We start from the raw sequence: 71,284 nt of genomic DNA on the forward strand, positions 1-71,284 counted from the left end.
TGAGTATCCAAAATTGTTTTTCAATTTGATATCGTATAATTTTTACAAATTGTACATAAAAAAACTGTTTTTGTCGACCTTAATCTGTAAAAAATGTTGTCATAGGTTTTTCTTCTCAAATCTTATATTTTGAGTAAAGTCGTACCTAAATTGCTAAAAATTGAATTGATACTATTTAAATATCGCATGATTTACATAGTAAAAGTAAAATGCTGAAACATGTGGTCAATTATCATGTGCACTGGCACGTTGTCATTAGCAACGACTGCTGTTTGCTATTCAGAAGAAGAAAAAGTGTCAAGTGCAGCAGGCCATTGTTCGAACCGAGAGGCGTCTCCACTTGAACAACTCAAGATGAGCGTCCTTTTCCACGAGCGTCTTGCTTTAAACGAGCATGACGCGGTTGTCGTCACGTTCATTGTTGCTGCCAAGTCTACCTGCCTACCGAAGTAAGGATGGCAGCGGCAGAGGGTTATTATCTTCACCCCAAACGCTGTGCTTGTTTACAAACACTTGCCTGTGGGCAAAGGGAGAAGTGTAAGCCATGTGTGATGCCCCAACAAATGGGGTCAGTTTGTAGAGCAAACCGAAACCGACATGAATACTTGCAGTGACAGTCAGTACAGTGCAGTGTGTTTCATCTCAGCAACACACAACTACTTGCGCGATGGCGAGGAGAAAAAAAAACAAAGGCAAACAACCTCGCAGTGCGTTATCAGTGATAACGAAGTGAATGCGAGACCAGTCATTTCTATCGCCAGCTGTCTAATGTCAGTCGAGTTGGTGACGTTTCGCGCCGCAGATGGGAGCAGAGATTCATGTGCGTGGATTTTTGGCAAACAATATTCATTCCATGGATGCATATTTTTGCTTCCTAACGAGTTCGAAGTCCTTTTCTTTCCATCTAGCATCGATGAAACCGATCACTGGCACACCGGGAAAGGCAAACCGTTTCGATGGGAGAGTGCGTTAAGTCGTGTTGTTTTTGCTGCGCATCTTGCTTCCAGCCCAGCCTCTGCTGTGGAAGGTAAGGCAATGTTTGCCCCCCCGCCCCTCTTCACTCACATACACACATGGCCACAAAAAGTGACCCCGATGTTGTTTTCAAAATCATTTCGCTAAGCTTCCATTTCGGTGTGGTTTATTTTAAGCTTCTGCTGCCTACTTATTCCCCTGTTCGGTCTTCTAATCATCTTGTTCGGCGCAGTGTTGGCCCTAATCGGTGCGCTCGCCTGGATGTTGCAACACCAGGCGGAACCCGTTGTAAGCCGAATACTTGCGGCGCTGACCAACAGCTCGATCAGTGACACTCTGCCCGAGGACGGCCAACTAATCATCCAGTGAACGTTGACATTCGTTATCGGCTGCTTGCTGGGCCGCTGGCTGGGGCGTAAATGTGCAGCAGAATTAAAAACAAAAACAAACAACAGGTCCCGGGTTGCTTGTTCTATAAAATTACCACTTTACAAGAACTGCATGCAAATTCCTTCCGACGAAAACACACGCAAACGATGGGAGTGCAAAAACAGCCAACTGTGATCCTCATTTCGCCACCATCGCCATCGCGCTCAACCTTGACACATGGAACTTTTACGAATACCCAAACGGTACTCGCCGGCCCAATCCAACCTCCCCGAAGGGTGGTAGAAAAGTTCCCAACATTAACGGACCGGCACACAGCATGGACAGTTAAGCTTGAGATTATCTAATGCAAACCGGTCGGAGGTGCCGCTGGTCATCGCATGATTGTCGGTCGTAATTTACATGTGCAAAAAGAGGTAGTGTCCCATGGGCGACAAAAGAAGAGAAACAAAAACAACACTCAAACGGTAGTTGGTGCTAATGGGAGACACGAGGGGGAAGAAAAATACCCACCCCACGCACACACATTCTACCCACCAAAGGGGGTCAGTTTTGCATGCCATACACTGTAGCAAGCGACGAAATCAAAGGAAACCGAACCGACCGGCATGCGTAAAGGAAATTTGTCGCAACGGTGGAAGATGATGCGTTCGAGATTAGATCGGTTGCGATCGGCGGCGGATGGTTTGCCGATTCTTTTCACCGGGAGCCATCTTTGGCGTGAGAAATGACGCGTGCGATAGGGAGAGGGAAATATAGGTCACTCGCTGCGGGCGTGAGGCCATAGCATAATTACTATGCAAATAGTGAACCCTGATGGCAAACCGAAGATTAATGATGCTGTGACCGGGTGCCTGCGAGCCAAAAATTGTCTGACCCGGGGAAAATCGTGTGAAAACTAGTCACAACCATTACGCGATTAATCGAAGCAGATAGCTAAGCTATTGGTTAGGATACAACGGCATGGATTTTGGCGTAGGATATACTTTTCCCTTTTTGAAAGGGGAGGGGGACTAGCATTCGTTACGAAATAGTAAATAAACTTCTCTCGCCAATAGAAACCCATCTGCGGCAAGCGTCATTTTGACTCCATTTAAAATCACTTACGAACACTTCAACCTGATTTAGTTGATAAAAAAATCTTATGCTCCAATTAGCCGAGTGCATGCATCCTGGTTGGCATAAAAATCGGCACTGGTGTGCAATAATTTAACCCTCTCTCCCTCTCTCCTCCCCAGCACGCTCGGTTCTGGTACCATGCTGTCACTTTCCCCTAGCATCACCGTCGGCCCGTGTGACGGTTTTGCATCTTTTCTCCGCGCGGAATTACGTAAAAACCGAATGGCGCGTTGCCATTGCACCAAATGCAACGTAAATCGGTTGCCTGAATAACAAACAATCCGGAGGCTCCACTTTTCCGCCCGCCGGCCCGCTACAGTGGCACCGAAACCGTTTGGCTAACTTAAATCGAGCTAAGGAAAGAAGCGAGAAAAAATCCGGCCAAACCGACCCGCACATACATCTGCGGGTAGCAGTTTTAGTAGTTCAATCCCATTATTTTCCATTTCGGACCGAACGTCACCACAGCCGATGCGAGAAAATAGAAAACTCTCTCACGCGCCCAATCCGTTTTGGAGGATTCCGGTGCAAAACAAAAAAAACGCAGACTCCAGCAGGCAGGACCCCTTTTGTGCCTCCCCCTTTTACATCCCTGGGGCCCTCGCTCTGCCTAGGTTGCCATTGTAATTGGTGCACGCATAATATTTACGCAAATTGGCACTTTCTTCCATCAAGCCATGGCCACGGATTGACATGATTGATTGGTAAATTGGATGATGGATATCGTTTTAGTTGCTACTCACCCATATGTGTATGTGTGTGTGTGTTTTAAGTGTGGTTTGTTTCCACTTTAAACTTCGAGGCCATCTGGGTGTGGTCATTTTTCGGTGGAGAAAATTTAATTTTAAAGTCAAAACGCAACAGCAAAAAAAACACACACAGAAAAACGAAACACACACTTGATGGTTTCTCCTTTAGTAAATGACAAACAGATGCGGATAAGTGTCGCCGGCAATGCCTCCCAAAAGTGAGCTCGATTCTTTCCACATTTCGACACGCCTCCCCGCCTGGAGGGGCGTTGGAATTAAGCTGGAAAATGATATGTTTGCCCACGGATGATAATCGATAGCGTGAGTTTAGAACTCGCCTGACGCTTTTAGGAAGCGGGTAAATGGTTAATACGAAAACCGTTCCAAACTGCTATCCAGTTCAAGAGTGCCTGTTAACCCACTTTTCGGTCAAATCATTCAGCTCCCATCAACTTAACTTTCCACCACGGAAAAAAAACACCAAGGCAAAGACTGTACGAAACAGGGTGTTCAAAAGTTCCATAAAGTCTCGTTAACAAGTGATTATGGTCGATAAAATTATTTCCACCCCAAACGAATGGCTTCGTAAAGGTAAAATTACTCACCGGATCACAAAAGGCCTTTCTTTCTTTGTGAAGGAAATTCCTCCGACACGATCAGCCGAAGAAATCACCATCGGGCACGCAAAATAAAAAGGAAACATATTCATTACCAACCGCCGCTTGGTTGGTACCGGTCGGCTTGCCAATCACCTTCCACACCAAACGGTCCACCGAGAGGGTTGATCTCGGTGAGTCACAAAATTAACGACCACAAGATGAAATTGACCCCACACGAGGCGTTGGATCTGGCTTTATTGTGCACCCAGCTGGGCGTTTATGTTCGGTTCGTATAATATACGTTCTGCTGGCACGGTTTTCGAGACATTCGAGGGGACGTTGCCGTTTGCGGTGTTGCAATGCCTCATACAGGATCATCCCCTCAGGTAAATAAATGATGTCGATAAAAAGTGTGAAGATCTGCTACCCATCGGTTTACCTTATTGTGTCTAAAATTAATTCGATTTGTATTTACTTCAAAAGGGGGGAACGAATTCCCTTTGGTCTTCACGCGAATAACGTATGCACACAAATCAAAGTAAGATTTTTTACGATAAATTAAATGTTTTCATGGTTAGGGAAAAAGTCTCTGTTGTAGAAAATTGTGACGGTTTAAAATTTGCGACGGTTTAAAATTAATTTGTAGTTCGAAGCTACATAAATATATTAAACAGAATAAAATTGGAGATGTTGTCGCAAACAGCTTCAGTCACCATAAGATTAAAACAGAATTAATAACTGTTTTTATTACTTTTGATTCCCTTGCACACTGAAATTCTTTTGTATAATTACATATTGATTACCTTATCTATTTTTTGTTTATCCATTATTGTCGTTTAATATGTAATCATTCCTCTATATATGACGTCTGTCAAATTTTTATTTAATTTTTGTACTTTTACTTAAATGTTTTACTTAAAGTTTATTGGAACAATTCCTGTTTTGTCTGAAACAAACAGCGTTTTTTAAATCAAAACTGATAAGTCGTGTTCGAAATTTTTCATGTTTTCATGTGTTTTTAATGTTTTTTATTCACATCAGTTCTTTCCATTATGAACTGAAATAGTTAAAATAAATGTAGTCCCATTTTATCGAACTGTTTCTCGGGGAAACCCAATTGCGTTAGTATTTAAAATTGCTATAGTGTAGTGTTCCCTTTCGTACGTTTACGTCAGTATTTAAAATACACTTTCACCTAAGCAGTTTCCAGAGTAGATGCCATACAACGGCGATCCAATGGCAAACTTTTCCCATGGCTCTCACCAATGGGAATCTCGGATTGGACCCTAAAAATTAGACACCACTTCCTAGAACGCAACGATCGCAGGAAATTGCCCCCGTTGTGTTGGCTCGCAATGGCCGTCACAAAAACGTATGGCCATAAACATGCACGATTATGTGATCCTTCCACGGGTGGAGGGAAAAGGTACGGGAGGAAAGAAAAATCGTTTGTAAACTGAAACAACTAGGCCATAAAAAAACCCCTTAAACCATTGCGCCGCTTCCCACCGGCCGCGTGGTGACACGAGAAAACCATCCCCGAAACGGCACTCTTCCCGTCGTGCATTCCGCAGTTGCAGCTGAAAAGCGGAAAAATAACGCTTGCAGAAATGTAAAAAAAACACACACACCATGGTGGCCCTCGTTCGGTGATGGTTGGTGATGCACCGTGATGCCCGAAAGATGCTTCCCACCAGCGTCTTTCGGCCACCGTAAACTGTCGCCGGTCGTCGAAACGGCCACCGGGAAACGGGATTAGGATGGGAAAAGTAAAGCGTAAGAAATTGGAAACGTTCGGTCCGGGTGAAGGAAAAGCCCAAACGTTGTGGTGTTGTGAAGAAAAAAACGTCCGTCGGCGCATTTTCTTCGATGCAATGGCGACGGGCCGGCGGGAGAAAAAGTGCACCGTAAAGTGAAAGAGAGTGCAGCAGGTTGGCGTGGGTTCTATGGTGAGGCGAGGGTAGAGTGGAAGGGTTTTGTAAGATTGTATAACATCCGGGAGCGGAGCGTGGCCGGCGTCAAACGGTAGCGTGCCATGTCGGGCCCCGCACGTTTTCCCCCCTTTCTTACCCCACAGGTTCCCCACGCATGGAACCGCCTAAAATGGGGCAGCCGGGTTATGTTCGCCCGACGCCACGCAATAATCGGGCCCGCTTGAAGGTCGTTTCACTGGAGCGATGCAATTTGCAAATCAAACCCCAACCCCGCCGAGGCAAGGGGCTGGCCGAGGGTTACGGGGCAGATGGAATGTAGCTGTACGTGTGACCGCATCGATGATGTAGTTTACCGATACACTAAAGCTTCGTTTTCCCCCCCTTTTTTGTGCCTTTGTCCTTCAATTTCTCCATCGCTGTCCATTTGTCACCGTGCGAGTAATGGTAAGCTAGTGTTCCTGTGTTGAATTTGCAATATAAACCATTTTCCAAACTACTCCATTTTGCTCCTTCCATGCCGATAAGGGCAGCAAGAAATCGTTCCTCCCCGCTCCGTGCAGCTCCTTATGTAAATGTCTTCGTGCTTGCAGCGAACATCCAAACGTGTCGAAGGTGACGCGCTAAAGGTGTTCGTATCGAGGGCTGTCTTCCTCGCGGCACTTTGACAGCGAAGCATTAGATCGGCTTCGGTATTGGTGGTGCAGAACGTCCGTCGGGGGCCCTTGAGGAAGAGGTGGGTCCCCCCAGGAACGGTTCGCAGAAGACGGCCCCATGCACTTCTAAACCGATCGATCGACGGATGGCTGGATGGAGTGGATGCTATTTCGCTATCCGAACCTAATGTTTGCCTCGCTGCCAAATGCCAAATGTTGCTCATCTGCTTGCCTGAACGCATCCAATCGCGAGGAGGTCGTGGGTCGTCTCAGGTAGGTAGGGAAGAGCGGTGTGTGAGTGAGGGAGAGCGAGAGAGATCCGGGGAGGATGGCACATGATGTACGCGCACGCGAAGAAACTTGCCCGGTGGGTTTCCCCATCCCAACCTCTCGGTCCTCCCCCACCCCCAGCCCCTCCCGACGGCGCCACCGTTCGTGGAAGAAGTTGGAAAACTTTTTTATATTATTTTATTTTCTTCGCGCTCTTCTCTGCTACGAAGTGGCCCGACGATCCGGCGAAGTGCGACTCGATCGAGAAGGCTCTAGTGGTTGCTACTTCGCAACTTACTAACACAAGAATCCATACAAGAGGAGTATATATACTTTTTTTGCCCGTGTGATCGTGTATATAGCATAAGCCAGCGCTACTAGAGGATCTCTTAGTCGACAATCAAACCTATTTTTAGAAGAGCCAACCGGTAAGGTGAGGCAAAACAAAATTCCATCCAAATCGTACAGGTTTGTTCACCGAAAAATCACATCCCACTATCTTCCTATCGCCCCAAGGTCATCGAAACAACACACATTTTAAATCGAAAACCGGTCCGAGATCGGGCGTTAAAAGATGACTCACGGGAGGATTAACACCTGTCTGACCAACAATTCTGGCGGGCAGGAGGTACTGGTTTTGGAGAAGAAAACTAGAAAAAAAACCCCCACTGATGTCCAGGTGTCCGAAAGAAAGGAACCCCTTCATCGCTTAATAAAAATAAAATGCCCGCGATGAAAACATTAAAGAGTGTCCTCCCAAAATCCTCATTCCCTCATCAATGCACGGATTTTGCGCTTTCGAACCGTATTACTAACCCAATTCACACATTTGCCCCGATGATGCAATCGGAATGTGTTTCACCTACCCCTCTCTCTTCCCCCTTCAAACACGTTCAATTGTAGCGGGATGTGCATCGTGCGCTCTCGTTACGCATTCGTCCCCAAATGAAGCGCGAAAATCGTGTACCTTAACGAAACTTAAGAAAAAAACCCATCACTTCGGCTCCTGCTTTAAAGAAAAGGAGAAAAACTTTGAAAAAAAAAATAAGGGATGCCAAATCCCCAATCACCCACGGCTTGAAGATCTCGCCAAAGCCGGAGTGATCTTCACTGATCACGACATCATCATCGTCGTCTTCATCGTCTTCATCGGAGCGAAACAGAAACGGCACGGGGGAGTTCGAGGGAGAGAGAGAATGAGAGATCGAGTAGGAGAAAAGGGATGGTTTGGGAGAAATCTGCACCAAACGCGCAACGCACGCACGCAACAAAACGTGGAAGGCTTTCGGGGAGAGATGGATTAACACTAGAACACGAAAGCGATCAATTTGACGATTTCAATTTTTGAATCAATTTTCGTCATTTCACAGATCTTTAAACGATTACTAATTAGTACACTCGTTAACTTTATTTTAACACTAAAAATTTTGTTACTGCAGTTGTTTGTTTCAAATGAATATTTTAACTATGAACGACACTATAAATCGCTCTGAAAGCTGGAAGTAGCGCGAATTTCGATAGTAATGCACCCAAAAAAGTTTAGGAACATGGAAAGGAAAAAAAAACATGAAATATCCAAAATACGAATTTTAGAGATCGATTTATGACTTTTTTTTATTTTTAGCATGTTGTTTTGATCCATACTCATATCATTGCCAAAGTAGTTTATAAGGCCTTAATTTTTTTCTACAGAGGTTTTATATTTTTTTATCGGTAAAATGTTTAGTCAAACAGGATCTTTTTTTAAACCATACCAGGCAGAGATTCAAAAGTGCAGAAAAAGAAAACTAAAGATTCAATAAACAACAGCCGTATGAGGATTCCAAAAAGATTACAAAATTGCGAAGTTATAGAGCGTTAATAATAATCCATCAAATTGGTCGTTCCAGAGGATGTCAGTGTTCTAGTGTTAAAGTACGGTTATTGGTTTGGAAAAGTGAAGATCGTCGATCGATGATCGAGCTTTAGTTGTCGATGGCGGGATAGGCTCACAAAAACACACACACACATAAAAGCACATCGAACGGTATGAAAAGCACGTACTAACGTTTGGCACTAAGTACACATTTGCGGTCCAAAACTGTGTCTCGAGCCGGGTCGGGTTCATTCGGGCCAGCAAAGATCAAGTGCACAGTTGACCCTCGCGGCTCTCTGGGTGGTCAGCTGATCCGAAAAAGACTCCGAGACCGAGACCGTCCCCGTGGTAAGGGCAGAGATTGAAATCAATTCGACACAAATCGCCAACCGCTAAACGTTCGGAATGCGTCCGATCTCGGCCTGCGCATCGTGCATCCCCGAAACTCGCTAAAACGATGAGCCAACCAGCCCCGAAGAGGCCACCATTGCCAAACACGCTGGCGCTGTCAATGTTAGCACAGGTTGCACATTTGTCAAACCGTGTGTACCGAAGCAAGTGTGATGGGCCGGTGATGGGCCGAAAAATTACACGCATGTCGCAAGGATACCCTGCTGGCGTTTTAGTTTCTTTGCCTTCATTTTTGTTTCGTCTGTTTATTTAATTCACTTTTATTTCGCCCTCCCCGGTTGGCCGCGAGGCCTAAGTGACCGTGTCGCGAGTGAAATCTTCAAAAAGCATCAACGAATGGTACGCTTTCAAGGTGCGCTTGAGCCTGACATTCTGCCAACGGGATCGGGCTAACGATCGGCGCCGGCTGACAAAAGAAGAGGATGATGTAATGCCGGCCGCAACACTCAAGGAACTCATATCAAACCGGCCGAAGTGTGGTGGACTTTTCCGACACACCTCCAGGGCAGGTAGCGTTCTCATCGTCTGCGATACACGATCCTGAATAAAAATAAGATAAAAACACCTCCCAGTGGAATGACTCTCCACACAGGACGAGAGATGAATTTGGAAAAAAAATATTAAAAATAACAACACCCCACCATTGGCTACCATTGTTGTATTTTTTAAATCTCGGCACCAACAGTGCTGTCGATGAAGATCGGCTTTATCTTCCACAATGTCACAGTTAAACAGTCAACGGCAAGAGAAAGGAAGACCAGCCTCTTTGGGCCGATGGGTGTTTATGAACAAACAGATTCGCAAAACGCCACCACCGCCATTCGCTCAAAGAAGCATCCGTGCGTTGTTCACACTTTTTTTTTACGCCTTTTCTCTCCGCTGCCGCTGCCAAATCAAATAGGTAAGGTAAATATTATCGTTTGCGAATGCCCTACAGGCCGACAGTTGGGTGACTGTTTGGTTGGGTGCTCGAGGTAGAAGCGCAACAATGGAATTTGTCTTCGGCGACCTTGGACCCTACAGCGGAGCCGTCGACTTCGCCGGTGAAACATTGTAACACTTGCCGGAGAATGAATGTTTTTACTATCTGGCGCAAAATTATATCACCGAGCGAACGGTTGAGCTGCCTGGACCCCTGGAGGAAGGAGACCCATCATTTTCGCCACAAAATCGACCCCAAGAAAGAGCTGCACACTTCAAAGGCGGCGCTAGGAAAAAAAATACATAAAAAATACAACCGAAAGTAAACTACCAGTTGGGTTTCGGTTGCCGGACACAAGCAGGAGAGATTCCCACGATACAAATAGTTTCCCTTTCTGCAATCACTCAGCCGACATCATCTTTCGTCCACGCCTGATGCACGTAGGTGGACATTAGCCATTGTTTGGCTCGTACCGGCTCCGCCGTGGTGTGAGGCAGTGGCAAAAACTACGAAGAGTAGCGTATAGAAAATATATGCTCACTTTGTGGCCGATTCGAAGAAACAGATTCGCCCGCATGTGGCGAGAGAAAAGTAAACAAACGACTTCAATACCAAACCGGGAAGCGACGAACCCGTTCTTCAACTCTACCGACGCAAAACAAGCTGTTGGCGGTGAAGTCTTGCAGAAGGGGTTTGCCGGAGTAGGAGACATGGGTTGAGTTTTTTTTTTGCATGCCTCTAATTATGCATGCTGGACAAGCGTTGGTTAATTATATCATTAGCTCGCTTTCCGTGCCGGGGTCAGGCGGATGTCGCCGGAAGAGAGAGAAAATTTAAAAAAAAACGTATATACGGCCGATGCCGGAAAGAAGCGACCACCGCGTCGTGTGGGTGAAAATGGGTTTTCCTCACGCGATTGCGCACGCCGGGCAAATAAAAAGAAAGTGGTGTCCTGAGGCTGTGGAGGTTGAGAAAACCTGACCTGTCTTTCGCTCGGACTAAATGGCGTCTATTGCGTCATTGGAGTTGTGTCTTTTTTGTTGTTTATGTCACATTGTTTAGAGTCGCACGCATAGACTCCCACGGGGGCTATGTGTGTGTGTGTGCGTGTTCGATAATATGCACCCACACATGGATCAGCCAAACCAGATTCGAGCCTGAATCGATTCTCTATTTCTGGTGATATTGAAAGTGCGTCTCGAGACCCGCGCCAGTGTTGGTGGTTAATGGTAACGTGTCTGTTACCTTGGCCAAAGCCCGACCACACCACCGCAACATAAACGATTAGCATTGGCATCTCGGTTGCCCTTCGATCGCTGTCTCGGTCCACGCTCTCGGTTGCCTACCAAACAAAGCATTTGTTATCCCTCCCGAACGAACGATCCGAATGGAGCAAGTTCAACAAGCGGTGAAGATACCGCGGAAGGTGGTGGAAAATAAATCGATCGGCCGATACGCACACGCTTATCAGTGTCCCGGCGTGCAGCACAAAACGCAGCCGAGAAGATGTGCAATTGCTACACAGCATCGCTTTGTTCAATGCCTTACGAGGGCAGTTTGTTTTTCTTTTCCCCCTTTCAAACGCCAACTGGCCGCGAACGCACCGGAACGGAAAAAACTCCGATGGCATTTCTCCGTACGAGAAATGCAGCGGCGCGCTTCGGCTGTTTCGCGCTGCTGCTGGCCGATAGATTTGTTTTTACCCGTATCTTGGCTGCATATTTTTGTTTTCCCCATCCCACGTCGGTTTTAGCTTTCATTCAGCTCGGATCTTGGGGCGAACGATACAAACTTCCAATTCGGGCACAAATGAAAAGAAATGTATTTGAAACGTTCGGTTTATCTCGGGAATGATCGATTGCTATCGACAGCTGATAGTATTTAGGTCTTTCACACGTGGTTGTGCATCAGAAAAGATGAAAAGAGTGAGAAAATTCGCTTTGTAAAAATTAAAAAATTTACTCTGAATATTTCAATAAAGGATTAACAAAGATAAGGGAAGCTTTCTGCACGGCCCTTCATGTTTTTGTAAAATATTTAATTATCGGTGTTGAAAAAAACACATTTTCAGGTATTCGTCATAGATAATGTCATAGATTAAGTTTAGTTACGAAAGTTTAACAAAAATCAGTTGAACTTACCACAAAAGATAGAACAGCATATCGTAGATCTCGTAGCTCTCCTTTTCCCGGTCAGTGACGCATTAACACCACAGTGCGTTATGCTCTCCTCCTAGCGCTAACATCTCTCTTATCGATTTCTGCTGCATTCCATGGTTCGCGTTCGGCCACTCTTCTCCATTTCTGCACGCGAACCCACCAACGTGCAGCCGTGCATCTTGGTGTGCCGGGTATGTGTGCGTAACATGCACCACCACCTCCACCCCGAAACAATGGCCAGTTAGGCGGTTAGCCTCAGGCAGCCGCTAATTGGGTGGCGGGTGAAAAGCACTTTTCCTTCGTCGTTATGCACCCGGGGTAACAATAACGGTAGCACTGGCCCCACCCCACTCACCCACCCCTCTTATCATCCGCTGCAAACGACCACCACTCATATGCTGCCGCCGGACACCGGACACCAATCAACACGGGTGGCACGCGGGCCACAGCACCAAAACAAACCCGACGGAAGCGGACACTTGGGCGGACGGCACGAGCGCCGTTTTCCCGGAACCCGATTCTTTTTTCTTCGCTTGAAGGCGAGATAGGGCGAGCGGACGGGCAGGAAATGGACGGGTCGAGGAAAGAGAGTCGAAAACGATTCATAACAAACCGAACAACCGGAAGATGCCCGTGCTGGGAAGGTGAAAGATTCCAACGACCGACGTGAAGGTGAAGGAAGGTGACGAACGGGGGAAAGGCCCGACTTCTGCCAGGGCGAGGACGGGAAACGCGAGGACGTTTCCGTTTAGATCGCGAAACAGAAGACATGAGCCGTAGACCGGTTACGTAAAGTGAGTGAGCCCGTTTTACATGTCGTTTTATTTAAATGAAAGAAATTAGACGGAATATTTACTTTCACAGATATTTTTAATCCAGTAGTTCATGGATTGTAATGCAAAAAAAAACCCTAGGAGGAGCAAATTAGTTGCCAACCTACTACGACCGACCGAGAAACATGTTTGTTTTGTACGCAAACAAGCAAACAAACGGGTTCGTCTTCGGAAATCGTTCAAATCACCAAATCAAACGCAAACCGAGCAAAACACACTCTTCTCGCCCCGTCGACGATGGCAAAAGAGAGGGCAGATAAAGCGACGCGACGGAAACAGCTCGGTTGACACTTGCGCCAAACATTGCAGCCACCCTCCCGCGCGGCCGGGGGGGATGCTGCGATATTGTCACGTTTTCTTTTCTCCCCCACCGAGTGGCCGTGTTATTTGAACACGCATACACGTGTAGACGCGGGGGGTTAACCAAACACACGACAAATCTCACACTGGTCGGCCGCCGAAGGAGCCACACGCAGCCTGTTGGACACAACAAGTTTAAATAATCGCCAGTAGGTAAGGCAGGTACGGGAGGCCCATCTGGTAGCCCAACGGCAGCAGCGGCTCCGAGGCGACCGATTAACGTAACCGATTTGTCCACCAACATTTGTGCAGCCGGACTCGCGAGCGTCCGGGGTTGGAAGTTTGTCGCATGCAGACTTTTTCTTTTCCTTTTTTATTGTTTTAAAATATGTTATGCTACAATAAGCTCCAGTCGTGTGGGAAATCTCGATATCCTGTTGTTAGGTTTTCCACCAGCTCCTACTGCGAGGCGCTCAAAGGAAATACCGAAACGAATCGGAATCGTCCGTTTTGATTCGTTTTCCTTCCAATCGCCAGGGCTGTTTGGTATCTGGTGGGTAAATTTACATGTACGTTTGTAACATGCTTTCCTTCTGCTGCATGCCACCGTGGGTTTTTCTTTTTTACTTTTCCAGCACCACTCGGCGGGCCAATCTCGTCAGCTGCTTAACTTTCTTCCACTTTTGCACATCGGTGCAGGTGTTCGGCGGGTGCACTCGCGGGCCGCTTTTGATCTCGCTCTTTCGCGATCACCAACCGAGGAAATACTCGAACCCCTTTGGCGAGTGAAGGGCTGTTTATTTACTTTTTCCCCCCTCAAGCCGGGGTGCTGTCGTCCGATTTTTGTCGATCGATTATTTGAATGCTCGCGACGGGATGGTCGGAAACCGGAAGAAGGAACGAACTCTGTGTGTGCGTGTCGTTTTCGACTCAGTTTTCCCTTTACTTTTGTCGTGTTTTCGGCACACAGCTCGATCGGTTTCACCCAGCCAACACGTGCTGCCTTGTTTGCGTTCGATTTCCGTCCGTGCACTCACCGGGGTGTCGAGAACCAGCCAGGAAAGAGTGAAACCGCGCAATCGAAAGTGGACCCAACGAAAGACTCTGCACGACTCGGCACTTGCAGGCGACGAACCCGACCGATACATACACGCGCGCACACACACACGCACACACGCACACTGGCAGGTCTCTGGCGGCTGGACTTCTGCGCGCACGGAGTGTTTAGCGTACACTGAGCGTGCAGGATGGATCGCTCCAATCGTACCACGCGCCCCGCGGTTTCTTGCTCGGTGGGAGTGAGTTTGTGGTCGCGGTTTCGCCGAACGATCTTCTTGGCGCAATCGGGCGAAAAAAGCCCGAGAGCCCGAGCGCGAGTCTAACCTTTCAGTGGAGGGAGCGGGCATCTTGGCAGCGACTAGCGGGGAAAGAGAATGGAAAAACGAGAGAGAAAAAGATTGTTGGAGCCGCTTGAAGTCTTGAAGGTGGGCAGCATTACGAACGGCCCGCAACGCAAGCGCCTTGGAATGATTCGCGGGCGGAATGATAGGCGAACGGCCGCAGGCCAAGCAGCGATCGTAGGGAAGGTGGCGTATCGTTGTTGCTAGCGGACGGCGAAGGTGCGTCGAAAAGTGCAGCGATCAATAAGTTTAGTACATAATTATGACAAACAAATGCATAGTTAAGTCTAAGCGTCCATTGCGTTTTTGCTTGGCTGCTATAAGAAAATAACAAGATAAGGAAAATAAATTAGTACAACGTACAAACTTTTTATCTTAAAAGAGCATTTTAACTTAAAATTTTGGCACGAATTTAATTTTGGACACAAGAATCAGACATCCAAGATTTGTTTTTTTTATAAAATTCACTACTTCACCGAGTCCTAGCTCGATAGATAAATTATTTTTGGACCTTAACGACTTCATAAGGCTTCCCCCGCTTTCTTTTTCGTACAATTGTTATGAAATGTGAAGTTGACTAAGAAATATTGGTAATTCAAGAGCATTTCAATGTTAATCAATTTTTAAAATCTAGGAAAAATATTCCGAAAACATATATTCACCAATTCCTAACTAAAAATTTCGCGTTCATAAGTGAATAAAACCGCGAACAAAATGCTCAAATTTCGATATAGATAGTTCAATTATGATATTAAACGAATAATTATTTTTAAAAACAATGCAATATGAAACCAACTTCAAGCAAATGAAAAACCAAATATACCTTTTTGATGTTTAAAACATCTATAGCTAGCTCATTAAACGATTACTGCAGTGAAATTTGGAACACATTGACAGGTTTCATGGCAACATGAATACTATAAAGATCAAATAACTTTTCGCTCCACCCTTCAATATCATCAGCTGAACATGTGATATCAAGACATTGCCTATCCTAACGCATACATCCATGGCAACCTACCCCTACCGATCGGGCAGGTGGGAGTACTGCCATACTTTCCATTCACCCACCATGCACAGCTGTGCTAGCATGCTCTCCCGAACTCGTCCACCTCTGACTCTCACGACGTTCAGATACGCGCGGGAGCAACATAAAACTGCACGCGATCATCGCGATATTGCAGGAAGTTCTCTTTCTCCCGGGAGACTCCTTGATATCCTTCCACTCGATCGTTCATCTTTCGCTAGCCTAGCTCTCCCGTGCCTTCGGAGCCAACAGCCAACAGAGAGATGCAAATGATGCCACTTTAACAACATGAACCATGGTGATGAAGATGGGTGCAGGCTTCCTTCCCTGCACCCTGCCATCACGATCACGAAGCTTGCCGTATCCGCACAACCTGCATGCTACATGGTTGGGACACCCAACTGTGAGACTTGCACCGTTCGATTTGCAAGAGGCTCGAGTGGAGAAGCAATATTTATCTAACCTGCATCGACGTGCGGACAACATTGTATCGCACGGGCAGAGATTCAGGAAAGAGCCTCTTCCTTGCCGAGCACGTTAAACACGTGTGCTCGAATGGCCGATGAAGAGTATGAAGTATCGAACAAGTATCGCACAAGCATTATCGTCTTTCAACTCCGGGGTGATCAGTTTAAACAGACCGTCGTAAAAGATAATGAGCGATGGATTATAGTATTTTGAATACAAATACTACAGACACTTGGTGAATTTTTCAAAATGTCAATTGCTTAAGATTATATTGTTTATGTTGCCAATATGTTCCAGTATTCGTTTCTTAATTGGTAATTTTTGTTTATGTTTCTAAAAATATCACATTTCATGGAAGCTTTGAAATACTTCCTATACTCTACAAATACCTAAAACATAAACAAAACAACTTACAGGTAACAAAGCTTCCACCACAACAAGCTCCAACAAAGAACAGCTAACAACCAATCATGGATGCTAGAAAACTACTGACAGAGACTGTTTGGAAACCCTATCGGTATGCTCCCATTGCCTTCGATGCATTTGCAACAATGTTGTATGGCAAGGTTTATTGCAAAACGTACTCGACAATATCCACCCGATAATTCTTTCGGCAAACGAAGGAAGTTGTACATTCATACGGCTGAAGTAGACAATGAAGGAACGTTGAGCGACGGGAAGCGATTTATGACAGACATACGAGGCTTTTATGGGATGGTGCGTATGTCTGGCGAGTTTTCTTTAACCCATTGTCGAGGCGTAAGATATCGATTAATTTGGTTGGCTAAAAAACTGTTACTCGTGTTTTATTGAAAAAAGCATAATTTAAAGAATCAAATTAATTGAATAATGGGCGAAAAAAGAAAAGAATTAATTGACTAATAATTTAATCATATAAAACTTGCAGAAAATCATTAGACTCACAAAAAATAACCAGAAAAATATGCTGGGTAAAATTATTTAAATACCATAAGAGCTCGTAGCGATACGGTTGCGTCACAAAATTTTGCATACATTTACAATCATTACGGTTGTAATATGACATCGATAATTCAGGGTGTGAATTGATTTTATAGATTGGCTTCATGCTTAACGTCCATTAAATATTCAAACAAGATTACCAACAAGACAATGGACTAAACATTTTGCATAACTTTTATTTTTTTTTTTTTTGTCGTTTTAAAGCATTTTTTAAAGCAGCAGATTCTATTTATACAGAAGTATGAAGCACAAGGTTTTTAATAATCTCTATGAATACATCAAATGTACTTATGTGTTTTGAGATGATATTTGAAATGAAGCATAATCTGATAGCCCTCTGTTACGCCTGAACCAGAAAACAATCGAATGATTGCCGCGTGTTTCGTCACGAAGAGAGTGTGAGATGGAAAAAGAAACCGATGCGGTAGTCCAGTGACCACCTAGATATCTCTAACTCTAACTCCTAAAACAGAAAGTCTTTTACAACCTCGCTAATTTTCCAGCATCCCACCGCAAGATCCGTCTAACGAAAACCGGCAAAGTGAAAATGTCAAGGTCAGACCTGCTGGTTGTCACCGGGCACGTGGAAGAAGTCGTCCTTGGCGATATGGAAATCGAATCTGCTGCTCACCGCGGCGAAACCCTTTGGAACCGTTAGCGAAAGCCGTCCATCTCCCGCTGATGATCTAACTAAAAGCGACACCGGCCACAGCTAACGGAACCCGGCCAAGTGTGTAGAATGTGTAGAATGCGCAAGAGGACGCTCGCAGGATGCGCCCACCGTGCCACAGGGTCCGCGTGTTGGTGGCCTACTCACGGTTCCATTTGTTCGCCATTTCCTTGATATTTCAATCACCTGACGGCGAGGCCACTGGAGCACTCTAACGTCGCTTTAGAAGCCTGTTCGCAATCCCGCTGGCCAGTGCTGGAACGGAGACGTTTTCAATTTCAGCGCTGACCTTTCGCTCGAAGATTCACGCGCGGTGACTTCAATTCGCGCCAAGCGGGCAAACAAACCCGAGGCGTTGTTTGTACAAACAATACACCGACTAATCGGTATCATCCGACTCGCTGGCGCAGAGGGATGGCGTGTGGGGGAATGTCAGCTCGTGAGAGATGACCTTAGGAAAACCGCCATACGCTTGGCCGAGTCCCGGAGCTGGAAATCGAAACAATTTATCATACATTCCCTCTGCGGGCAAAACATCTATGTGCAGGGGTGGAAAAGGGCAACATCATAAGCAACAACCGTAGATCAATCGAATTCCTCCATCGATTCGAGCACTCGAGCTGATTCGAACACCCGCGTGGCTTTCGAGATCGATCGATCGAGCGGGGCGTGCGCCTCCATTACATAAAAGATCAACTTCCTCGTAAAAGCGAGCTGGAAAAGTAACAAACAATGAACCCGTTAAGCCACCTGCGTGCACTTTCCTTCATCGACATCGATAAATCGAACTGATTCATGCGTCCCGCAGGGAGGCTCAGAAAGCGGCGATCAGGTTTCGAAGATCGATCCTCGATGGAGCATGATTTAAGCGACACTTGGGCAAACAAATTACAACCGAGTAAGAATGGATCAATTACTCCAAAAAATGTGAGCAACCGTTTCGGTGAATTTACGCCAGATCAGCCTGCATCGGTAGATACGGGTAATATAATAATTCATGCCAGAATAACCGAGGCCACGGATAATGGCACAAGTATGTTTTAAACGGTTTGCGAACAAGGAGATGATGAAAGTCTTAAGAAAGACGTTCGATACAGCGAGGTAAAAGTGTAAGGTAGAAAATAATGTTTGAAAAATTATAAATCACTGTGAGAAATTAGTAAGCATCCCTCTTTCGGAAATGTAGAATATTTGACAATATATGTGTGGCAAAATGTAACGCCGGAAATTTTGAAGACTATGTGTAGAAGAAGCAAATAATCAAAGATCAGAGAAAAAAAATCAATAATTTTTACCAAAACTTACACATAAACTATAAAAGCTTTTTCCATCTTGCTAATTTACGCAAGAAGATTGGTAGGTTAAATTCAAATACTTTTAAACACATTTTATGGATCCTTGACTTCGATAAATTGATTTGTTTTACTGTTAAATTTTAGTATGAAATTCTAAACCTTCCATTACGAGATTTTCTGTTTACATCTGTGATTGTCTTTCACTGTTTGATCTGATTCGACTATTCGATGTATAAATGTCAGTAAAAGTAGTGTAGAAACTAAAAAAAATGTTGATCAGCATATTTCCAAAAGTAGTAATTCAATTTATAATAAATTCATTGAATATACTAAGAAGCTATCGTCCAACAACATTGTTAACTATTTTTTACCTAAACTTCATTGAAGATGTGCACCTAGTTTACTGCTTTACTATGCTATGTAATGAAGATGTATACTTTTGATAGTCCTTTTAAGCTGGAACACAGTTGATGAATAAAGTTTCACTTTTCTTTTCAGTACATCAAAATCTAAATATCCGCTACCGAAAAACTGCTACTGTAAGACCAACAGAAAAACCACTTCCGTTTAAATAAGCACGTTAAAAACAAGCATCGTAACCGCCGGCAACATCAATGCCATCAAATTGGAACCATCCATGAACCGGGGCCAGCCTTAAGAGTGCCAAATCAAAACGCACAGTTCCTGTCATTCAGTGCCGCCGCCGGTGTCATTCTACTTCAAACAAGCTGACTGACATTTAGCTACCACCATTCACAATTAGCTACCCCTAACACCGCTCCCGAGGGCTCGCATGGTCAGCAGGGAGAAGTTAGTAAATAATAAAAAGCCAAACCCCGGGGCCGCTTGGCTCTCAGTGAAGGTCATATCTCTTATTTGTTCGAAACGCCTCCCCGAAAGCCGAACAGTTTGTATTGGGATTTCTTTTTTCGGCACCTTGTGGGAAGTCTAACGAGCTTTTCGAATTTAAAAAGGAAAATAAAACTGATATGACCGAAATAAAAACCGTCCGGACCCACGCAACCATTGGCAATTAAATACGCACGATTAGCACGCGAGCGAATCCATCTGCATGGTTTCCAGGTTGGTGTTTTGTTGTTCTTTTCCAACCTGTATCTTACGATTTGTTTCGTTGGACTGGACCCGTCCCCGGTGATTGTGTGGACCGTTCCTGATGGCAACAAAACATGCCACCCATTTGCAAAAAAAAAGCAGAATGAAGCTCAAACAAAATAAACCACCCCGGGAAGGAAGCTGGTGGACGAGACATCGTGTAACGCCTTTCTAACGTCGCAAATGGCCACCACCCAAATGGCCTTGTCCGGGCCCTTCTCCAACCTTCTGCCTGCACGCGTGGAGTAAAGCAGACACTAGTTACACTCATTTATCTTGTTATGTTTGTTTAGCCATGCTTTTCGATCCCTACCTTAGCGAGTGTGCTAAAAGTTTACGTTTCCTCCATGTTTTTGGAACATTTTTGCCTCGTGAACACGGTACGCTGGCGAGTTTAATATCTTTTCGGGTTGCTGGTTGAACGGTAGGGGCCTAACATCCCACTAGTTGCTTGGGTGGAATGAAAAATAAAAGCACGGCCATTCGGCAAGGTCGAATTTTCGCGCTTACCTTTGGGTCGAACAGGGGCAGATAATGTTGAGTTGTTTTATTTTCCTAAAAAGGGATAAAAACAAAATTAGCAAAACTTTATTACTCCCCGGCCGCTTCAAGGATAGCGCGCCAAGCATGAGTGATTTGGTTGTGGTTCCTTTTTTCCCAAACGTTTGTGCGGACAGGCGCCAAACGGTTGGAATTTACTACGACACCATAAACACGATCAATTAGTCAATGTCATTGTGTTGAAACCGATGCAGCGCGTGTCTGCCTGTCTAAGGAATTTAAATGTTAAAGGAACAAAGGGTTTTGATATTAATGATGAAGTAAAAATAAAACAAAATAAAAAGTATGTAAAATATATAAATCTAGTGATGTAAAGTAAAGGTAGTGGCAGATCATTGTAAGAAATAATAAAATTCGAATATCTCATAAACTGAAATTCAAACTCCAAACGGGAAAAAATAGGTAAACTGTAATCAAATATAACGATCGTTTACATTCATAGGAGTATTCGATTCTCATTTGAACCGCATACATTTCCACACCTCCGCCAACAGGAATGTCGGGCCCCGAGATGACGTAAAGTGTGAATGAAAGAAAAGTATGCACTTTTCTATCTAAAAAATAGATGAATAAACTAATCAGCCTACCCTAACAAGCGTCATTTTATCTCCGATCCCAAAATCAATCCGAAACCAAAATACGCAACACTGAACGAAATTGAACGAGATTCCAAACCTGCCAAAGCGTTTCTTTCCCACTGGGTAATTAAGGCCGGGCTGCCTGGGCCTGGCCCGGAAGCGGCCAGTTTTCGATCCACCGCTGCATCCCTTCGCGCCGATAAACTGCCCATGTTTCCACCGTTCGGATAAATCAATACGAGGGTGCGTGCCGTGCATCTCCATCAGCCCGAGAAGACAATTAACACCGAACATATTAATTTATGATAACTATATGATGGATTATGGCGAGCAGGAGCTTAATTGCTTTCCAGACCACTGGTGGAAAAGGGACGGGAAAACCCGGCGGTCGATGAAAACGCTAAATTTTTGGGGCGAATTGTTTTCCTCTCCACCGTTTTGGGGGACTTCTCCACCACGGACGCACGACGTTCAAAGACCCATCGAAATTGGCCATCGGTTAATGAGTGGAAACTAAAGATCCCCTAGTCGAGGGGAGTTTGGGGAGGAAAAGTGAACCGAAAAATAAACACAAGAAATTAGGAAACAAAGAAGGGCACTCGGGGCGATCGCACGGGTACGGGCACGATGCGGGGGTGTTATCTAATTCCGACTGCTCGCGGTCCCGTATGGATGGAAAAATCATTTTCTTACTGTCCATCAAATCAAAGTTTTTTTTTCTCTTCATTCCCTTTCATTCCGCGCACCATCCACCAAATAATGAGGGTATCCCATCTTCCCCCCTTCTCGGGGTGCATAACGACACAAGAAGTGGGTCTGAGGGTGCATAAGGGATGGATGGTTTGCGTTTTCCCTCTGCGTCCCAAGAAGACAGTTTCTTTTTTTTTTGCTCGAATTGAACAATCATCAACAAGATCCATAAGGCACACTTTGGTGGATCACAATCAATTCCAACCGGCCGCCGGTCCATTACTCCACATACTCCTTCCACCTGCCCTGCCGAATGGATTATCCAACCGTTGTCAACCGAAAATTGGACGACGGCGGCGACGCCGACAATGCGTCGAATGTGTGTTTTTGGCGGTGATGTTGTAATTGGCTGCTCACAAAAAAAAAGAGCTCAATAATTGCATCTTAAAAAACGAGACGAAGCTGCCCGGACGGGAAGTTCGTCGCTTGGTGTATCGTTTGATTCGAGTGAGCGTATTGGTTGGGCATTTGGAATTCGGCGCACTTTACCGGAATCGAAGCCTCGATCGATTGCGACATATGCTCTGAAATACTTAAAACAACCAAATGGACCCCTCCAATTCGATGGTTTCTCTTTACATCCTATACGGTAGAAATGTGGGCCAGTGTTTCACCCAAACACCTAAAGTGGACCCCTGGGAAGCATTCGTCTGTAAGGTTTAGCCAATCAATAATTTCTATCGAATTTATTATTGCCTCTTCTTAGAGATTATTTCTATGAATCCAAACTTCCATCTTGGGTTTCCAAAAATCCAACAAATCAAAAAAAATCATCAATCGTAAATGAAAAATTCGTTGAGTTTAAATAACGCCTTAAATCTTATACATATATTGCACAGTTAATACCCAAAATGGCGCATTTGCGAACTAACCCTCCAGTGTCACCCTTGAACCTCAGCACCGTCCTTCTACGCACTACACGTGTCCGACCAGGTCGTTGATTAGTGAGAGCTCCGGTTTGGACATCGTAAAACACCTAAACCACTCCTTCTGGAATGAAACAGTGTGACATCAAGTGTAAGCTAATTCGGTAGCGCCTGCCTCGTGGTAAAAGGAAACCCTTGAAGCCTAGAAGTTGAACGTCGTTTAACGACGCGATCGGGCTACTGAGATAGATTTAATGTTTGTACACCTTTTTGCCTGAAAGCCGGGGGTGGTGAGCTCGGGGCAAGTTTCTTTTTTTTTGTTTGATAGAAAAGTTGTTGTTTTACACAAATGTAACAATTTTGCCCAGTGTTGAACAAAATAAATCAACCGCGTCGCCAAAGGTACTTCAAGGCTACCAAGAAACATCGGGAGATTAAATTAAAATGTATCTTGAACATGGTCTAAAGTCACGGTTAAAAACACATGCAGATAGAATATATAGAATTTGTTTTAAGCCGGCGTTAAGAACAAAATTTCAACCGGCAGGATTAATTCATCTACAACATGCAGATAAAATCCAAGCCAACATCCAAGGATGTAAACGGCAGACAAGTAAATCCTGTTCAAAGGCAACAGAGCAATTCTCTTGAGTTGCGTTTTGCTGCAGAAAATAACTACAAACGAATACGAACTTTGCTTGATTTTCTGCATTAAAAAGCAATCACCACATCCCTTGGTGGCAGCAGGGCGTGTAACAACCATTTATGGAAAAAGAACATTTCTCTTTTCAGACCCGCCGCCTGCTTTCCCCAGCCTACAATCATCCACTATTCGCACAATTGGACATGTGTACGCGGGCAAATTGAAAAGATTAAAATATGATTAAACCTTGCACTAAATCATGTACCAAGTGGCCACCACTTTTCTCGGAAGTCTGTTCCGAGCCGGCGGCAACAAAAAGCTCCAGCATTTCCTCCCGCAGGTATTCGACCAATTTTGCAGTTCTGTTTCCATCCGATTCAGCGGCCCGGCCCCAAATTGTAAGGCCATGTAACGCACCCGTTTTTCAAGCATTGCTTCTCGGGGGGATTGTGTCCTTGCTCCCATTCGGGAGGGGGCCAGAAAGTACCTCCTTCTCGTCGCACGAGGGGATCGGTCGGCGATAAATTTATCGTTGCAAAAATGTACTCCATATACCCGGACGAGCCTTCTTGGTTTTCGATTCAGTTGCTGGTATCTGGTGCCCACTTTCACCGCGCCCTCGAACTGGTGGCCGCGGGCGTTCAGATTAAATTGGTAGAACCCGAACCCAGCTACGGTTGTAATCGGACAGGAATCAATTGCGTAATTTGACACGACCAACGCCCGCAAATGTGGCGACGAGCGAGGCGCACGACCGAAACACATGCATGTGGGCCGAATAGCCAGTATGACCGATGAAGCAACGAGGGTAGCGCCGTTTTCTGTCTTAATTTCACGAAAACCCCCCTTACCTCAATGGTGCGTACATGGTTCGCTTTTTCTTGGAGGTCGTTTCTGGGCCATTTTTAGCGACGTGTTTATATGGATAGTTTCACATTTATCTTTAACCCCTGTCGCAAAAGCAGTACTTCATTTCCTGCAGGACGCGGGGCGTGTGCGCTTATGCTCCTTGCATAGCTGCGGTTGCTACATTCTCGTACCTTGTAGTACGTAAACCCTTCAGTTCTTCTTAAGAAAAAAACATATTCTAGGGGTGTAATGTTTAGTATTCCTCAAGGTGCTAGAATCAAACAGAAATTTGAATTAGTATAATTTTAAGTTGGCAATTTGTTTCGGTCTATTTTGATCAGAACGCGGGATAAAGACAAAGGCGAGCTGACATCATAAATCATAAGCATCCCATAAATTGTCCACATTGGCCCGTTTGTTTGTTTACGCCGCTTTAACCGCACCGCCTTATTTCCACCTTCGATCACAACATTCATCATCATCTTCACCGTCGTCGTCCACCATCCTTACTGCAAGGGTTAATTGTCCCAACTGGCAGCGACCAATTTGCACCGCTTAGGTCCATACGCCCGCCGCTATCCATTGACCGAGCGCAAATATCGTTGCAGCCGTGCACATTAATTTCCCTTTCTTTCTACTGCCAAGTAAATGCTTTTTTGCAACGTGTCGCGCGATCGAAATCGAGACCGATCGATCTCGATCTAGATCCGACCCGCCTGACAGTGACCTCATAAATCACGGCCCATTCACGCGAGGGGTTCGAAATGGAGCGTAGTTTTGCTTCCCTTGCAAGCGCGTCGGTTGGGTCTACGGCTAAATTCGTGGCACACGAAATTCATCAAGCTAAGAAGACGGCCACCTGATCTGGTTGCTTCCAATGCTCTTTTGTTCCCTTCCCTTTGCCTAATTCTTTTTCCCTGGCCAAACCCTATTTCACCCTTTGTAACGAGCCAAGCGTTGGTCTGCCAGCATGTTACGGGTGTTGTGTTGTTAGGCCACTCTGCTCGGATGCTGCTGATTTGTGCCGTATTGCTGGGCGGCTTAATCCAACAACTTATGCAGTGGGAAAATCGGGGAGGAGAGGGGTGGAGCGACAACAACGCCCGATCATCATTGCGAGTATCGTAATTTGCCAATTTTCCGCTGCTTTTAACCATACTCACCCCAATTTTACAACCTTTACAAGAAGAAGCCCGATCGGGGCGTGATTTTGAGACGTCTAGTATATGGCTATTGATCCACCAAGCAGCGGTTAATTAGATGTCGATGGCTGATGAGTTAGCATTGGATCGCAGGATGATCCAATCATTTTCCGCTATCGGAAAAGCATCCTCGGCTAACACGGGTCTGAAAAGATTATAAGATGGTAAAATGGTGCTAAACATTTTACTAATTAAACGAATAAAACTATTGACCATTTGACTTAACCAAATAGAGAGCACAGGCTAGACAAGTTTTTTTTTATCGAGCGCCTTCGACCGGTCCCATTCGTTTCACACGACTCTCGGTATATTGGCCGTACTGGAGACAAATGCACCACATATCGCCTACCACGTTACACGCAATGCCGCAACGGTACGCACAAGGACCACGCCTCGGTTATTACGCGTGCCCTTCACTCGCAAAAAGAACAGAACACCTTCCCTCCCGATGCCTATTGCATCCCGGGCACGTTCCGAGGCTTCGTGGGATTATTGAAGGAAAAGAAAAGGCTGAACTGAAGGCTCATGTTGGAGACGCCGTAAGCTAGCCGAAACGCGCGGTCCAAAACGCACCTGCACAATCACACACGGGATCGAAATCGACCCAGGGTTAAAAAATTGCAATCATTTGATCTAATGAAACCATAAATCAAAAGCAGCAGCCTCCGAAGTGCTACTGTCGCGGTATTGGAGGTATCGTTTAGGGCAGTGCTTCCCAAAGTAGATAATACAAGCGAAAATAATTCAAGACATTTTCTCAACGTATTACTAAGTACACCGGAGAGGACATGGAATTCCGAAAGAATTCGATCGCGCGGAGATTGTGGACCGTTTTCAATGAAGACTAAAATAAGATAAATGTTAACCGAAGAGTTATGGCAGGGAACGAGAAAGAGGCTCTGCGCCATCCCAAGAAAATAGTACCGTATTGTAGAGTGTATAACGAGCTCGTTTTAGTTCAAAAATTACTAAAGTCAGCTTCAAGGGGTTGTTATACACGGGTAGTAGCTGATGACACTAACGATTGCGCAGTGTATGCAGATAGTGATAAAAAGGATGACAACATTGACGATTGCATCATTGATAATGTGTTTGAAAACATCAGTGAGTACGAAAAAGAACAATACTGCGAATTGTAACATTAATTACAATGCACTAAAAAGAATAAAATAGTTAAAACAAGGTACAATTAGAAATAAAAAATCTTCATCTTCTTGGCATAACGACCTCTTGGTCATGCCTGCCCATTAAGGGCTTACAAGACTTGTTTCTCTGTTGTACGTGGATAGTCAGTTCTCCCATACAGGGGAGGGTCCGTCTCGGTTGTGATTCGAACCCACGCCGTCGAGGTGGTGAGCCCCGGCGCTCATGGGCCGATTTTCTAACCGGCGCTACCACTCGGCTGTCGCGGACCCCCGAAAAATAAAAAATATTTATCATAAATATTTTACAATTCATCAGGGGCATGGTAGTTTCCGGCAGTACTTTTAAAAATGGCATAGAAAGCGCAAGAGCATTAACTGGGTGCTGTAAATCGTTAACTTAATAGTGAGCGTTTGTTAAGCAAAATATTTGGGAGCCGCTGACTTCGAGTCTCCATCCCCTTAGCGTAAGGGTAATGGCAGGTCAGAAGGTGCAGAAATCCGGCCACCAGCGGGCACTTTGTGCAACTGTCATACGAAGCTAATGAGGAGAACGCAAAGGGGGTACAATAGCGGGCACGCTTGATCTGGCGATCGGTAAAGTTGATTCAATTTTTGACCATACCAGGAAAGAACTTTCACACCAACGGATAAATCAAGGTGGGTGCTTTTATTTACCACACGCGCGTATATCGGTTACCACTATTGGAATTGTGATATTTGTTACACGCCTGAAATTGTAACACAGTAAACGTGCAAATATGGTGACGTTGCAGGTTAATCGGTCAATTGTTTAAGGATCGTAAAGTAGCTGTATGATGCACGTAATATCTAAGGAAATGGGGCGTTTTGTTAGTGACAGGAAGACCCAGTTTGCCAGACACCATCCACTTACCGCCAAAAACGTATCCAAAGACATCGTGATGAAGAATGCGTGCATTTTCAACGGTCGATTGCTGTACATGATAAAGAGCTGAAGCATTTGGTTGGTCGTACGATCGTACCGATACCAGTCGCTGGTGTACGCCGACATCGATAGTTGATTGGCCTGAAAATGCACATCCCGATTTACCATTTTCGTATGTTTCTTACCCCATTTTGTACCCACACAAACGTTAATCTCATTCGCGTGCCAATAGTAGAGGAACAGGATCGTGGTCATGGTCGTGATGTAACAAATGTCGATAAACATCTGCACCACGGAAGTGGTTATCGATGCTTCGAGTAGCAGAGCACAGAGGAGTACCGAGAACACGACAAAGTCAAGAAAAACGGCCGCCCTGGTCAGCTGCTCTAATTCTCTGGTAAACGCTACCAGCTTCGACTGGCGCTTCACGCAATCGATTATCAGCGCGCGACGTTCGGGATTGTCCACCGGATCGAATGAGCCGGATTTCGTTGGGATTCCCTCCGCTTCATGCACCTTATGGTAACGAGCGAGAGAACGTACACGATGGTTCAGGACATTGCACTCGATGCGTCCGTAGATCATAAGAGTAACTATGAACATGTGCCACGAGGGTACGATCAATTGACCCACGTACATGATGTACAGCTGGATCAGATAGATCTCGACGAAATGGTCATTCCCCGGCGATGTAGGATACCAGGATCTGAGAATCTTTGCGAAATACTGTTGGGTGGTGGAACAATTCATGACCGCTCCCACACAGCCACCCTTTTCTTCCTCCGAACGATCATCTGGTGACCGTTCATACATGAAATATTGGACCAATGAAAAAACACACATCGTATTGGCGGTAATCAAGGCGCAACTCCAGAACACAACAGACAGCCGTTTCAGATACCGTACATTGCTGATCAGTATTTTCTGCTCGTCCACCCAAGCGTCCTTTACAATCCGTTTAATTCCTTCATTGGCCAAACGAATAATGTTGTTGAATCCTGTAAAACCATGGTAAAATGCACAATACATGTATATTTGAATGCAATTGGTTGCGATGCTTACCCATCATACTTACTTGTTCGATGTACATAAAAGAAGATGATACGGAAAATGGTGGTCGTGAACAGCAACGTCGTGGCCGCATTTGCCGTCATATCCGAAACGGAACCCCAAACCTGTCCCAAATCGATGTACTGTGTAAAGTTGAACAAAACCATCGATAGCGTGAACACTGCGCCACGGAAGCAGTGCATCTTTTTAAAGGACTGTGTATCATGCAGTAACAAACCGTAGTATTTTAGCCCTAAAAGGTTCGACCTTAGGAGCGGGTTTTCGAAAACTTCATCCGCCAAAATCCACTCTTCCTTGAGCTCCATTTCGAGTGCACTGGTGGACGACACTAAGAGTGGTGAGCATTTATAACCAAAATCCTCCCGTTTGTTTGCAGTGTATTAATTACCTCGATAATTGTAACATAATTACGTCGCAAGCTTAAGCAATTATAGTTTCTTCCACCCCTTCTTGGGTTTAATAATGTATGGAAGAAACTGTCAGCTGTGCTCTCCTGAATGCACAGACAAGATTGAAGACAGGTTTTCGGATGTGTTTCCCATTCTCCATGACTGCTTTGATGGTTCAACAACTTGACTGAAACTTTAATATTGTGCTCTTGAGCTAAACACTGTGCCACACAATTACCGTGCAGTAGATGCCTTCGTTCTATGCCCTTTCAAAGGTTTAAGTTAAAGCGAACTAAGCAAACAAACATGAGAATGATGATTACGATGATTTATACATTGGACGAAGCGATTGCCATGCAAATGCTCGAACTATCGGCATGATAGCTTCATATTGCTGGCTCCTCTCGGGTTCAGTCTTTCGATTTCTTTTTCGATTCACCATCAGCCGATTTGCTTTTTGCTTTTTTCTCTTTGTCCTCCGCACACCCATCCTCGTCCATGCACTGAACATCGATCAACACCTTTCCGGTACATTGCTTTTGCTGGATGAATTCGATAGCCTCCTGTATTTTGGCCATAGGAAACATTTTACTTATATGCCCAGTTATCATGCCCTCTGAGCGCATTTCGATCGTGTCCGTTATCATTTGCCGGTACGTGTCAACGTCCGGGTTTTCGTAGAGATCGAAATGTCGTACATTTTTCAGCATGTTCTCCCTAACGTCTACCGCTTCCGGTTTGTTTTCCTTCTCTTTCCGCTTTGGTCGATCAAACTCTGGTACTTCGGTGAGGAATTTTTCAGCATTATAAAAAGGATCGACGGAGATTAGCTGACCAGTCTCGGGGTTGACACTGGAATGATGCGTATCATAAAACATTCATTAATGACAACATTTCCAGAGCATATCGCATAAATCAACTCTTACAACTTACAAATCAACTAGCAAATGGAGCAATCCCTTGCCAACCGCATCGTACACCACCTTGGCTTTCTTGTCGCCCATTGCAGCTTGAACGTCTTTATAAAGCTTTTTGAAATTATTCTTTCGTATGCTGATCGATATATGCGCACCTTTTGCGCGAACCAAATCGGAGCTGCTCTCCGTGTCGCAAATGGCAATCACTTTTGCCTTGTAGACACTAACGGCTAAATCGATCGCTGCCAGTCCCATGCCGGCAGGGCCCGCAGTGATGATAATCAGATCGTTCTCCTTCAGATGGCAATGCAACGCGAACGTTAACAGTGCCGTGCCGTGACCGTACGGAAGAACCGCCATTTCTTTCAGCGGAACCGACTGTGGTACCGTCCAGACGTCACGGTTTTTTACTATCGCTTCCGATATTAATCCTCCGTTGGGATCTTGCAGGTCGTTCATCACAACAACCCGGTCGCCGCAGTTAAAAAAGTGTGGATTTTCCTTGCCGATTTCTACGATTTCCCCGGAAAACTCATGCCCCGGTATGAACGGCAGCGGAATGTTAAGTTCCTTGTGTTTCCCAGAGAGAATTTTCACATCCGTTGAATTTAAACTACAATAGTGCACCTTCACCCGAACCTACGAGAAAGCAAGATATCAATATTACAAACCAGTATAGTCATTTTATTTCACAACTATTACCTCATCGCTCTTTAGCTTTTCAACTTTCTTCACCGCTTCGAGCGCTATAGGTTTACCGGGGTCCCGGAACACTGCGGCACGATGTGCAGACCGGATTATCCATACCGCTGTACCTTTTCGGCCACACCAATGTTCCGCTAGTTTACCCACGGTGCTTATCGTTTTATGTGACAACATCTTCAATCGTTCGGTGTACGGAAAATTTACGAAAGCAACAAATACCAACTTTGTTGGTGACAAATTTTCATTGCAACACCGGGTTATTCCGATTTTGACAGCTGTTTGTTGACACAACATTTCAAGCCGGCTTCAAGTAGGCATAATTTAAATCGCACTTTTCAACAGAACACGAAATCCACGTGTTTGTTTGATTTTATAATGATGCAAAATATTTGAAAAAAAAATCTAAAACATTTTACATTGTCATGCATCAAAAATATAATTTTATTGAATCTTTTATCATTATGGTTCATTCAGACTTGACACCGTAAACGAAATGCTAAAATTGAAGCATAACCACCAGGCGCACACTTTTTTTATGCAAAAACATAAACCACCCCCCATCGCAACCCCAAAAAATCTATTGTGTGGTGTGCGTGTGTGCGTTTTTAAAGTTGGTTTGTTTTGATGCGGTAATCAAGGGAACAAGTTTTGGATATTTTTTTTATTTTCCCCATAAAAGATCTTTTTGTTGGTTATTAATGTGCTATTGATGAAATACTTCCATTTGCACAAAACATATATTTAAATACATGTCAATTGATGGACATAAAAGCCCTTTTCATCCCTCTCTCTTTTCACAGATAAGGGTGAACAATCTTCGTTTATCAATTTTTCGTTTGCATACTTGACTTACTGTTTGTGCGCGTAAGAGCCACTTTTGGAAAGTCACTCGCGACGATGACGATTGTTAGTCTTGCGCTAAGAAACGCCAGCAGTTCACGACTGTCAAGCGCCATTACCAGTGCAATCAGTGGCCAGGGTTCCAGCTGGATTAACAACCCCTCAAAGAGGTAATAGAAAAATACGGTGGAAAGATAAACTTGGTCTACATGCATCGCTTTCGTTATAGATTTTTCTCCAAATCAACCCCTAAAGCGATGCGTTTCGTTCAGTATCGTACGGTAGCCGGAGGCAATAAGCAGTTGCTAGGAGTGTTGTCAGAGGATGGCACGAAGGTTTCCGATATTTCCGAACGATATGGAGGTGACCTGGTAAGCTTCATACGGTCGGAAGCATCTTTGGAGGAAGTGAAGACACTTGCTGCGAAAGCGACTCCTGTTGCGGTCGATGATGTCGAGCTGTTGGCCCCGGTAACCAACCCGCAAAAGATTCTCTGCGTTGGACTCAACTACAGCGGGCATTGCGAGGAACAGAACAAACCGATTCCTAAGGAGCCGATGTTCTTCAGCAAGTACGCGACGACCATCGTTGGGCCGTACGATAATGTTATCGCACATAAAATAAGTGATGTAAGAAAAAAATTAACCTTTTGAGAACAATCATCGTAAATTAAACTCCCCGCGCACATGTTCTAGCAAATCGATTGGGAAGTAGAGCTGGCGGTTATCATCGGCAGGAAGGCCAAGAGCGTCAGCAAGGCGAACGCAATGGATTTCGTCTTCGGATACACCGTCGCCCAGGACATTTCCGCCCGTGACTGGCAAAAGCTTCGCAACGGGGGCCAATTTTTGATCGGCAAGTCGATGGACACTTTCTGCCCGCTGGGACCAGCTGTGGTGCACAAATCGCTCGTAAAGGACCCGCACCAGCTGTCGATTAAGTGCAGCGTTAATGGTGTGGAAAAGCAAAACGGAAGCACGAGTGAATTGATTTTCCGTATCGATGATATCCTCGAGCGGGTCACTCAGTGAGTAATTTAAGTTCGCATTTAGTCGGCGAAATAACACTGAATTCCATTTTCCTCCATAGATCAATCACGCTTCTCCCTGGGGACGTTATCCTAACGGGCACTCCCGCCGGTGTTGGAATGCATCGTAAGCCGGCAGAATTCTTGAAGCCGGGTGACGTTATAGATAGCGAAATCGAAGGACTCGGAATGATCAAGAACAAGGTCGTAGCAGATTCCTAAACTTTTCGAAACCGCCATATCAACTTACGGGTTTGACTCAACTGAAATGAAATAAAAATATTACGATGCATATCGGCCATATTTACTCACATGCAAAACAGATGTTATTTTCTCAAAAATTCAGTCGAACATCGAACATGCTTTTTTTGTTTTCTTGGGATTGGCTTTAATTTCTCAACTATGCAGTTATTAGTCCTTCAACGCAGTGGTTTCCTTCTAGTGTGCACAAACTCTTCTCTGGTATGATACGGTGCGTAAGGATCATCAATGTAATGCCTCGGGCGCTTCCAGTACTTCGTCACCATCTTATCGAGCAAGGTGGCCTGGTTGGCATTAACCAGTACATGCTGCCGTAGCCGGCGCTTGCGGTTCGAGCGTTTACGCCAAAGCTTTTTGTTGCGCCCGGAAAGTGTTCGGATCCAGCCTCCCCAGTCAAGTCGCTTGAACCGCTTAACGACTGCTTTCACCGTCTTTCTCTTGCCTTTTCGCATGGAAAACTTGATCACTGTTCGGCTGGGTTGGCTCTGAAGCGTAGGGATTGTTTGCATACAGTCAAGCAAATATGGTGAAACCAGTGGTTTAATGAAGCTGATGTTGCTACCGGCAACGGAGAAGCGTACAGGAACATCGTTGCTTCGAAGGAGGCTTGTAAAACTCCGAGCAGGCAATGAAACGACCCCTGGACAGGCTGCTGAAAGACGACATACACTGGCACGACTTTGTATTGCTTGACGAAGTGCTGCAGGAACAGCGGAAACACAGTTACAAATAATATCTTCTATGATATACTCATTCTTACCCGTAGTTGCTATGCTTCGGAACATTTTACTGTTAAATTTATGCTGTTTTCTTGTACGAAATAGTTTTGCCGTCGCTTCAAAACATTGTGAATTCACGTAAGAACCGGCGCGGTGTATTTCACCTCCTACGCTTGCAGCATCTGTCAGTTTGCTGTCAGTTTGAAGGATTCGGAAACAGCATGGAAAAGTTGTTTTGCTTCGGGACATCTGGTAACCGCACTTAAAAATGGCTCAAGGAAAGTTAAAGGTTAAATCGAAACCACCACAAAATAAGAAGAAACCCCAGAAAAAGGGTTCGGCATTCAGCAAACGGAAGAGTAAGTAACAACACGATTCAAATGGTGGTACACTTGCCTTGTTATGATTTCCACCACCTTTTTATCTTCTACTCAGATGCGCCGATCCAGTCGAAGAAACACAAATTTTTGGAAGATCATAAACTGAAACAGGTCATCACAAAGACGGTTAACAAAAAGAATGAAGATGACCTACGCAAAGTAGCGTACGAAGGACAAACCAAGCTAAGTCAAGCTCAGCTAGCGGTTCAAGAGCATCACCGAAAACAGGCACAAAATAGCTCTGCATCGGAAGCAGGATCATCGAAAGCGTAAGAGGTTGTGCATAAAAGAACTTATAACTCATTGTATTGAAATATATGGTTTATTTTGAAAAATATCGGTGTTTTATAACACGTTTCATGTTTTTATGGTATGAGGATGGTCGATAATGCTTCATAGCTTTCCTTTTAACGCCGTAAATGATTCTGAAAAGAGAACTATATACGACACCCAAAAACATAATTTACCTGAATGAAGGCTACAGTCACAAGATTAACCAGTTGGTACGAAATAAAACATCTTTACACAGGTCGCTTTTTTACTTACTAAGCAATCACCAAACCGACAATACCATGATAGCGGAAGTGCAATGCTTATCGCATGGTTTATTGTTTCAGCTCGATTTAGTTTGTACACGACAAATTTACCTGTGGCTGCATCTTCGTCCGATGATCCACTGGTTCGTTGATCTTTCCTTACAATCGAACATATCCTGGAAACGGATACTGCTTGAGCTGAGACCGTGCCTACTTTTTCGCAAACGATATCTTCATCGCGTGTGTTGGGGTAATCTTGAACCCTTGGAGTGCTTCCCGGGCAGCACCACTTTGCAGCTCGGTGGCAAATTCGACGAAGGCAATATCGTGCCGATTCGGTACCAGCCGCACCTCCTTGAAACCGGGGAATTGATTGAACAACATCGACAGCATCATTTCGTTCGTTTCTTCCGGAAGGTTGGTCAGGAAAAGGATCTGGTTTGGTGGCTGCTCAGCCGTGGCCGAGTTGTTCGTAGCCCCAACGTCGCCGGCGCTCTTTTGCTTCTTCGATTTCTTCTCCTCTGCCTGGACCGGTTTCGGTTGCTTTACCCGTTTAGGGCGCTCCTGGAATGTGCCCTTTAGTTTAGCGATCACGTCGCTATCGGTTTTGGAATAGTTGATGCGCATCGGTTTGTCGTAGAACGGGAAGCCTTGCATCGTCCGCATCGCGTTCGTTGCACTAGCAATCTCTTTAAATATGATGAACGCTTGGCCGCGCATTTTCAGTGTTTTGTACGCCACAATATCCAGTATCTGCCCGAACTGCGAGAAGATGGCATACAGAGACTTTTTCAACTCCTCCTTCTTGATTTTTTCGTTCAGATTGTTGATGTAGATGGTATGACTGGGACGAATATCCATTTTGCACTTGCACTGCGCGTGGGTTTCTTTCAAATACAGATTATTTTTCCGTAAATCCGTGGCTTTGCTACCGACGCCTTCTAACTAATCCGACAGGCCAAGATCGGTAAACGAGCGAGGTCACGTAAAACCAAGAGATCGCCATTGTTTTGACAGTACCTTTAGAAACTGTGTACCAACCAAGATATATACACATTATCTTGGTTCAGCCGGTTACACGGGGTCCACACTACAGCGCGACGTCGCCTGACAGGCGCTGAACTCCATGCTAAAAAAAACCTAGCGCGATTCGCGCGACATCGTGCAAGGTTTTTTTATATGGAGTTCAGCGCCTGTCAGGCGAAGTCGCGCTGTAGTGTGGACCCCGTGTTACTCCAAAGGTTGATTAAAAGCCCCGCTACACGAGCCGCAAACCTCCAAACGCAAACTCAAAAACCGTATAAGTTTACGTCACAATCTTTGCGGTTCGTGTAGCCGCGTTTTGCGGTACCAATGCTGTCGCCAGTCAATGAAAGCGCAAAGTTCCTGACATTCTATGCACGCGCCATTCTCTGCTGTTTTTGTTTTTGATATTTCAGTTAACTCAAGATGCTTCCTTCACCGCGTGACCACATTAGGCGTACCATACCAAAAACTTAGTACGGTCGAGCTCCAGCGTACCATACCAAATGCACCCCAGCACTTCTGGGTTGGCTGACGATGGTGTGCTCGACATGGCTCAATGAAGTGCTCGACTTTTCATATTGGTAAGAACTTGTCGAGCAGTTATCAGTTAATTTGTGAAGAGCATCTCCAATAAGTTAATTGATAGAAAAAAATAGTATATTTTAGAATCATGATGGAATTTAAAACTGTTATTATTATTTTTCCATACCATAACATTGATGAAACATGACAACTTTACTCCATGGATGAAAATAATACGCTGCTCCTGTCGTTCCCACCTTGCGTTAACAAAAAAGAATACTCGTTCTCTTTTCATCGTTTGGTAAAAGAGTAAATGAGGCCCCGGGCTAGATTCTCCTCTTCCTGCTGGTTCACATTAAGCGCCTGAAGCTATGCAAAGCGCGACACATGCATTCGTTTGGATTTTCGAACGCTAACGGTTCGCTTAAAAGAACATAACGGTTTAAACTAATCACGAAGTGGAGGTTGAATGCGGGTTAACATACTTTTACATGTTAAGTTACTAGTAAGTAAACTATACCACACATGATGGACAGCATGAAACAATGAGTTTAGCCGAAGAAATGATTTGGAAACGGCTGCGCGCCCGCAGCGAGCGAAGCGAGCGGACTGCGCTAGGTCTACCGAAAAAGAGAGTTTGTTATAGTTTTGAGAAATAAGGGGGGCCCGTGGGCACCTAAATATTTCACTCAACACGTTTTTCACGAACGAAATTCTCGTACAACATGTAGACGAAGGACGAAGGTAGTCCTAACAGAAACTCTAAGAAGAAGATTAAATTGAAAAACAAACAACAAGGGTAATGCTTGTGAAAGCTTTATTTGGCTTCCGCTTGTTCTTTACACCACCGTTTGACGATTCCTTGCGCTCTTTTATTTATAAGTATTGAATAACACATACTGACTGTACCCAACTGGCAGATTTTATCTTGTTAACATATTGTTTTCATGTTGTTAGTTAATTTTTTTGATGGATAACAAGACAAAGTGTTGCACCAAAAAAGGGGGTGGAGTGCAACATTCAATCGGTTATTTTGTGGTGGTGTTAGTGTCAAACAGGAGGTTATGAAGGTGTGCGTGTTATTTCACCATATTGGCATGCACACATTTATATAATGCGTTTCGGATATCAAATGAGAAAAGAGTGTTGTGTTCTGCGCAATCCGTCGACGCGGAAATTTCTATTCTTCATTAAAGTCGGACTCTTTTTCTACACTCTCCTCTCCCGGAACACTAAGGGCGGCTTCTTCCTCCGGTGTTATTTCTGTTGAACGAAACAAACAAAGGAAATGTATTAACGAATCGCTGTTTTAACGGTCATGATGTTGCTATATCACACTGTTTACTTACCGATTCCAAGATCCTTCCAAACGATCAAACTTCTCATCCGTTTTACGGACCAGATCGTCCATGAGCTGACGCCGTCGCGGACTTGTTGATGGATGCACTTTTTCCATGAACCATGAACTTTGGAAAAAACACTTTACACTTTTCAACACGACTGTTCTGGCGCTAGTTGTTTTGAAGACTGAAAACTTCACCGCGTCGCGATTGACAGTCGGTGCGTGATGGCATTCATACAAACGCCCTTTTTTATTCTGTACATGATTGACCGGCATGAAGTGCACCAACACACTCATGGGTTACTGTGCAGTATGGAAATGCTACACAATCGGTTCCGCTATTGCAATGTGTCAGACTGAAAGGGAAGATGTGAAAGGGCAGATGTGACTTCCCCCCTAGCACACCGGTTCATCATTAGAACGAGTGGGAAGACAAAGTGTGCAAGAGAAAGCTGACAGTACTGGACTTAAGGGGGTTGGAATGTGGGGAAACGGGGCAATGTTGCATGTCACAGTCAGTTGGGTACCCGACAAACAAAGTTGCGCGACGGCGGGTTTAGGTGCAACTTTTTCCATACAAAACGCCCGGGCGATGAAAGTGCTACCCCAGTGCTCCTCTCCGCGAGTCTATACTTGCAAGCGGTAGCACAACATCGCGAACAAAACACCGCGACGAAGCGATGCATCAGGAGGAATTTCCCCATCCCACCCCTGATGGACCCATACTTGCAGATAGAACTGCAACACGGACAGGTTCGGACCAAGGCGTGTTAAACAGGGTAGGTTTGGTAAATGACGTTAAACATTTCAAACCATAAAAATCCTGAAGTTGAATCGGAGAATTGATTCATATCAAAATTTAACCATGGCTACGATGAAGGCTCTTAAAAAATGAGTTATATTAAATACCAGTGAAATCAGTTTTCTTAACTGTCAGTACTTTCTATGTATTGCTGCGTTAAACGCAGTAAGGGACTTTCTCTCGCGCATCTCAGGCGAAATCAAATTTCGCAGGAAGTTCTTGAACTTCTTGCTTCAGTAAATATACTCGATCAATAGGTTGAAAATTGGCACTGCACTTGTTTTATCTTGAGCAGTTGCGAGAGTAAGAACGATCGCTCGCACAGCCGCCTATCGACAACGTAACGCTATGATGTTCTTTGTGTACGGCTTAATTGATTACAGCGAATGCGAAAAACCAAAACAATCGCTATACATCACTCATACCATGATTCATCTTGATTCATAATGTAAAGAAACAAAATATTAAGTCAAAAACATGGGTATTCTACCGAGCTATTACTTTCATTCGTAGAAGTGTGGTGGAGAATTGAAAAACACTTTTTTGAGTGACTGAAAGTGAAATAAGTGAACCAGATTCAAATATTGAGCATCAAAAAGAATCAATGTGTTCAGTTTTATATCAATCATCACTTCAAACACTGCTCATAATTACCAAGCGATGAAGAAAAAATAAAATATTATTTTGACAATCATTTATGAATTTGAACCAAATGTCAACAATCCAAAGTAAACCAACCTACAGCTTTATAGGCCTTGGGCAGTTTTGCCTGTTGTCAACAGAGTTGTTTTGATTTTGCCACCGCTTGCAGAGTAAAATTGCAGTTCACCAAAAATGTGAAGAAAAGAGTAATATAACGGCAATTTTCGTTAATATTCGGTAAGTAAACGTTATTGATATGAATTATAATCAGAAAGAATCCAAACTATGCTAATTTTTGTTCATTTTCTCTTCCAAAGTTCAACGCGAGCAGCAGCGGCACCAGAAGCTCAACCGCGGTGTCATCGGTGGAATTAAAGTTTGGTGCAAGGAGATGGCTGATTTTTGCGGTCCCAAGCTTGCGGCTCCAAGTGAACAAACGGTTTGTAAAGTGCTTAAATATATTTGAATAAAAAATGTTCGTTTAATATAAAATTACGACTTGGGAATTTTCCTTTGTATATGATGACAATATGTATATTGAAAACATCGCCTCCATTAAAACATCGCGCATTGTATAAAAAACATCGCGTCACGTCGTTTTTGTCACGCAACCTACATATTTCGCAGGTTCCATCTGGAGCCCGATGATACCATGAAAAACGCCCCTTTCATAGCGCAACATGGATATTCTTGTTACTCGGGGCTTAGTTTCCCTTTGCATATGTCACACGACAGAAATTGTTCAAATCACTCTTCTCTTTTGCCTCCTGTTTTCAGAAAAATTATGGTTTGAATGTGAAGCAACAGTACCACCCTTCTTCAACTAACATACAATTTATTTCATCCAGCCGTACTGATAACTTCACAGCGTCCTTCTGCAACGAAAAACTTATCGCCCTCATACCATGTCCAGTCCACTATCTGGAAGCAGTAAATCGGACAAACAGACCACTTGCCATTCATTCCAACTATAATTGAGTTTCTATCGAAGTAGAAAATAATTTTACATTGACCTACGTTCCGGAAACCTTTCAAGCCCTTCCACAATGACGGTGCATTATTTTATTCCATAGATATCCGTTGTTCCACGTGTTTATCAGTAATGCATGGCGAAACATTTGAACGAGTGCTACCAGTGTACAATTGTATTTAAACTTATCATTTCCACAATTTCATTTTCGTTTAGGCTTATTGTGCTAAATTGTTGTCACTGTTGAATAACCCTTTTTCATCATTATACGTTTTACCTCGTAATATACGGTTATGTTAATCCCTTACGCAAAGCGCTAGAGAAAATAGTGATTTTTCATGCCTAAGCAAATGCTATACGCAAACTAGGTAACATTACAGATCGATACAGATATTAACCTGCTTTATCATGTCTACGATGCTCGGATTATCATACGTTTGAACATTCCTTCTGTGTTGCCTTAGCCTTTTATCTCTTAACATTCACTTACTAGCTTAATGCATAATAGGGTACACTTTTGTTCCATAGTTCCACACATTTTTATGGAGCGAGAAATTAGCCGCTACAAACTTCCGAATGGTCGTCCCATGCGTTTACCTACAAAAAGAAAATGAAGCCGTTAAGATGCAACTATCTTGCAGCAACCGAATGATGGCCAATATCTCACCTGACATTCGCGGCTACAGTACCACTGATGGTTGCACCCGGCACAGACAAACTTGGCCTCGTTCTTCTTGCACCCCTGACACTGTGGCACTTCGTTTTCGTTTATTTCGGCAACGCGCCGTTTGCTTATGGCGTCCCTGTGCGATCCAGCCATGTCGTCCCCTTCGTCGATCACCAACCGGTCCGCGCTATCATCGGCTTCGTCGTCCTACGAAAAGAAAAGGGTTCAAAGAATTTTCATTTGAGTTTTAAACAGGCTTCCAAAAAATCATTGCCAAACGTACTATGTTGAGATATGATTCTCCTTTAAACAAGTGTTGCTCTCGAAGGCGTTGCAACTGTTGATGTTGTTGCTGCTGCTGTTGCTGTTGTTGGGCTAGCAATGTTTGCTGGAAGTTGGATCCGACGACGGGAGTTATCGAAATCTCACTGTTGTTTTTGGACAAGTTTAGTCCACCGATAACACCGGCCGTTTGAAGGTTTGCCAAAGCACCGGATGTCACCGTGGAGGATGAGGACGTTGTCGGTTGGACGGCATTCATCCGTTCCGGTCCGGTGAGCAATCGGGCCAGGGTGGGCGAGAACGAGTTGAAGTTGTTGGCTGTGGCCGCTGCACCGTTTCCCGGTCGGGAAGCCGATTTGGTGAGAATTCCGTGAAGCAGTGAGTTCGAGCTGGTGTTCACCGCACTCAAATTTGCCCCGACCAGCGTACCGGTCGTGTTGTGAGCTGTTGCTGTTGTTGGTGCTGGAAGTGTTGCGGGGACTGCTGGGGGGATGATACGGTGGTGTTAGTGGTGGCGGTACTTTGCCCGGTCGAAGCTAGAACGGCATTATTGGCCAGCAATTGCAGATTCGACAGCAAGCTCTGCTCATTTTGGCTCATCTTGGCAAACTGGACCAGCACGTCTTTAAGGAACTGCTGCTGGGTGGTGCTGCTGGCGTTGGCAGCCCAACCGGAAGCGGTCACCAGAGACGAGAGCAAGTTAGAGCTGCTCTGGCTCGAGTCATTGCTCGATGGACGCGAATTCTGTAGAGGAGGTGGGAATGACGCGGACAAGTCACAACGGGTTCTCTTCCAATCGAACAAATTCAAAAACATAATACTAACATGAATGTAATACTAAAATGAATTGTAGCGTGTCCTTGTAAAGTGCAATACTTAAATTAATTGTGAGTGAATGTTTATGTTCTACCACATGATTACTATGATATCTCTTTCTATGCCTCCTTTGTTTTGCAGTGTCTTTAGAACGAAGCAAATAAATGAGCGAATATTTGGAAGTAAAATGTTAAAGCAAGCTTGGTAGCAACAGTTGTTTTGCATCAGTGTATCCTTAAAGTAAGTTTAGTAGTGCCATTTTATACCAGTTTGCCAAATATGATTTGAAATTTCAAAGAAAGTTTTTTGGGGAGATTCGATTTGATTTCGATGAAATGCAACTTCTTCCTTTGCTTGGTTAACATAATCCCCAAAAAAGCCTTCCACCAACCAAGAAAATTGCTCCGCAATTGTGGCGAAGAGATTCCTTTGCAAGACAATGTGTGACACGAACCTCTGCAGCTGCCAGAAGATCGGAAAGTCGATTGGCGACGCTGTCTGTTGAACTGGACCGTGCCGCGCTTCCCATTCCAGTGGCAGATTTACCACCGGGCAGTGCAGTCAGGCTGATGGCGCTTCCTTCCACGAACGATCCAATACTGTTGCCCGTAGATATTCCTCCATTGTTGCTACCACTAGAGCCCCCGACGTGCTTCATCCTTCGGCCGCGACGTGGTACGTTCTCGGGATGCTTCTGCCGATAGTCTGCTATAATACTGCTAACGTCCTTGCGCATACCTTGGCGACCGATTTGGAGCTGTTGCTGCTCTCGGCTGGTAGTTCCGCCGCTATTTACCGACGATACGCTTGGATTGTGGTGGCCGTTCAGAAGTGCCTGAAGTAGATCAACAAATAGAGGGTTTTAATTAAGCAATTCTATCAATACCTTTCACGGTTATACGGTTTACAGTTCGCGCAAGTTGTAGGAACCTACCATATTGGAAGAGTTACTATTTCCAGCCCCGGACGTAAGCGACGTCAAGCCGGCTGACATGGCTAGATTGTTTAGTATCTGCTGCTGGTTACTGAGAACCGGCTTGGGGAACAGCTGTCGCTGGACCTGCATTGCGGCCGCTTTCTCCTTCGCAATTTCCGCCGAGTTCATGCTGGCCCGGGCCTGCAAGATCATGCTGGTTGTGTTCGGTAATGGCACCATCGTTACGGCATTGTTGTTACTATTAAACTGTGATACAAAGTTGTTGGTGTCCCTCGTGGACCCGGTTCGCCTACCACCTGTGTCATTGTGGCCGATGCTGCCGGTCGTGATACTACTGTTTCGGCGATTGGGGATCTGTGAATGTTTACCTCCGAACGAATTCAAGCCATTCGAAGCGTTATTATTATAGTGCATCGTGGTGGACACGGAAGCCGGACGGATCTCTACTTCCGGCGGTGGTGTCGGTGGACGCGGCCCAACCGAGGACGATCGTTGTTGGTTTAGCTGATGATGGCTACTCAGGTTGGACGAATCTAGATGACTAAAGGCCGACACCTCCCCTAGCCTCGTCTCCGTAATACCGATCACGTGCTTTCGGCGATTTAACCGCAACAGAATCTCCTCCTTTACTTTCTTCAAGTGCAAGAGATTATTCCACTTCTGCTCCGTGTGACGAATCATATCATTGAGGGTTTGAATTTCTTTTACCAGCGTATCGGCAAGAAGTTGCATTTCTTCCACGGACGTGTTCGAGCTTTAGAGTTTTGTTTTGTTCAGCCAGTTACCTCGGGTGAAATTTTTTCTACTTGTCTGTTATGTTGTAGAGTTAGTGATAGGGTTTTGTTAACCAAGTTGCGGCTATGTTCGCAGGAACCGGAATACTTTTTCAACAGTCAGAGTTTTGAGAACTGCTTCTTATGTAGTATACAAATATACTTATGCCTAAATACGCTTTTCAATTTTTTAAACATTTTATCGATGAACTCTCGATTATCTTATGTAACCGTTTCAAACTATCTATATTTTTCTGTACTGCTCTAGTTCCGAACTATAGTAAAGTTCGAGTTTTAAACGAAAAAATAGCTAACGGCATAACCCGAATCAATTCAATTGAACTTATTTCTTGGAGTCACTACTGAAATAATTCGCTCGTTTCGATCGAATTTAAATTTGTTCTTAATGGTTTGTTGCGATCAATATCGTCACTTTATTCAATCGAAAATATCTGGTATTAAAATGGACCTTTGGTAACACACTAATGGCATAAGAACCTTCAGTTGAATTAGGGATAGGTAAATGTATCCTGGTTAGACGACTACATAACGGGCAAGGTAGAGTAAACCAGTTCGAGAACTCCAAATGATCGTAAATGATCGTAATGGCGAAAGAAAATCTATCATGTTAAAAATCTGATAATTAAAGAAAAGTTATTCTTTAAGTGCACCATACCGCGTTCTCCCTCCTTGCTTACACAAATCAAAACGATCAGCTCAAATCGCCAACAATTTTGATGTACTCGTCAAATATATTCGTTGCCTCCACAAAATTCAATTTTAATGAATCTTGTAGTTTGCCGATCAAGTGAGAAGCTCGATCTTTCCTGGAAAGATTTTCCATTGATTGAAATTCTCGTTGGAACATATTTTTAGCAATTTCTTTGTTGCTATTCCTCGCATACCAAAAGACGCTCTTTCCCTCCGAATCCAGTTGATTGAAACAATCCATGGGATATTTATCCATCAAATAAGTGAATATATTCAGCTTTTCAGTTGGTTTCTTTGCATTGGACACGCAATAGAAGAACGCATTCCAGTTTTTCTCTTTTTCATTGATTTCCATTATGTTGAACCCATAACGTTCAATCAAACATTTCGTCAATATTATCCAACCCTCCGGGATAGCAAGTTGTAAAACATTCCTTCCAGTTGTCGGGGATTTGTAGCTCAGATCTCCAGTCGATTGCATATAATCGCAAATGCTCCTAACCGACGTTTCATCAACCACATTATTCTCCTCTAAATAACACAACCTTCCATATGCATTACGCCACGCGTTTTGTAACTTTCCCATTAATTCACGGATTCGCTCTTCGATCGGTAGATTTTGCGTCAGCTCACATTGTCGTTTGAAAATCTTCATGCCAATATCTCTGTTGTGTTTCGTCGCACGCCAAAAGACGCTCTTTCCCTCCGAATCCAGTTGGTTGAAACAATCCATGGGATATTTTTCCATCAAATAAGTGAATATATTCAGCTTTTCAAGTGGTTTGTTTGCAATGCACACGCAATAGAAGAACGCATTCCAGTTTTTCTCTTTTTCATTAATTTCCATTACGTTGAACCCATAATGTTCAATCAAACATTTCGTCAATATTATCCAACCCTCCGGGATAGCAAGTTGTAAAACATTCCTTCCAGTTGTCGGGGATTTGTAGCTCAGATCTCCAGTCGATTGCATATAATCGCAAATGCTCCTAACCGACGTTTCATCAACCACATTATTCTCCTCTAAATAACACAACCTTCCATATGCATTACGCCACGCGTTTTGTAACTTTCCCATCAAATCACGGATTCGCTCTTCGATCGGTAGATTTTGCGTCAGCTCACATTGTCGTTTGAAAATCATCATGCCAATATCTCTGTTGTGTTTCGTCGCACGCCAAAAGACGCTCTTTCCCTCCGAATCCAGTTGGTTGAAACAATCCATTGGATATTTTTCCATCAAATAAGTGAATATATTCAGCTTTTCAGTTGGTTTCTTTGCATTGGAGACGCAATAGAAGAACGCATTCCAGTTCTTCTCTTTTTCGTTGATTTCCTTTACGTCGAACCCATAATGTTCAATCAAGCATTTCATCACTATAAACAAACCCTCCGTGATAACGACTTGTAAGAGATTTTTATTGCGAACATTTATTTTTCTCAGATCTCCAGTCGTTTTCATATAATCACAAATGCTCCTAACCGACGCTTCGTCGACCACATTATTTTCCTCTAAGTAATGTAACTTTCCGTACGCAGTAAAACACGATTGTTGTAACTTTCCCATCAAGTCACGGATTCGCTGTTCGATCGGTAGATTTTCCGTCAATTCACATTGTCGTTTGAAAATCTTCATGCCAATATCTCTGTTGTAAATCGTCGCATACCAAAAGACGCTCTTTCTCTCCGAATCCAGTTGGTTGAAACAATCGATTGGATATTTTTCCATCAAATACGTGAATATATTCAGCTTTTCTGTTGGTTTGTTTGCATTGGACACGCAATAGAAGAACGCATTCATGTGTTTATGTTTTTCGTTGATTTCCTTTACATCGAATCCATAATGTTCAATCAAATATTTCGCCAATATTATCCAGCCATTCCAGATAGCAAGATGTAAAAGATTTTGACCCCCTACATTGTTTATGTAGCTCAGATCTCCAGTCGTTTGCAAACAATCGCAAATGGTTTTAACCGACGTTTCGTCAACCACATTATTTTCCTCTAAATAACACAAAATTCCATATGCATTTAAATCTTCATTTTGTAACATTCCCATTAATTCACGGATTCGCTCTTCGGTCGGTAGATTTTCCGTCAATTCACATTGTCGTTTGAAAATGTTCATGCCAATATCTCTGTTGTAAATCGTCGCATACCAAAAGACGCTCTTTCCCTCCGAATCCAGTTGGTTGAAACAATCCATTGGATATTTTTCCATCAAATAAGTGAATATATTCAGCTTTTCTGTTGGTTTGTTTGCATTGGACACGCAATAGAAGAACGCGTTCCAGTTTTTCTCTTTTTCGTTGATTTCCATTACGTCGAACCCGTAATGTTCAATCAAATATTTCGTCAATATAAACAAACCCTCCACAATAACGACTTGTAAGAGATTTTTATTGAGAGCATTTATTTCTCTCAGATCTCCAGTCGTTTTCATATAATCACAAATACTCCTAACCGACGCTTCGTCGACCACACTATTTTCCTCTAAATAATGTAACTTTCCGTACGCAGTAAAACACGATTGTTGTAACTTTCTCATCAAATCACGGATTCGCTCTTCGATCGGTAGATTTTCCGTCAATTCACATTGTCGTTTGAAAATCTTCATGCCAATATCTCTGTTGTGTTTCGTCGCATGCCAAAAGACGCTCTTTCCCTCCGAATCCAGTTGATTGAAACAATCCATGGGATATTTTTCCATCAAATAAGTGAATATATTCAGCTTCTCTGTTGGTTTGTTTGCATTGCACACGCAATAGAAGAACGCATTCCAGTTTTTCTCTTTTTCATTGATTTCCTTTACACCGAACTCATAATGATCAATCAAACATTTCGTCAGTATTATCCAACCATCCCAGATAGCGAGATGTAAAAGGTTTTGACCAGATGTTTCATCTTTATAGTTTAGATCTCCAGTCGTTTGCATATAATCGAAAATGCTCCTAACCGACGTTTCGTCGACCACATTATTTTCCTCTAAATAACACAAAATTCCATATGCATTTAAATCTTCATTTTGTAACATTCCCATTAATTCACGGATTCGTTCTTCGGTCGGTAGATTTTCCGTCAATTCACATTGTCGTTTGAAAATCATCATGCCAATATCTCTGTTGTAAATCGTCGCATACCAAAAGACGCTCTTTCCTTCCGAATCCAGTTGGTTGAAACAATCGATTGGATATTTTTCCATCAAATAAGTGAATATTTTCAGCTTTTCTGTTGGTTTGTTTGCATTGGAGACGCAATAGAAGAACGCATTCCAGTTCTTCTCTGTTTCGTTTATTTCCTTTACGTCGAACCCATAATGTTCAATCAAACATTTCGTCAATATAAACAAACCCTCCATAATAACGACTTGTAAGAGATTTCTACTGCGAGCATTTATTGCACTCAGATCTCCAGTCGTTTTCATATAATCGGAAATGCTCTCAACCGACGTTTCGTCAACCACATTATTTTCCTCTAAATAACACAACTTTCCATATGCAGTAAAACACGATTGTTGTAACTTTCCCATCAAATCACGGATTCGCTCTTCCATCGATAGATTTTCAGTCAGCTCACATTGTCGTTTGAAAATCTTCATGCTAATATCTCTGTTGTTACTCGTAGCATACCAAAAGACGCTCTTTCCTTCCGAATCCAGTTGGTTGAAACAATCCATTGGATATTTTTCCATCAAATAAGTGAATATATTCAACTTTTCTGTTGGTTTATTAGCATTGGAAACGCAATAGAAGAACGCGTTCCAGTTTTTCTCTTTTTCGTTGATTTTCATCACGTCGAACCCGTAGTTTTCAATCAAACATTTTGCCAATATAAACAAACCCTCCATAATAACGACTTGTAAGAGATTTCTATTGCGAACATTTATTGCACTCAGATCTCCAGTCGTTTTCATATAATCGGAAATGCTCTTAACCGACGTTTCGTCAACCAAATTATTTTCCTCTAAATAACATAACCTTTCATATGCAGTAAAACACGATTGTTGTAACTTTCCCATCAAATCACGGATTCGCTCTTCGATCGGTAGATTTTCCGTCAATTCACATTGTCGTTTGAAAATCTTCATGCCAATATCTCTGTTGTTATTCGTCGCATACCAAAAGACGCTCTTTCCCTCCGAATCCAGTTGATTGAAACAATCGGTTGGATTTTTTTCCATCAAATAAGTGAATATATTCAGCTTTTCTGTTGGTTTGTTAGCATTGGACACGCAATAGAAGAACGCATTCATGTGTTTATGTTTTTCGTTGATTTCCTTTACATCGAATCCATAATGTTCAATCAAATATTTCGTCAATATTATCCAGCCATTCCAGATAGCAAGGTGTAAAAGATTTTGACCCCCTACTTTATTTATGTAGCTCAGATCTCTAGTCGTTTGCAAACAATTGCAAATGGTCTTAACCGACGTTTCGTTAACCACATTATTTTCCTCTAAATAACACAAAATTCCATATGCATTTAAATCTACATTTTGTAATTTTCCCATCAAATCACGGATTCGTTCTTCGGTCGGTAGATTTTGCGTCAGCTCACATTGTCGTTTGAAAATCATCATGCCAATATCTCTGTTGTGTTTCGTCGCATACCAAAAGACGCTCTTTCCTTCCGAATCCAGTTGGTTGAAACAATCGGTTGGATATTTTTCCATCAAATAAGTGAATATATTCAGCTTTTCTGTTGGTTTGTTTGCATTGGACACGCAATAGAAGAACGCGTTCCAGTTTTTCTCTTTTTCGTTGATTTTCTTCACGTCGAACCCATAATGTTCAATCAAACATTTCGTCAATATTATCCAACTCCACCGGATAGCGAGATGTAAAAGATTTCGACCCCCTACATTGTTTATGTGGTTCAGATCTCCAGTCGATTGCATATAATCGCAAATGCTCCTAACCGTCGTTTCGTCAACCACATTATTTTCCTCTAAATAACACAACCTTCCATATGCATTTTGACTTGCAGTTTCTAACTTTCCCATCAAATCACGGATTCGCTCCTCGATCGGTAGATTTTCCGTCGATTCACATTGCCGTTTAAAAATCTTCATGCCAATATCTCTGTTGTGTTTCGTCGCATGCCAAAAGACGCTCTTTCCCTCCGAATCCAGTTGGTTGAAACAATCCATGGGATATTTTTCCATCAAATAAGTGAATATATTCAGCTTTTCTGTTGGTTTGTTTGCATTGGACACGCAATAGAAGAACGCATTCCAATTTTTCTCTTTTTCGTTGATTTCCATTACGTCGAACCCATAATGTTCAATCAAACATTTCGTCAATATTATCCAGCCATTCCTGATAGCAATTTGTAAGAGATTTCGATCGAATGTTTTTCCTCTCCAATTCTGATCGCCAGTGGTTTTCATGTAATCGCAAATGCTCTTAACCGACGTTTCGTCAACTACATTATTTTCCTCTAAATAACACAACCTTCCATATACATTATGACACGCTTTTTGTAACTTTCCCATCAAATCACTGATTCGCTCTTCGGTCGGTAGATTTTCCATCGTTTTACATTCCCGTTTGAAAATATCTTTGGCGATTTCTTCGTTATTTTTCGTAGCATACCAAAAAACGCTCTTTCCTTCTGAATCAAGGTCATCGAAACAATTCATTGCATGTTTTCGCAGCAGATATATGAAGATTTGTTTTTGTATCTCTACTGATGCTGAATTATTATTCGTTACGCAATAGTAAAACGAGTTCCAATTCATTTCCGCTTTGTTAGATTCTGTGACATCAAAATTAAAATATTCTATCAGACACTTTACCAACAAAAACCAGTTATTTCTTACTGATATGTGCAGAAGATTTCGATTTACTCGATCGGTGTATGTTAGTATCTCATTTGATTGTAAAGCGTTGCTTATCTTTTTACATGACATAGCATCTTCTAAATATACGTTTGAAAGATATTCCAACATTTCTTCTGCATTGAATCCTGATAGCTTTAGAAGTGCTATCAAGCGATCCATCTGCGCTGTATTTAAATATTTTAGTTGTGTAGAAAATTTATGCCTAATTATGACATCACAAATCATTTGGTTGTATTTAACCGCGTAATAAAACATACTCTTGCCAGTTGTATCCAGTTCGCCAAAACAGTCATACGTAGGATTCGTCTTTTTATATATATAGGTAAATATATTTTTTCTAGCGTCAATTTTTTTGGAATGCTTAGAAACGCAATAGAAAAAAGCATTCCAGTTCTTCTCCATTGGGTTCTTGTCAGTTGTATTGAATTGCTTATCGTCAATCAAACATTTTACCAAATCAAAATGAGCCTGTTCCACAGCAAAATGCAGAAGAGTTTGTCCGTTTTCATCAGCTTTCTTAAGATCTGAACTACATTCGATGAAAAAATGGAAGGAAGGCTGACAACGCCAATCTACTGCACAGTTTTGTACAATATTTTTTATGAACCGATTATTTACTATCGCTTTTGTTTTTCGCAGTAAATATTTGACAATTGATTTATTGTTTGTCTCCATCGCTCTCGATAACAAAAACTCCGTGCCGGTATCTATACCGAAATCGTTTTTGTTTTCTATCTTTGCTGGAAAATAACGCCAGAGCTCTCCTTGCAGTGAAACACGTTTTTCACTAATGTGAGATGTTTCCACTTCATCGTTTGGTGATAGTTCATTTTCTTCCAGACATTCAATTTTATGCCGACTACAGTATGAATGAAAGTTAGTTTTGAACATGTTTTCATCTTCCTGCATGAACACGAGTAAAATTAATAATTCTTGTTCAAAATTTATTTTCTCAGGCGATTTGAAACCGTCATTGATGATCAAATGCTGAAGAACATTTACTGACCTAAATTCGAATGCCAATTTTACAAGCTCTGGCATTTTGCGGCATAATATTTGGTCACCATATACATTATTTAAAACTGTTTCAAATATGTTTAAGTCAGCAATTGTGCACAATTCCAGAAGAGGCAAGGTACCATCATGAAATTTTCGATTTTCGTACCTTTTCGCGAGATCGGCACTATAAGACTTTATCATCTCATACATGTTATGAGTTGGAATCTCTATATTGAAATCTAGTGCAATGTCTGTAAGAGATTTGTTCATCAAATTATTTATTATATTATATGTGCGCAGTTTACCTAAGTTTGGAACTAATTCATGATATAAATGAAAGAAAAATGGCAATGCTCTTGCAAACATTTCAACAGGATCATCTGCATGAAATCTCGCGAATGTTTCATCAGAATTGATGGAAGCTCCCTTTATAAGTAGTTGCAAAACAAAATAAAATTCAAAATAAACTCCCTTGCCATTTAATTGATCCTGGATGAGTGCGTAATCAAGTGCAGACCATGCAAAATAAATATCCTTAAGGTTAATGGCAGTTTCATTTGTCCATTTCAATAATAATGAAATTATATCGCTATTTTCCTTTGAACCGTATGCCAATGCTAAATGGAGAGGAGTTCTTCCCCAGGTATCTTTTTCGTTTAACAGTTCAAGATTTGGTTGTTTGAGGAATCCTTTTACTTTCGATATTGAATGTTCAAGGATTGCCATGTGTATTTGCTTTTCCTTGCAAATCATGCTGTCTAAAAAGTATCTAATCTGTTGACGACTATGAGATTGATAGACATGGTGTTTCAGAAACTTCTTCACTTTACCACTTGTCTGTTTGGAAAAGAACCAAAGTGCGGCAAAATACTCCGCAAAGAGGCGATGTATGAACAACGGAACATTGTTGACAACTCCTTCGATTATCCCTGATTTTTCTGAACCGTTCCTAATCTTTCCCAAATAATCAAGTGCATCCTTTTGCTCTTCATCTGTTAATAATTGCTTTGCTTCATCTTCGCTCATCACGGTAAATAAAGCCAACTGTGAAAAAGTGGTTTTCAGCGATTTAAGTCTGTTTTCAGTATCTAACATTGATGAAGCCGTTATATACGTATTACTGTTTGTCCCAGTTTTGTCTATTTTGGCGATGTAAACCTTTTTCTCAATAAATGATTCTACCATTTTCATGGGGGCAAATTGCTGTTCACAATCTTTCATTATTTTTGGTGATATAGATTTTGTTGCCAAGTTGATATGTTCTGTAATTTTCGGTAACAACAATTCTAGTCCAATATGCAAAAATAAAGGGACCTCCATGAAATTTCTAAGAAAATCAGTTAATAATATGCATGTCACTTGAAAAGTTTGGTCCTTTTCTTTGGCATCGCATGATTCGTATCCTATGAAGTGCGCCAATAGAAATCTATGAATATAAAAACATTGATCATCACTGTTGAACTCAACCAGACGATAAAATGAACAACTCTTAAATGTAGCTAGCAGTTCAAATCGAAAATCGTAAGGACGACTAGATAAATATATTTTCCGAACTCCTTCGAAAGTATCAAGTACTTTTAACAGCTTTAGTACCACCGTTTTGTAATAGGGGGTGACCTCATCGAACCCATCCATTAAAACCACAAGTTCTTTGCTGTTGAATTTATTTGCAAATATTTTAAGCAATACAAACTCCTCAGCGGTGAGTTGTTGTATTTTGATTTCATCCAGTTCAATAAAACGGTCTGAGAATGAAAGCATTTGTGCAATTTCCTCAGCTTGTTTTCTCTTCTCATCTATTCCTGATTCAAATTTGTTGGAAGTAACAAAAGCCAAAAAAGTAAGCTGAAAAAGCTGTCTGATGGCGTTAAGTTTTTGATCTCCCGCTAGTTTATTATTTTCGAATTGTTCAAAATCCTTGGAGTATTCATTTAAATTAAACTTAACAATCCACCACGAAGGGAACCGTTTTTGTAGTTCTGTAGCTAGCCAAGTCATGTAAAATGTTTTTCCGAACCCAGCTTCGTTTAAAATCACATAAACTTTTGATTCGCTTATAAGTCCGTCACTCTGTTCTATCGGGCTAGGATGTCCACCCCTATCGAAACTAGCGTTTTCACTCATGTTTGTTTCAATCCCCGGAGGATCCATGTGCTCGTGGTTTCTATCAAAAACAAAACTGTTAAGCTCGAAGGTATTGGAACTATTGTGTTTAAGAAAATCTGTAATGGGCATTTCATGGACAACATCTTTCGGGAGCTTATTAGAAAGATCACTCCATCTATGGCTCCAAAAACCATCGCTAGAAATTTCATGTGCAAATTCCTTGTCACAAATCTTCAACCTTCGCGGAATATATATATTTTCAATTTTTTCGTAATTTTGCTCATTTACATTACGTTTTACTTCTATTCCACCTTGAATGGAACTTTTAACTTTCAGAACGATATTCAAGCTTTCTCTGTAGTTAAAAAGTTTTTCGTTGGAAAATCTAATTCCACTAAACATCATTTCCTGTGTATATAAATTATTTCTACTCTCTTCTGTCAAATTCTCGATTACAATGTCGTCGTCGGGATTGAGCGATGGATTTGATTGATCCATTAGCAGTATCATCTTACGGCTTTTCGGTGACATGTCTTGTGCCAACCACTCAATCATATTAATAATATTAGAGTCTGGTTTGTAATCGATCACCATAATAAGGGAAAATTTCATTACGTTGAATACATTCATAATATCCCGAAAAATGCTTTTGTTTTTCAGCCATTCATCTTTCATGAATATATAATCACATTTCAAAAGTTCTAAAGCAGCAACAATCAACGGTAGGTTGTTACAGTGCTGAATTTTTACTGTGTAACAATTTTCTTCGTTTTTTTCCTCGGTTGACCACGTTTCCAGTGCTTCATACAATTTCTTTCGCTTCACTATATCTGGCTTGCATTGGAGCCACGAGATTTGCATTTCATCGCAGTATGACTTAGACTTGGCTTTCAATTGTAAGAAACTTAACAATAACGTATCATACTTGACCAAGTCTTGAATATTTTGTTTTGTTAACGGCTCGCCGTGGCTGTTTTGCATCCATTCCAATATTTTTTGAGCAAAGTAAGCATAAATAATCTCGAAAGAAGCAATTTCTTGTAATTCTACAGGTAGCATTCTGTTTTCGAGTAAAATTGAAAATACTCTATCCATTTCGTGATTTGTTTCACTCAGTAATATGAATGACCCGAAAAATTTCTCTATTTGCTTATCATCTATTTGTTTTGGTAGTTGGTTAATTTCGGGTGGGTCGCTTTTGACAGATGGCTTTCCTTTTTTTAAACGTATGCCTTTGGTTCTTATATCTTCCCAAACTGTGTCAATATTTTCTTTAAGCAGTTTTTGGTATTCTTGTTCGAAAGCATTTGTAAACTCCTGCGTGCCATCTTCTTTAAAAAACGCTTCGTTTACTTGGTAACATTCTTTTGATTGACAGTTTTCTGTAGCAATGTTGTTTTCTATGACATTACGATACTTTTGAAGTAAAGGATTACGAAAATCGACAGGTGTTTTGTTGTGGATATGTTGGACTACCTGTTTAGCAAGATTATTTAATTCCGAGTTATTTTTTAAATAATCACATAAGCTGCTGTTGGTGTTTGGATCAATTTGATATGCAACGTTACTAATCGACTTAAGAATAGAATCAATAAACTTTTGCCCAAATGGATATTCTACACCCGTTGTTTTAACTTCTTCAGCCAGGCCAATGTTCGTACAAAGGACCAATACAGGTGGTTCTTTCGTGACATTCCATTCTTCTTCTAGAAATGAATTGAAGTACTTACTAATCGCAAATGGTGCTTTTTTATCCGTTGATGTAAGGTCGTCCAATGTGATGGTTTTGGCCATATCGTCCTTGTACTTAGCTTGGATGAAAAGTTTTCTCCACTGATTGCCAACTTTGAATCGAACTCCGATATCGTCGAACATTCCGCCTGTTGGATCCTCGCTGGTAATTTCGATATCTTCGTTCCCTTTTATCAGCTTAGCTACATGATACAGTATCACTAATAAAAGCTGTTGCTGATATTTTGCACCTGCTAAAGCGCCCAACATTCCTTGGCCTCTTTGATTTTTGGTAGCATCAAGAGTGGAGTCTTCTGGCGCTTTGTTTCCTTTATTTTTGTTATTATGATTGCCTCTGTGTTGTTTACAATTGCTGTGAACATCCATCTTTCGCGATGTCTCTTCCTTTTCTGCTTGATTTGAATTGCCAATCTTGGTTTGACAATGGTTTGACAATGGTAGATGCCCATCGATGGGACTATGTTTATTTTCTAAATTTTCCATTTCCTCTATGGTAACGGTGGCGAACTTGAGTGGGTTCGCTTTGCGATGTGGAAAATGATGTTCAGAAGGTTAGTTATGAAGGATGTTGCATATTACTTTCACTTCATGTACACTTTTTTTAATATTCCACTTATTGAGTTATCTATATACTATTCTATATACTTATGCGTACATTTCGGGCCATATCTCAGTAAACTGATTGATTTTGATTCCGTTTTCAACTTACTTACATAGTGGAAGAGCTAATAAAAATTATGTATCCGTTGAAGGTCAATAGGGGTTGAAGGGTTCCGGGAATGCTGTAGGCTCGCGAAAATACAGCAGACCGTCTCATTTTACAAGCGTACGATTTTACTTGCTGAAGACTGTATACAGTGACCAACACGGATTTTTTCGTAATCCAATTAAACACTGCAAATATTTTTTAATCTTGTTTTACATAACCTTCAGAGATTTAGAGCTTCAAAATGATCGTTGTTATTCGATACATCAGTTTTCAGGAATTGGCATTGTGAATTGACTATAAATTATCAATGGGATTTAGATCTGGGCTCTGAGGAAGCCATTTCAACAGTGTTATTCGACGAGACCAGAAAAAAACGGGTCGTTGACCTGCCAAAAAACTAATTCCTCTTCCAAGCCCGTCTAGATAAGTGAAATCTCAACATTTTCTTGCAGGATGTTTATGTAGGAATCTGCAGTTATGATAACATCAATTTTCACAAGCCCCCTACTAAACTCCATGCAAAACAAACCCCGACCACCACACTTCCTCCTCGATGTTATACTGTCCCCTGCGTCAGGGGATTATTTTGATTGGTCAGACCCCAGAAACCTTTTCCAGGACATAGCAGCATGCTCCTGAGCAAACTTAAGACGCTTGGCCTTATTGGCCCTGCGGCGCCACCTAGCAATCTACTCTACAACGCGGCGACGGATAGTTCTTTCGGGAACTGATGACTAAAGTGTTTCCGTGATCTCCCTGACAGATTGTTTTGGATTTTACTCCGTGCCGATCATTGTTAATGTTTAGTCATTTATGTTTCTAAGTCGGCATTGCTCATTTATAGGTATGCATAAAGAAAATCTTATTACATTCTTAATCGGCAGCATATGCAACAAACAATACACCTTGCCAAATATTGTTCATGCCAATATACGATTCCGATTCGAAATGTTCCGATTTCAGATTAAATTCATACAACTTTCTACGTCTTCGTGTTGTGTGGGTTGAGAAAGCCTTTGGTGATGCAGCAATGTCGAAAAACAGATTACAAGGTGTATAGTGAATTCCAAATTAGCCATGATTTGCTCGAAGACGAAGAACGTCCTGGGACACCATCATCCTCAACGACTCCTCATCCGTCGGAATTTATCAAACTATTCAGGAATCGGCGTTAAATAATCGTCGATTGATGATTAGTGACTTCGCTGATAATATTGGAATATCGAAGGATCAGCAAATACCATTTTAAAAAAGGGTTTGGACCTGGAACGCGTGAAATCTCGACTGGTACCAAAATCGAGGATTTTTATTTAAAGGCGTCGCGTTGAAGTGGGTAGCACAATGCTATCTGACTAATTTGGCAAGACGAAGAGCATTATCACTGTAGACGAGACTTGGAACTATGCTTGCAACACAATCGATCAATCGCGTAAATACTGTGCCAGGAATAAGCCAGGACCAACAATAATCGGAAATGAAGAATATACGCATAGTAGCTCACAAAATAAATCGTATGTTCTATCCGGGGATGAATATTTTGACATGAAGCTGGCTGGAGAAGTCAAAAACAGAACTATCGACAATAGAAAAACAACACTCCGCGAATTTCTCTGACGCGCGCTGTTTGTGCTCCTATGTTACTACACTTTTTGTTGTGAAGCCAGAAAAGCAACGCACAGCCCATTTCAAGCAATTCAAAGCCAGAGTAGAATCGACTTCAGGGAACGTGGATCAAATCCGAAAAACACAGACATTCACATACTCCAAGTGCCCATAGATAAATGTTTTAATTTAAGGAGCAGAAAATTATCTCACCTTTGGTTTTACAAGCTCGCTAATAGTTGCCTTTTCACTTTCGCTCCCGAACAATATTTGCCTAAATGTTGTACTCCAGGAAGAGTTATGCTGACTTTCCGTTTTACTGAACTGTCTTTCTTCCGAAAGCAAGTTGTTTGACTTCTATCTACTTGTCCTCACAAAAAACTTCAAATGTTTCGCACGTTCTCAACACTTCCGCATCGATCCAACCTGCTTCTACTCGACACCACACAAATAAAATGACTTCAATCTAAATTCGTTGTGATGAGTAAAGTATGGTTGGCAAGACTGTTCCGTATCCGCTTAGTTGAAAACGATCTTCATCGAACGAATGCCAGAGTCGTTTTGCTGAAAAGACGAGGTAGTCTACGCCGTTGTCCTGGCATATGTGAGATAAACGTACATACCACTACTACTACCATTTGTTATCACGGAAGCTCTCATCGCAACACCACAAAACATGTCAATCGCATGTATTATAGGGTGCGTGACGAATTTTCACATTAAATTGAAACAAATAATTTCTCATCTTGGCGTACCAATATTCAATAAGTTTAACAGCACTGAACAAGGTATTGTGTTAAGTATCAGAAAAAAAGAACCAGAGATTAATAAACGTAGCGATGTCGAACTAAGAGAACAATCGATTGGTCACCATCACTTTATTTTACGCCGGATGAAACATGAATTATATAGTAATGAACTGTTTGCTCGATTTATTATTAAGAGGGCAAGCCTAAAAAGCAATTCGTTATCCACGTTAGCAGTACAGTTACACTCATGAAGGTATCGTTAAATTTCCGTACCGAATAAATAACTTCTATATGGTGTCTTTAAACTTTATAAGAAAATTATCAGACTGGAGGACGGATTGTTTTAGATTGTTATACAGTTTGTTACCCTAAAATTTGTGAGTGGAGTTCAAAATTACTCTTTTTCGTAGTTTAAGGGTGCATTCCGTACATCCGACATATTTACCTACTGATGCACGGAATGGTAAATTATGCATACAAACCCAATTCATAAATGACTGGCTTCTGAACCGGCTGCATGTGCATCGATTCAGCCACATAGTTTCTTATCAAATGAACAGCAAAGGAGCGAACGCTTAAGAAAAAAACCTAGCTCAAGATACTGATTCCACGCGAAGTATAAACCTCGAACTTCGAAAACCTGTTCCCTATCATTTCTAAGATACGCGCAAATGCGCGATGTGGTGCTAGTAAATTTTAGATGTGGTGCTAGCAAAAAGTGCGATTGTAGTTGTGGAAGTCACCACTCCATAGCTGATAATTTATATCTAATCTCACCCCATAAAAGATAAGTCGACTGATTGTATAACATTCTATTTAGGGATTAACTTTGCTTTGCATTTGATTTAGGGATTAACTTTGCTTTGCATTTTGTACATTTTACCTTATTTCCAAACGACCAAGCAAAAGAAATTAATGAAACCTTAAATCGTGCTAAAAACATAGTACATAAACTCTTCAATTCTCATAATTTTTCTTTACTTTATGGATTGGGTTTTCATTTCTTTAAACTGCCGGACGTCAATTAAGTTTGGACGTCCGGACGTTTAAGCATAGTTTTACTCATACTAGCTTCAATTGATTAATTTTAAATGGTTTCAATAAGCTGGAAGCACATTTAGATAATGAATGCAAAATGTATTTTAACATGGTTTCGTCGACTAAAGGTAATACTAAAAAATAGTATTTTCAGCAAAATTTAAGTTTGTCAAAATCGAGATTTTGAATGAAAACACTCTTTTGTTTGGAAACTATTTCTACCCGGATGAAATCGGGTTAATCAGCTAGTTGTTACTAAAACTAAGAACTTGAATCACTACTTTCTACACGTCATTGAAAGTTAAAAGGCAAAATGATTCAGACCATGGGACAGAACGCATTACGTCACTTATATTTTCAACTAGCACTATCAATTGAGTTTAACTTTCACTTTTCATTTGTTTAGGCAGAAAAGTTTTTTGTTGCAATGCAATTGCCTTATATTTTTCAATTGAAGCATCAAAACATAATAATTTGTGATTTATGAACCCAAAATATTGAGTTAGTTCGGTTAGTGCTACATTGAAAAAGTTGTAAAAGTTAAGTACCACATAACATACTATTACTTCCGGATGAGAACATTTTATGTTTGGCTAAACTAGGTAACATAAAAAGGTTCTTCATCATAGGTTGTGCGATCGTAATATAGCGCCCGGACCACGTTTGTCAGAAAAAATCTGTGTATAATCATGCATAACGGTGAACACTGGCTTCTCGAACGCGTTAATCGCGTCGACAACGCTGTTTTCTAAAACGAGGCAGTGCTCGTGAAAATAAATTAGGGCCTGAACCATACTCGTAAATATCTTCGCGGCAAAAAAAACGCAGGTGTTAAACATCGGAGACGTAGATTCGAACCCCACCAAGATCGACCTCCCGCCAATACGAAAAGCCAGCAAGTCTTCTTGAAAAACATCCTGTTGCGACGATCGCTCGACACCCCAGGAGTGAGTGTTCCTACCCGATTAGGATCTTGCACCGTATAAAAGGGAAAGGCAGGGTCTCAATCGGGTAGTAGCGGAATAGCAGTACATGTGATTAGTGCGCCCAGAGTGAAAGTAGTGAGTGAGTAACGTTAGTAACGAACCACCGAAATTAGAAGGACAGAGGGGAAGAGGAGTAAGTAATAAGGACAAGGGAGGAATAATGTAAAATACTTTACTATATGTAAAATAAACCAGTTTCAGAACCCTTGTGCCCTGTGCCCCCTGTGCCCGAGGCCTGGTTAGCAAAAACATCCCAACAAATCCAGAAACCGTCGTGAACAAAGGAAAATCCGGGTTGCATTCTATATTATGTTAATGAAAATAATAAAATTAATAAAGTATAAATAAATATAAATAGAATTCACTGTCAAGCGGTTACTCCGGTTAGAAAATTGGCCCATGAGCGCCGAAGCGATCCCTCCACGGCTCGGGTTCGAATCCGAGACCGAGTCCTCCCCTATACGAGAGAACTGGCTATAAACGCACACAACGAGGAAAAAAAAGTCTAGTAAGCCCATTAAGGGCGGTTGAGGATGACCGAAAACGGTCGTTACGCCAAGAAGAAGATTAGAATGTTAAATTTGACATTCTAATCTTTTTTTTTGGCGTAACGACCGTCTTCGGTCATCCCCAACCGCCCTAATCAATCAATTTTTTTAATGCACGATTGAGAATGTTCGTAAGATTAACTAATATGAAAAATTGAAATTTGTATCATGCTTTAATTAATAACTTGTTTACAATTAAATTTAATTTCCGTTTTGTTGACCTTAATTACTTACATAAGTGGGGCTGCAACCGTTGGATGATCATGGTATGAAGAAGCTCCAAATCCGAAACTACTCACGGTCGCTCGCCAAATTGGTCCAATTCCGTATCCCGGCTCTTCTTGTGGCGCGGCCTAAGTCATTTTCCACCTTGATTTAGACCTACCACCTTTTCTCTGTTCTTCGGGACAGTTTTCCAGGATTTATCGGCTTGGTCGTCTGATAGCATTCTCATGAGTTTGACTCGCTCCTCGAGGGTGAGGTCTACGTACAATTCGTAGAACTCGGCGTTTTGAAAAAACAGTCCAAAAATTTGCATGCGAACAAGATATCTAAAATAAATTATATAAGAAGTAATCTCTACTTTACTTCTTAAAACAATATTTTAAAAACAAAATCTTTCGACGCCGAACATATTGCGTCTACGTGTCGGTTATTGCATTTAGGTTAATAGCTCTTGAAAGTAAGATCTTGCTGTTTTACTTCAAGTTCCCTATGAGTTAATTTACTGTATTTATCAAATTACAATTTTAACTAACAATGTTCACTCAAATGTTTCACTCAACACGTTTTTCACGAACGAAATTATCGTACAACATGTAGACGAAGCTGTTAAGGTAGTCCTAACCGAAACTCTAAGAAGAAGATTAAATTGAAAAACAAACAACAAGAGTAATGCTTGTGAAAGCTTTATTTGGCTTCCGCTTGTTCTTTACACCACCGTTTGACGATTCCTTGCGCTCTTTTATTTAGCTTCTATACAACTAGACAGATGGTTACTTCATTCATGAATAATATAAGTATTGAATAACACATACTAACTTTAATGCTTAGTTTCCCTTCGCATATGTCACACGATAGAAATTGTTCAAATCCCTCTTCTCTTCTGCTTCCTGTTTTCAGAAAAATCATGTTTTGAATGTGAAGCAACAGTACCACCGATTTTTCAACTACAAGACAATTTATTTCATTCATCCGTACTGATGACTTCACAGCGTCCTTCTGCAACGAAAAACTTATCGCCCTCATACCATGTCCAGTCCACTGTAGAAGCAGTAAATTGGACAAATAGATCACTTGACATTCATTCCAACTACAATTGAGTTTCTATCGAAGAAGAAAATAATTTTACATTGACCTACGTTCCGGAAACCTTTGCAGTCCTTCCACAATGAACGGTGCATTATTTTATTCCATAGATATACGTTGTTCCACGTGTTTATCAGTAATGCATGGCGAAACATTTGAACGAGTGCTACCAGTGTCCAAGTGTTGTATTTAAACTACTCATTCCTACAATATGCTTTCATTTATGCTTATTGTGCTAAATTGTTGTCACTTTTAAATAACCCTTTTTCATCATTATACGTTATACTTTTTTGGGCGCGTCAGTGTTGCTACCGATAACGTCAAAGTTAAACTTAACAAGCCCAAAGTGCTTCCTAACGATGCTTAACAAAAGCCTTGCGTGTGCAATTGACTGCCTACTACCGGCAAAGAGCAGCTTCATACGGACGAATTGGCCCTGAAAACAGTGTAATACGACGCTTAGTGAATCACACAAATAAGATGAAAGGTGTCGCAAGATTTCTGCTTTTTGCATTTCAATTATTCTACACGCAGTGTTATTCACCAACTCTTGAAGATTAACTTCAACTTTTACAGGTTAAGGTACAAACAGAACAAAATGTTAGTTTAGGGTACAATGTTAGGATGTAGGAATTTTGGGTATAAAAAGATGGGTTTGTGAGCTGTAGAACAAGAAAAAGCGACCTAATACATTCAAAGCAAACCAAACCAGATTTACGTGATGTTCAACCACTACCCTGCTTCACATTTTTACGATACGACCATCGACCTATATTTCATTGAATGAGAATTTCATATATTTCTTACCACACTTGATGCTGCATATGGCATGATGGAGACGCCTAGTAGGTGATAAACTATAAGCTTCACATATAAAGTACATAATAACGTAAAGATGCGCTCGTATGCGCAAAAAAAACTATCATTTATTATTACAAAACATTCTAGACTATAAGTGGGTATGCATCATATTACAATCTTTCACAATCCTCCAGCGATGGCGTAAGGTTAAAAAAAGAAAATTGAAAAAATTTCCAGGAGTTTTGCAAAACAATGCTAAATATTTTGTGACATTCAATTTCAATTTACTTAAACTGTCAACAATTTTAAAGCATGATAATATACCTTTTCAAACTGTGCTTGAAATGCGATTCCGGCCATTATTATAGGAGTTACAGACCTTCAAAGTTGATGGATTTTTTTCAATTTTTCACGCAATAGTTTCTTCAAATCTTGACTTTGACGGGCTGTTTCTCAGAACCTGGAAGAACAGAGGCTCTAGATTTTCGGTCATTTCTTAGTTTCATCTTGTAGTTTAAGAAAATATATCTCATTTTTCTGAAATCCAAAAATGAATTTTTGATTTTTATCCCGGCTTCGCTCCATCGTGCCATGGAGGTAGGGGTGGATGGGGTAATACGCAACCCTTAAGGAAAACTATAAAAAAATTTAACAACTTGGCGTTTGATTGTTGATTTTATCACTGAATAGGATTCATAAAGGTTCAAACTAGTTACCAGTTTAGGAATGTTTGCTTTTTTTGCTAAGAAAAACGTTATTTTTTCAGTTTTGAAAAAGTTCAATTTTTGATCGTACTGTATCTGGTTGAGGCAAAACGCACCTTTGCTAGGGGCAATACGCACCACAACAAAGGGGCAATACGCACCACAACAAAGGGGCAATACGCACCATAACAAAGAGGCAATACGCACCACAACAAAGAGGCAACATCCACCGTCAAATAAAGATAGTTTGTTGACAAACTGGTGCATTTTACCCCGACATACTGGGTGCATATTGCCCCCATTCATAGTTGAACACATTTTCAACTAAAATATGAGTAAATCTGCATACTTACCGAAATTTTCATGAACAGTCTCAAGCACTGATTCTCAATTCACTAAATTTCGTATTCCTCGTGGGCAAATATCGGTTTTTGCACTTAATATTCCTTAGGGGAATGGTACGTCACATTATAACAAAAACTGTCTGAGCTTAGAATGATTTTGTTTTGCGTTTATTTCGCGTTTCTGTTGATGTAGAGCTATCAAACTCACAGGGTGACCATATCTTAGTTTGATCTTACAGCGTGACTACTTTTTACGCGTCCAAAACTCATTTTTAAAGGGAAATGGGAAAGGGTGCGTATTGCCTCAGGGGTGCGTATTACCCCAGCCACCCCTACTGCTGCTGTTATCTTCCGATCCGATCTCGCAGAATTCATCGTTAGAAAACCAAAGAAGATAAGTATTTTATCATTTGGTGTGCATGAATATCAATAAAAAGTGTTTCTATTTTTTTCTATTCTAACTTTTAAAGGGTGTCCCCGAAAGTATAAGCACGATTTCTAAATTATGTTTCTGGAAAACGGATGACGCCAAACAGTTGATTCTTTGGATGTTTGATTGTTTACATTCAAACCTACTAGATAGTGCATCGAAACTATTTTTTTCAACCGTTTCTGTTAAAATGCGAGGCATTTCCGTCTAAAAGCGCAAAAGCGTTCTGCACAAATGGTGTTCGACTCCTAACATTTCGCTAAGGAAATTGGCGAAATCGGTAGATGTGAGTATCGGAGCCGTACGAACCGCCACCCAAAAGTTTCGGGAGGAGTCCAGCTTCGAGGATACGTCGAAAAGTGGTCAAAAACCTGGTCCTATCGATCAACAGTTGAACCGGGAAAGAGCAAAAGCATTCAAGCAAAAATAGGAAAGTTCCATTCGCAATGTGGCTCAACAAATGGGTACGTCAAAAAGTAACGTCGAATGTGCCAAGGCAAGATTGAATTTAAAATCATACAAAAACCAAAAGAAATCGAGAGGGAGGGCAAATCAGGCCGCATGCGTTAAATATCGGGCCAGGAAGCTGTACGACAAGCTGCTGGGCGGCAAATCCTCATTCATCAGCTCGACGATGAGTCCACCAAGACCAGACCAAATGAAATATTTTGAGCGCTAACGAAGGCACACTTGAGAAAACATGTTAAAGCTGCGGAAAACATCGACGGTTTTCAAAAAACTGTAAAACCGTTCAAAAATGTCGAAAATCGTTCACGACAAGTCTGTGCTGAGTCATATCGGAGGCGACAGATCAAAAGTGCGGTCATTAGCATACGATAACATTTTTTAATTTTTTTTTTCACAAATAGTCCAGAACATAACCCAAACACTGTTTATGAAACAAAAATTCAGTTTCTGGAACAGGTTTTATTTTGGTAAAAGAGTAAATGAGGCCCCGGCCGCCATGTTTTCGATCGTGGGTACACCTCTTGTGGACGTTTAAACTGAATGTATGCAATTGGTGATACATTAATTCGTTAAATTCAACCTACGAGTATTTGAATGGTAGTGTGTACCGTTAATTTCGGCTACGCCATCAACCTAGGGGTGCGGTATGAGGGGGGCCCACGGGCCCCCCTTATTTCTCAAAACTATAACAAACTCTCTTTTTCGGTAGACCTAGCGCAGTCCGCTCGCTTCGCTCGCTGCGGGCGCGCCGCCGTTTCAAACTCATCTCTTCATCATCATAGACAAATAATTTTTCAATTTCGTTTTTCTTATCGTTTCTCCCTGCTTGCTCATAAAAACCAATCGATCAGCTCAGATCGCCATTAACTTGGATGAACTCGTCATATATTTTCTTTGCCTCCAAAAATTCCAACTCTAATAATTCTTGTAGTTTGCCTATCAAATGAGAGGCTTGATCTTCCCTAGGAAGATGTTCCGTTAATTGAAATTTTCGTTGCAAAATATCTTTTGCAATTTCTTTGTTGTTACTAGCCGCATGCCAAAAGACGCTCATTCCCTCCGAATCCAGTTGATCGAAACAATCCATTGGATATTTTTCCATCAAGTATGTGAATATATTCAGCTTTTCTGCTAGCTTCTTTGCATTTCCTACGCCATAAAAGAACGCATTCCAGTTTTCCTCCTGTTCGTTGATTTCCTTCACGTCAAACCCATAATGTTCTATCAAACATTTCGTCAAAATTATCCAACCCTCCCAGATAGCAATTTGTAAAAGATTTCGACCGGTTGTTTCTCCTCTCCAGTTCAGTTCTCCAATAGTTTTCATATAATCGCAAATGCTCTTAACCGACGTTTCATCAACCACATTATTTTCATCTAAATATTGCAACTTTCCATATGCATTTCGGCAGGTACTTTCTAACTTTCCCATCAGATCACGGATTCGCTCTTCGATCGGTAGATTTTCCGTCAATTCACACTGCCGTTTGAAAATCTCCATGCCAATTTCTTCGTTGTTACTCGTCGCATACCAAAAGACGCTCTTTCCGTCCGAATCCAGTTGATTGAAACAATCCATTGGATAATTTTCCATCAAATAAGTGAATATATGCAACTTTTCTGTTGGCTTGTTTTCATTGCTCACGCAATAGAAGAACGCATTCCAGTTTTCCTCCTGCTCGTTGATTTCCATTACGTCGAACCCATAATGTTCTATCAAACATTTCGCCAATATAAACCAACCCTTCCAGATAGCAAGTTGTAAAAGATTTCGACCTCCTATTTCGTTTATGTGACTCAGATTTCCAGTCGTTTGCATATAATCGCAAATGCTGTTAACCGACGTTTCGTCAACCACATTATTTTCCTCTAAATAACACAACTTTCCATATGCATTTCGGCTTGAACTGTCTAACTTTCCCATTAGATCACGGATTCGCTCTTCGATCGGTAGATTTTTCGTCAATTCACATTGTCGTTTGAAAATCTCCATGCCAATTTCTTCGTTGTTACTCGTCGCATACCAAAAGACGCTCTTTCCCTCCGAATCCAGTTGATTGAAACAATCCATTTGATAATTTTCCATCAAATATGTGAATATATTCAGCCTTTCTACTGGTTTGTTTGCACTGGACACGCAATAGAAGAACGCATTCCAGTTTTTCTCCTGTTTGTTGATTTCCATTACGTCGAACCCATAATGTTCAATCAAACATTTCGTCAATATTATCCAACTCCACCGGATAGCGAGATGTAAAAGATTTCGACCTCCTACATTGTTTATGTGGTTCAGATCTCCAGTCGATTGCATATAATCGCAAATGCTCCTAACCGTCGTTTCGTCAACCACATTATTTTCCTCTAAATAACACAACCTTCCATAAGAATTTCGACTTGTATTTTCTAACTTTCCCATCAAATCACGGATTCGCTCATCGATCGGTAGATTTTCCGTCAATTCACATTGTCGATTGAAAATCTTCATCCCAATATCTCTGTTGTGTTTCGTCGCACGCCAAAAAACGCTCTTCCCTTCCAAATCCAGTGCATTGAAACAATCCATTGGATATTTTTCTATCAAATAAGTGAATATATTCAGCTTTTCAGCTGATTTGTTTGCATTGCCCACGCAATAGAAGAACGCATTCCAGTTTTTCTCCTGTTCGTTGATTTCCATTACGTCGAACCCATAATGTTCAATCAAACATTTCGTCAATATTATCCAGCCATTCCAGATTGCAATTTGTAAAAGATTTCGACCCAATGTTTTTCCTCTCCAATTCAGATCGCCAGTCGTTTTCATGTAATCACAAATGCTCTTAACCGACGTGTCGTCAACCACATTATTTTCCTCTAAATAACACATTTTTCTATATACATTTTGGCTGGAGCTATCTAACTTCCCCATCAAATCACGGATTCGTTCTTCGGTTGGTAGATGTTCCATCTTGTTACATTCTCGTTTGAAAATATCTTTGGCAATTTTCTCGTTATTTTTCATAGCATACCAAAAGATGCTTTTTCCCTCTGAATCAAGATCATCGAAACAATTCATGGCATGTTTTCGCAGCAGATATATGAAGATTTGTTTTTGTATCTCTACTGATGCTGATTTTTTATCTGTTACGCAATAGTAAAACGAATTCCAATTCATTTCCTCTTTGTTGGATTCGGTGACATCAAATTCAAAATTTTCTGTAAGACACTTTACCAACAAAAACCAGTTATTTCTTATTGATATGTGCAAAAGATTTCGATTCACTCGATCTGTGTATGTTAGCATGCCATTAGATTGTAAAGCGTTGCTTATCTTTTTACATAACATAGCATCTTCTAAATATACGTTTGAAAGATATTCCAACATTTCTTCTGGATTGAATCCTGATAGCTTTAGAAGTGCTATCAAGCGAATCATCTGCGCTGTATTTAAATATTTTAGTTGTGTAGAAAATTCACGCCTAATTATGACATCACAAATCATTTGGTTCTTTTTAACCGCGTAATAAAACATGCTCTTGCCAGTTGTATCCAGTTCACCAAAACAGTCATACGTAGGATTTGTCTTTTTATAAATATAAGTGAACATATTTTTTCTAACGTCAAATTTTTCAGATTGCTTAGAAACGCAATAGAAAAAAGCATTCCAGTTCTTCTCCATTGGGTTTTTGTCAGTCGTATTGAACTGGTAATCGTCAATCAAACATTTTACCAACCCAAAATGAGCCAGTTCCACAGCAAAATGCAGAAGAGTTTGTCCGTTTTCATCAGCTTTCTTAAGATCTGAACTACATTCGATGAAAAAATGGAAGGAAGGCTGACAACACCAATCTACTGCACAGTTTTGTACAATACTTTTTATGAATCGATTATTTACTATCGTTTTTGTTTTTCGCAGTAAATATTTGACGATTGATTTATTGTTTGTCTCCAACGCTCTCGATAACAGAAATTCCGTACCTGAATCTATACCGAAATCGTTTCTATTCTGGAATTTTGCTGGAAAATAACGCCAGAGCTCTCCTTGGAGTGAAACACGTTTTTCACTAATGGGAGATGTTTCCAATTCATCATTTGGTGGTAGTTCATTTTCTTCCAGACATTCAATTTCATTCCGTATACAGTATGAATGAAAGTTAGTTTTGAACATGCATTCATCTTCCTGCATGTACACGACCAAGGTTAAAAGCTCTTGATCAAAATTCATATTATCATGTAAAATGAAACGGTCAATGATAATCAAATGCTGAAGAACATTTACTGACCGAAATTCGTATGCCAATAGTATAAGCTCTGGCATTTTGCGGCATAATATTTGGTCACCATGCTCATTGTTTAAAACTATTTCAAATATGTTTAAGTCAGCAATTGCGCAGAGTTGTAAAAGAGGCAAGGTACCTTGATGAAATTTCCGATCATCGTACCTCTTCGCGAGATTGGCATTACAAGACTTAACCATCTCATACATGTTATGAGTTGGAATCTCTATATTGAAATCAAGTTCAATTTTTGTGAAAGATTTGTTCATCAAATTATTTATTATATTATATGTACGTAGTTTCCCTAAGCTTGGAACTAATTCATGATGTAAATGAAAGATAAATGGCAATGCTCTTGCCAACATTTCAATGGGATCATCTGCATAAAATCTTGTGAATGTTTCATCAGAATTGAAGGAAGCTCCCTTAATTAGTAATTTCAATACAAAATAAAATTCAAAATAAGCTCCCTTGCCATTTAATTGATCCTGGATGTGTGAATAATCGAGTACAGACCATCTAAAATATGTATCCTTAAATTTAAAGGCAGTCTCACTTGTCCATTTTAATAATAAAGAAATCATTTCACCATTTTCTTTAGATCCATATGACAATGCCAAATGCAAAGGCGTTCTTCCCCAGGTATCTTTTTCATTTATCAGTTCAAGATTTTTGTGTGTGAGGAAGCCTTTTACTTTCGAGATTGAATGATCAAGGACTGCCATGTGTATTTGCTTTTCCTTGCAAATCATGCTATCTAAAAAGTATCTAATCTGTTGACGACTATGCGATTGATAGACATATTGTTTCAGAAACTTCTTCACTTCATCCCTTCTCTGATTTGAAAAGAACCAACGTGCGGCAAAATACTCCGCAAAGAGGCGATGTATGAACAAAGGGACATTGTTGACAACTCCTTCGATTATTCCTGATTTTTCTGAACCGTTTCTAATTTTACTCAAGTAATCAAGTGCATCATTTTGCTCTTCATCTGTTAATAATTGCTTTGCTTCATCTTCGCTCATCACGGTAAATAAAGCCAATTGTGAAAAAGTGTATTTCAACCATTTAAGTGTTATTTCAGCATCTATCCTTGATACAGCCGTCTTAGACATAATACTGTTTGAGCCCGTTTTTTCTATTTTGACGATGTAAACCTTTTTCTCAATAAAGGATTCAACCATTTTCATGGGGGCAAATTGCTGTTCACAATCTTTCACTATTTTTGGTGAAATAGATTTTCTTGGTAAGTTGATATGTTTTTTGATTTTTGGTAACAACAATTCAAGTCCAATGTGCAAAAATAAAGGGACCTCCATAAAATTTCCAAGAAAAGCAGTTAACAATGTGGTGCCCACTTGAAAAGTTTGGTCCTGGTCTATCAAATCGCATAATTCGTATTCTTTAAAGTTCGCCAATAGAAATCGATGAATATAAAAACATTGCTCATTACTGTTGAACTCAATTAGACGATAAAATGAACAACTCTTAAATGTAGCTAGCAGTTCACTTCGAAAATCGTAAGGACGACTAGATAAATATATTTTCCGAACTCCTTCGAAAGTATCAAGCACTTTTAACAGCTTTAGTACCACCGCTTTGTAATAGGGTGTGACCTCATCGAACCCATCCATTAAGATAACAAGCTCTTTGCTATTGAATTTTTTTGCAAATATTTTAAGTAATACAAACTCCTCAGCGGTCAGTTGTTGTATTTTCATTTCATCCAGCTCAATAAAACTGTCTGAGAATGAAAGCAGTTGTGCAATTTTCTCAGCTTGTTTTCTTTTCTTATCTGTTCCTGATTCAAATTTGTTGGAAGTAACAAAAGTCAAAAAAGTAAGCTGAAAAAGCTGTCTGATGGCGTTAAGGTTTTGATCTCCCTCAAGATTATTCTTTTCGAAGTGGTCAAATTCCGTGGAGTATTCATTTAAGTTAAACTTAACAATCCACCATGGAGGATACCGTTTTTGTAGTTCTGCAGCTAGCCAAGTCATGTAAAATGTTTTTCCGAATCCAGCTTCGTTTAAAATTACATGAACTTTTGATTCACTTTTAAGATCGTCACTCTGTTCTATCGGACTGGGATGTTCACCCATATCAAAACTAGCGTTTTCACTCATGTTTGTTTCAATCCCCGGAGGATCCATGTGCTCGTGGTTTCTGTCAAGAACAAAACTATTAAGCTCGAAGGTATGGGAACCATTATGTTTAAGAAAATCTTCTATACTCATTTCATGGAAAGCATCTTTCGGGAGTTCATTTGAAAGATCACTCCATCTATGGCTCCAAAAACCTTCGCTAGAAATCTCATGTGCAAATTCTTTGTCACAAATCTTCAACCTTCGTGGAATATATATTTTTTTAATTTTTTCGTAGTTTTGCTCATTAATGTTACGTTTCACTTCTGTTCCATCATGAAAGATACTTTTAACTTTCAGAACGATATTCAAGCTTTCCTTGTAATTAAAAAGTTTTTCGTTGGAGAATTTAATTCCACAGAACACCATTTCCTGTGCATATAAATTATTTCTACTCTCTTCTGTCAAATTCTCGATTACAATGTCCTCGTCGGGATTGAGCGATGGATTGGATTGATCCATTAGCAGTATCATCTTACGGCTTTCCGATGACGCATCTTGTGCCAACCACTCAACCATATTAATAACAATAGAGTCTGGTTTGTAAT

General features: G+C 41.6%; 6 protein-coding genes and 1 long non-coding RNA gene across 7 annotated transcripts; 3 read left to right on the top strand and 4 right to left on the bottom strand.

The window, feature by feature from the left end:
• Nucleotides 1–783: 783 nt before the first annotated feature.
• On the top strand, nucleotides 784–2,418 carry LOC131287528 (uncharacterized). The gene is made up of 3 exons (XR_009189258.1): nucleotides 784–820; nucleotides 909–1,027; nucleotides 1,152–2,418. It is a non-coding gene; the product is annotated as an uncharacterized LOC131287528 (long non-coding RNA).
• Nucleotides 2,419–27,488: 25,070 nt separating this feature from the next.
• Nucleotides 27,489–28,994, bottom strand: LOC131287994 (odorant receptor 56a). Its single transcript, XM_058317090.1, has 5 exons — nucleotides 28,694–28,994; nucleotides 28,381–28,616; nucleotides 27,820–28,332; nucleotides 27,607–27,759; nucleotides 27,489–27,542 (listed from the first exon to the last, which is right to left on the bottom strand). Exons 1-5 carry the CDS (start codon nucleotides 28,992–28,994, stop codon nucleotides 27,489–27,491), a joined length of 1,257 nt encoding a protein of 418 aa, XP_058173073.1.
• Nucleotides 28,995–29,253: 259 nt separating this feature from the next.
• On the bottom strand, nucleotides 29,254–30,933 carry LOC131287993 (quinone oxidoreductase-like protein 2). The gene is made up of 3 exons (XM_058317089.1): nucleotides 30,698–30,933; nucleotides 30,012–30,634; nucleotides 29,254–29,930 (listed from the first exon to the last, which is right to left on the bottom strand). The coding sequence occupies exons 1-3, from the start codon at nucleotides 30,872–30,874 to the stop codon at nucleotides 29,489–29,491; spliced, it is 1,242 nt and encodes a 413-aa protein (XP_058173072.1). The 5' UTR covers nucleotides 30,875–30,933; the 3' UTR covers nucleotides 29,254–29,488.
• Nucleotides 30,934–31,597: 664 nt separating this feature from the next.
• Nucleotides 31,598–32,789, top strand: LOC131287995 (fumarylacetoacetate hydrolase domain-containing protein 2-like). The gene is made up of 4 exons (XM_058317091.1): nucleotides 31,598–31,710; nucleotides 31,770–32,169; nucleotides 32,236–32,567; nucleotides 32,630–32,789. Exons 1-4 carry the CDS (start codon nucleotides 31,598–31,600, stop codon nucleotides 32,787–32,789), a joined length of 1,005 nt encoding a protein of 334 aa, XP_058173074.1.
• A 152-nt stretch (nucleotides 32,790–32,941) lies between these two features.
• On the bottom strand, nucleotides 32,942–33,613 carry LOC131287997 (large ribosomal subunit protein bL35m). The gene is made up of 2 exons (XM_058317093.1): nucleotides 33,589–33,613; nucleotides 32,942–33,528 (listed from the first exon to the last, which is right to left on the bottom strand). Exons 1-2 carry the CDS (start codon nucleotides 33,611–33,613, stop codon nucleotides 32,987–32,989), a joined length of 567 nt encoding a protein of 188 aa, XP_058173076.1. The 3' UTR covers nucleotides 32,942–32,986.
• A 153-nt stretch (nucleotides 33,614–33,766) lies between these two features.
• LOC131287998 (uncharacterized) lies at nucleotides 33,767–34,277 on the top strand. Its single transcript, XM_058317094.1, has 2 exons — nucleotides 33,767–33,906; nucleotides 33,983–34,277. Exons 1-2 carry the CDS (start codon nucleotides 33,816–33,818, stop codon nucleotides 34,198–34,200), a joined length of 309 nt encoding a protein of 102 aa, XP_058173077.1. The 5' UTR covers nucleotides 33,767–33,815; the 3' UTR covers nucleotides 34,201–34,277.
• A 228-nt stretch (nucleotides 34,278–34,505) lies between these two features.
• Nucleotides 34,506–35,405, bottom strand: LOC131287996 (U1 small nuclear ribonucleoprotein A). Its single transcript, XM_058317092.1, has one exon. The coding sequence runs from the start codon at nucleotides 35,322–35,324 to the stop codon at nucleotides 34,674–34,676; it is 651 nt and encodes a 216-aa protein (XP_058173075.1). The 5' UTR covers nucleotides 35,325–35,405; the 3' UTR covers nucleotides 34,506–34,673.
• Between the last annotated feature and the right edge of the window lie 35,879 nt (nucleotides 35,406–71,284).

The sequence above is a fragment of the Anopheles ziemanni genome, chromosome 3, assembly GCF_943734765.1.
Source record: "Anopheles ziemanni chromosome 3, idAnoZiCoDA_A2_x.2, whole genome shotgun sequence".
Classification (NCBI taxonomy): Eukaryota; Metazoa; Arthropoda; class Insecta; order Diptera; family Culicidae; genus Anopheles; species Anopheles ziemanni.

Excerpts from the sequence above, each read along its gene's own strand:
- LOC131287995 (XM_058317091.1), top strand. The coding sequence starts at position 31,598 with ATGACGATTGTTAGTCTTGCGCTAAGAAACGCCAGCAGTTCACGACTG. Across the intron at positions 31,711-31,769 it reads ATTAACAACCCCTCAAAGAG|ATTTTTCTCCAAATCAACCC; the intron begins GTAATAGAAAAA and ends CTTTCGTTATAG. Across the intron at positions 32,568-32,629 it reads ATCCTCGAGCGGGTCACTCA|ATCAATCACGCTTCTCCCTG; the intron begins GTGAGTAATTTA and ends TTTCCTCCATAG.
- LOC131287997 (XM_058317093.1), bottom strand. The coding sequence starts at position 33,613 with ATGTTCCGAAGCATAGCAACTACGG. Across the intron at positions 33,529-33,588 it reads CCGAAGCATAGCAACTACGG|CACTTCGTCAAGCAATACAA; the intron begins GTAAGAATGAGT and ends CTGTTCCTGCAG.
- LOC131287996 (XM_058317092.1), bottom strand. The coding sequence starts at position 35,324 with ATGGATATTCGTCCCAGTCATACCATCTACATCAACAATCTGAACGAA.
- LOC131287998 (XM_058317094.1), top strand. The coding sequence starts at position 33,816 with ATGGCTCAAGGAAAGTTAAAGGTTAAATCGAAACCACCACAAAATAAG. Across the intron at positions 33,907-33,982 it reads GGCATTCAGCAAACGGAAGA|ATGCGCCGATCCAGTCGAAG; the intron begins GTAAGTAACAAC and ends TCTTCTACTCAG.
- LOC131287993 (XM_058317089.1), bottom strand. The coding sequence starts at position 30,874 with ATGTTGTCACATAAAACGATAAGCACCGTGGGTAAACTAGCGGAACAT. Across the intron at positions 30,635-30,697 it reads AAAAGCTAAAGAGCGATGAG|GTTCGGGTGAAGGTGCACTA; the intron begins GTAATAGTTGTG and ends GCTTTCTCGTAG. Across the intron at positions 29,931-30,011 it reads CTCCATTTGCTAGTTGATTT|TGTCAACCCCGAGACTGGTC; the intron begins GTAAGTTGTAAG and ends GCATCATTCCAG.
- LOC131287994 (XM_058317090.1), bottom strand. The coding sequence starts at position 28,994 with ATGGAGCTCAAGGAAGAGTGGATTTTGGCGGATGAAGTTTTCGAAAAC. Across the intron at positions 28,333-28,380 it reads AGGAAGAAAAGGGTGGCTGT|ATTCTCAGATCCTGGTATCC; the intron begins GTGGGAGCGGTC and ends TATTTCGCAAAG. Across the intron at positions 27,543-27,606 it reads CTTTGGATACGTTTTTGGCG|ATATTACGTGCATCATACAG; the intron begins GTAAGTGGATGG and ends CCATTTCCTTAG.